This window comes from Vicugna pacos, chromosome 7 (genome assembly GCF_048564905.1).
Source record: "Vicugna pacos chromosome 7, VicPac4, whole genome shotgun sequence".
In the NCBI taxonomy this organism is placed as follows: Eukaryota; Metazoa; Chordata; class Mammalia; order Artiodactyla; family Camelidae; genus Vicugna; species Vicugna pacos.
Window position 1 is genome coordinate 9,948,579 of NC_132993.1, and position 56,422 is coordinate 10,005,000.

At 38.6% G+C, this 56,422-nt stretch overlaps 3 protein-coding genes across 3 annotated transcripts; all 3 read right to left on the bottom strand.

Moving 5' to 3' along the window:
• Positions 1–6,282: 6,282 nt before the first annotated feature.
• On the bottom strand, positions 6,283–7,212 carry OR2A25 (olfactory receptor family 2 subfamily A member 25). The gene has a single exon (XM_006210068.2). The coding sequence runs from the start codon at positions 7,210–7,212 to the stop codon at positions 6,283–6,285; it is 930 nt and encodes a 309-aa protein (XP_006210130.2).
• Positions 7,213–20,175: 12,963 nt separating this feature from the next.
• Positions 20,176–21,164, bottom strand: LOC102530122 (olfactory receptor 2A5). Its single transcript, XM_006210099.2, has one exon. It carries the CDS (start codon positions 21,135–21,137, stop codon positions 20,205–20,207), a length of 933 nt encoding a protein of 310 aa, XP_006210161.2. The 5' UTR covers positions 21,138–21,164; the 3' UTR covers positions 20,176–20,204.
• A 28,885-nt stretch (positions 21,165–50,049) lies between these two features.
• Positions 50,050–51,080, bottom strand: OR6B1 (olfactory receptor family 6 subfamily B member 1). The gene has a single exon (XM_006210067.2). The coding sequence runs from the start codon at positions 51,019–51,021 to the stop codon at positions 50,086–50,088; it is 936 nt and encodes a 311-aa protein (XP_006210129.2). The 5' UTR covers positions 51,022–51,080; the 3' UTR covers positions 50,050–50,085.
• Positions 51,081–56,422: the final 5,342 nt, after the last annotated feature.

A 56,422-nucleotide genomic window follows, 5' to 3' on the forward strand; every position in this document is an offset into this window, starting at 1 on the left:
CCAACAGTAGGCAGAAGGTGAAAAAGGAGAAATAAAGAAGCAAATAAATTTTTTGATAAACAGGATATACAAATCAAGCTGTATTAATAAGTCTATATATGTCAACTCTCACATTATATGTAAATGTAAGACACTAAAAGAGTTAAACACATTAGAAGGAAAAAAAATCAAGTTACAAAACACTTACAAGAGCCACACCTAAACTACCTAAACATAAGTACAAACATGCAAACTCTCTCTCTCTCTCTCTCTCTCTCACACACACACACACAAACACACACACACACACACAAAGGTCAAATATGAAACGATGTAAAAACATCTTTGAGCCACATAGAAACTGGTGGCAGCAATACTGGTATGGCGCCAAAGCACTTATAGGCACATGGGAACTACTATAGAACAACAAGGAAAGGAAAAATCCACCAAAAAGGTAAAACTCAGGATCTGTTCCCTATAAAAAGACGTAATACACCTCAAATAGAAAGGAACTTCATTAATCTGAAAAAGAGTATCTCCCAAACATACAGAAACATTATATTTAATGGTGAAATAATAAAAAGTTTTTCCTCTGAGTTAGGAAATAAACCTAATGAGCTACACCAACACCGCTTTTATTTAATGTGGACTCAGTAAGTAGCCAGCAGTAAGGCAGAGAGAAGTAAAGGGTAGGAGAATTAAAACAGAGAATATAAAATATTAATTGTGTACATTGAAGAAAACTCTGTAGGTAAGCCACTGAAATAAATAAGCAAATTAAAAAAATTAATTAATAAGCAAATTTACTCATTTATACTCTGGATCCAAGGCCAATGTACAAAATGAAAAAATGTATATGTTTAAAGATTGGAAATTTCTAAAGATTCCAAATTTCTCCCAATTCATCTATAATTTTAATGAAGTTCAAATTTGCATCCTAGCAAGTTTCCTTTATCTGTGGAAATAATAATCTTATTCTAGATGTTGAATGTGAACATTCAAATAATCAGTGATAGCCAAGGATATCTTCAGAGTAAAGAATGAAGTAAAAAGACTTTATTGACTGTGAACATATAAAGCCATCACAGTTAAGTCAGTGTGTTATTGGGGCAAAGATAAATAAGCCAATGAAACAGCTTGGTTAACTCAGAAATTCAGGAATACACACACACACACACACACACACACACACACACACACACACTTGCTCTAAGACAAAGGAGCCACTGGTATTTTCAATAAATAGTACTGTGTTGGCTGTCTATCTACGAGGAAAAATCTAAGGCATGGTCCCTACCACACGTGATACACAAAATAAACTTCAGGTAGGTTTTAGATGTAAACAGGAAGGATATGACCATCCTTCCAGAATACAAATTGGAGGGTCTTAGAGTAGCAATGTTTCTTAAACAGAATCCAAACAAAGAAAAGATTGTCTCATTACCATGTTACACACACTGGCTGGATTTTCTTTGCTTTTTATATTTTTAAAATTTAAGAATAACACGTTTTCACTTCATTATTTAGAAAAACCATTTCTCAAACATGACTTAGAAAAAAGTATATATTTGAATTTTTGAAGTTTTCATAAAGCAAATGTTGTCACTGAGCATGATGCCAGATACAGAACAGAGGTGCAATGGAGAAATTGTTTTCATAGTAGAACTTTCAATCTTATTTCTACCATTGAATACTTTCCTCTAAACTGTGATAAGGCACAGTGGAAGCCATGTAAGCCCACTCTAGGACGTGAGAAACAGTTTCCCTGGGATTAGAACAACCATCCCAACAGAATAAGCCCGGGAACACCAAATCAGGAACAGCTAATCTGGCACCTCTACCAGCTTCGCTGATACAGGAAAAAGTAATAATGGGATTTTTATCAAATAGCTATAAGATTTCTCCCTGCCACTTAACCACTTATTAACACCTCCCCACTGAGCAGCAAAGAAAAGGAGGTCAATGTCCCTCACTTCCCTGGCAGTAGGACATTTCCAGGATGCAGTAGGAGCAGATGGTCTGCAACAGAGGAAGAAGTGAAAGGTAGTGAAGGACAAATCACACATCATCTCCAGCTTCATCATTTGTAAAAGGAGGCAACAGGGTTAAATGGCTCTTATGCCCTTTCAGTTTCACACCATGACTCAGGGAGAGCGAGTTTCAGCAGCCCCTTCCCATAAGCGTGACCAGGGAGGGGCTCTGACCAGGAGGAGTAAGAAACCTATGTTTAGACAACAGGGGCATCAGATGTTACTCTGAGACCCCAGCACAGCACAAGAAAGGGGTCTGCATAAAAGTGGCTTTTTCTTCTTCCTAAAGCTGATGATTTCTGCCAGCCTTCTGTCCTGCTCTTCTGTAAACCATTAACCAGGGTATAAATAAGATTTATACAATAAGGAAGGGTAATACTATTTCTGACACTTTTTTCTCAATTTGAGCTTGAACATACAGGGAAACTCACAGAGATGGGGAGTCGCTGGAGCTGAGGCACCTGCTCCCTAAAGCCGGTGCGGTGGGTTATGAGCCTTAGATACACTTTCTGCTCTGACCAAGAGGACAGGACGGAAGGATGCTCAGGAGCTTCCAGGTGCGAGGGCTTTATCCTCTGATGACCTAAAACCAACCCATTCCCCAGAGACATACCTGTGGCGTCCAGGGGACAAAGTGCAAGGCGTCTTCTCACCATTCTGTCTTTCCTACAGAGTAGTGTAAAGCCTACCCCTCTCTTTTTGACTCTCCTACTTTGTTATCAGTGAGTGTGAGTGTGTGTGTGTTCCTTCTTGTGCAGAGAAGTAAGAACCCAGGAAGAATGGTGGGGTGAGCCTACTCAGGGATCTCGGCATGAAAATTCCACAGGGCTAAGTCGTATTTTGAATTATGTCACATAGTACAATCCCCAACTATTTGGCCTCGTCATGTACTTGATCTTCAAGTCATGCCTTCCTCGACAGCCCCTTTCAAAATGATTTAAATCTCATGACGTGGTAAGCGTGAACCCCAAGGAGCTTGTTAAGACAGCTCCTCGGAGGACCGAATCCTCTCTAGAGAACGAACAATCTTTGCCAGAAAGTGTTATTGTGAAATGAATTATCAGAATTTTCCATTGCAAGTGTTTATTTTTACTCAGGGACTCACAGAGAATGAACCCTGCTCTCTCATAACTGGAGCCTGTGAAGTGGCTCTAGGAACGCTGGCTTTACTCTCCTGAGAAAGAAAGTCAGCAGGCACTGCTCCTTCCCACTGATGTGCAGCAGGCAGATGTTCTTTCTGGACCACTGCATTTGGGGAAGAGGCCTTTCATGAGCTATTAACTTCTGTGCTAACAGCATACATACTGTACTGAAATCCCTGAGACTGATGAGGTCTTGTAAAAAGTGGATAGAAAATACAAATGTTGATACATAAACTTTTACACCAGGCTTTATTTTAGGGGAACCCAGGATAATGGAACCACTAAAGTTACTGAAAGCAAGCGGTAGAGAGATCTCAGTCTAAGATGTAAGGGCATTCTCTGCCTCTGGAAAGGCAGGGTCTCTGTACTTCTGTTCCCAGTGGGATATAAAGGAAAAGGAAGACAGGTAAGAAAAAGTAGGTACCAGACGCATGTACATCCAGGCTTTCTCACTCTGGTTTGAAATCACAGATCGGGGGTTGTTAGATATGATAAGAATAAACCTCAAAGCATAGGACTACTTCTGTACACTCCCCATTAGTATCTCTGGCTGGAGACCAATGCATAAAACATCACAGAAGGGTGAGCAAGGAGAGATGAGTGCTCAGGAACTGACTTGGCTGGATCCCTGAGCCTGAGACAGCTCTGCTGGACCCTTGTGGCCTCCATGTTTTCTGGAAGGGATTTGAATAATGCTACATGCTCCTAGATGGCAGATGCAAATGGTAGGAAAGAGTGGCCAGAGGTTTCACTGGGAATCAGCATGATACAGGCGAAATTGCCTTGCACATGAGTGTTTCAGGGTGGTCCAAGCAGAGATCAAAATGGAATACACAGTCATATCTCACAGAGGTTCATAGCACCAGCAAGGGGACAGAATGAGGATGAAACAGCAAGAATGTATAATGGATACCAAATAAATATAATAAGAGAACATAATTTCCACAGCCCCATACTCCAGGATCAAAGACTAGACAGGTCCTGAAATAGCTCCAGAGAGGCCAAATCTCAGCAGAAACCAGCCGGCACTCACCAAGGACCAAACAAGTCTCACAGGAGAGACTCATACATGGACTAGGATGCGAGAACATGAGGAAGAGGCTCTTTAAATCAGGCAAGACAAACAAATCTTCCATCCCTTCAATAGAAGTTTAATATCCATGGTGTCCCAACACACATATATGGCCTCATCTTCCCCACTCCTCAAACCTCTCATTGCCGATCATTAAGAATATTAAGCTAATCACAAAAGAAGAAATAAGTTCTGTATTCTTGGTTCAACTGTTTAAAAGAAAAGAAAAGAAAAGAAAAGAAAAGGCTTGTGATCCTGTAATGCATGTATGTATGTATACCATGATCAGAATAATGCTGGTCTCCCTTATTAGACTGTGAACCGATATAGGTAAAAACTGCACATACAGATGAATTTTTGTAATTTTGACTTATTTTTAATCCATGTACTTTTAAACCTTTTTTCCCCCCATATTTCTCGAGAGAATTGAGATTGCAATGGAAATACACTATGAATTATTTACCTTGTAAATTATTTGACATCCTGGCATTTTGCATCAAGTAAAAGGCTAAATTTTGTAACATTGCTGCTTCTTTCCAGTACAGTGGGGAATCTAATTTTCTTTTGTCTCATTTATAGATCGTAGTCCTTGTTCTTTAAAGATATGAGAATGTAAAGTAGTAGATAATGTTAATAACTATCATTTATTAAGCTCTTATTATGAGCCATGGATTCTGCTAAGCATTTTGCATACAGTACTCCTTCTTATCTTCACAACAAAACTGTGAGCTTGGTTTTAGCAAGCTCGTTTTACACATAATAAATCTAAATTCCAAATAATTTAAGTCAATTGCACATCTAGCAATCGGCAGAACTTTGTAAAAACCAAGCTCCAGCTGAGCTCAAAATAGACATACTTTTAAAGCTTTCTTGGTTATGGTATAAAATGTCTGCATAACAGATGTCCTTACAAAAGGGATGTCCTGTAAGAGAGAAGTCTATATATTTTCTTCTTCAAAAGCAGTTATCCACAGACAAAACATTTTATTTTAAAAGTTGACTATTTCCCTTATGTATGGTTTAAGTATTTAAGGGGTTTAATTTAGTATATAACTTGAGGAAAGAATGGAAAAAACAAAAAAAAGTCTCTCTATATCCTTTTCCACTACTTCTTAATTATTTTCTATCACTTCATAATTAAGTGCTGTCTTTTTAAGTTTGATTATTTACTTACCTCAAATCTCTTAATTTAAAATCAAATGCTTCCGATAATGTATAGTTCTAGTAACAAAACAACAAAACTTCACAACAATTACAGCCTTTTCTTTTTGCCACGATATTTTCTCCAAGTTTTGGTCATTTCCATAGGAGAAAATTGACCAAGCCAATGAGAGAATACATAGAGTTCTTTCAAGGACTTTCAATTACTTCCATTCTGCTCTCCCCTTCTCAGCTCCACCGTCCATGAATCTCTACCTACACTCCGCAGTAGAGGAAAAGGTGACTGAGAAAGCTCCAATATGTCTGTATATTTATTAGCATGACAACGTTTGGGGCCTTCCTGTCGCTGTTAGATGCATCACAATTACATTCTTAATTCTCTTTCCCTTGAAGTCACGGCTCATGCTCTTTATAGCTCAAGCTGGTTATGCCTTAGAAAACATCACTATCATGGGAATATAAACAAATATTTTAAATGTAGATTTATTTTTGAAAGAGATGACAAGTTGTTGAATTTAAAATATTTAAATAACTACTATGGTATAAATCTCTCTTAACTCCTGTCTCTTAAATATGCTTCTAATACCTTGCTTTATTCTATAAAATTTTGTCTATAAGGCTTGCTTACAGAAAAAGTACACACATTTATTTCCTCTTATTCAGAACACTTTACACAACCATATTAAAAGTGTGTATACTATTTGGAAGCTCCTGTGCAGCACTGGCCTTCAATGCCAGAGCCAGGAAAGTAGGCTGGGCTTTCTCGGGGGATAGTCACAGGAAATTTCAAGAAGTTGAAAAATGCCCTAGAGAACGTTTATGTATCTATGTAGTCTTTGGATGTGATGACTTCTCAGGTCCCTTTAAACTCAGTCATTATTATTCTCTAAGGCTTTCATCAAGCTCTCTCTTTTTCAAGCATTCTCTTCAGAGCAGCTTTGACTTCTTTGTTCCTCAGACTATAGATCAGGGGGTTGAGCATGGGATTAAAAAGGCTATGAAACAGTAGCAGATATTTCTTCCACTCTTTGGGATCCCCATATCGGGATCCAACATACATGATAATGGCTGTGCCATAAAAGAGTCCAACCACACAGAGGTGGGATGAGCAGGTGGAGAAGGCTTTCTGGCACCCCTCCCCTGACTGGATCTTTAAGATGGCACATAGAATGTGAATATAGAATATTACAATCGAGGAGAATGGTCCCACCAGCACAGACGCTGCCCCAGCCAAAACCATGGTCTCATTAATGTGGGTATCTGCACAGGCAAGCTTGAGAACAGCTACAATTTCACAGAAAAAGTGATTAACTTTATGGGGTCCACAGAAGGGCAACGGTAGGAGTAATGCTAGGTGTACTAGGGCCAGGAGGACTCCTAAAACCCAAGAAGTCACTGCCAGCATGATGCAGACCCTCCAGCTCATGATGGCAGAATATCGGAGGGGGTGGCAGATGGCCACATACCTGTCATAGGACATCGCCGCCAGGAGAAGACATTCTGTGACAGCAAATGTCAAAAAGAGAAAGGTCTGTGTCATGCAGCCGGCAAAAGAGATGGGCTTGGCTGGACTCAGAAGGTTTAGCAGCATCCGGGGCACCGTGTTGCAGGCATAGGCTACGTCCACGATGGCCAGGTGTGAGAGGAAGAAGTACATGGCAGTGTGCAGCCTGGAGTCCAGGGAGATGAGCCCCAGGATGACCCCATTGCCCAGCAGGGTGAAGGCAAAGAACAGGGAGAAGAGCCCAAGGAGAAGCATCTGAACCCCTGGGCTGAGGGGAAATCCCAGCAGGATGAACTCTGTGACAGAGGTCTGATTTTCCTCCATTTCCCTGTGAAACAGACAATGAATCTCACCAAGTCCGAATGTCTGAGGGAAGTATTGAAACACGGTGGATCTGTGTGGGTCATTGTTTATTTCCCAGGAAAACAACTTTGATGATATTTTGTTCTGCTCGTCACTTACTAAGTGAAAACCCTGGATTCCAAATGAAACAGAAGGGAACCTTTTCACTGTGGTAGGCTACATGCTAGCGTTCTATGACATTACTCAATAAATCTCAGCTTTATTTCCAAACCAACTTTTGTCATGGCTCGTAATATGTGAATACTTAGACTGTCTTCACAGTAGGGGACTTTTCCACAGGCTGTGATTGCTCTATGAGGTTTGCCTGTGCACCGCACTGTCCATATACACAAACATGTGTTGTGTGCTGCGTGCGGTCTTGACATCAATACGTGAGGATGGGAAGGAGGGTGAGGGGCATGTGGCTCTTCCACCAGATTTCCCCACACACGTGTGCCTTCTGTAAGTGAATTATTTGTCAGCCTTCTGATCTTTACTGACAGCAAAACCTCAGATTCAGTTGAGAGTGTGGCAGGTAGTTTGCTACAACATTGGCTGGATTTAAAACAGAGAATTTGGTTTTGATTTTTGTACTCACAGGTGGCTTATTCTGATCATGCTGTCTTATAATCAGAACATTACCCTGTCATCCCTCGTATACTACTATATGAATATTTATATTCTATATCTTTATGTGTATGTATTTATATATACACAGATAGACATAAACACATAGATTTCTGTATTTATCTACACTCAAGTTTTCCCAATGTTTTTGTCACATCCTACCATAAAATATCTACCAGGTACATATAAGCATGAATACACAACACATACACACACACACACACACACACACACACACACACAGAGAGAGAAACCTGAATCCTTACTATGTGCAACGTACTTGGTATTTTCTTTATTATTTAAACAACTCTATTTCATTAGTAAAAATGCTGGCTGAATGATTTCATGATGAGTCATGACCTGGGATTTTTAAAATACTGATCAATATCCAAGACTACAGCTTAATGTCTAACTATAGATTTGTATTCATAGAATCTTTTATTTCGTACCTTATCAACTCTGATGTAAAAAATATTATTTATCATGAATCTTTGGAGGGTTTTGTGGTGTGCCAAATTTTAAAAAATCCTTTCACAACAGAGTAGGTATTCTGAGGTTTGAATCACTGTAACTTTTAAAACATTGCTTTTGTTTTCTTGCCTGTCTGATCTCTGTAGCCTTCATCAGTTCAGAATCCACCTAAATTTCACTAAAATAAGACTCTAAGAAAAATCCATAGTTTAGCTCCTGTCTGTCAGCTCCTTCTTCAAAGACTAATCAAAATTCATAGTGAAATTACTAGGAGATGATTTTATCTTAGTCCAAGAAGTAGCTTTATACAAACTAGGATCACCTTCTTGAAAACCGGTTGTTTTACTAGGACTGAACTTTATGTCAATGAGTGTTTTAAATCAAAGATTGATTAACCATCTATTCAACATGGGACTCACGCTATGTGAGAAGCTGAACGAGAAGAACGCTGAGGTCTCTTCCAACTATAGGACTCACTGGCCCTCAATGTATAGCAAAATGTTCACCATTTTCATTTCAGCTTTCTTGCAGTATTTGGGGCCAATGAAGTTAGCAATGCTATTTCTAAAATGTCATATGATGAAAGCACACAAGAAACTAAAGTAGAAGAACCACTGAGTATCACCCCATCCTCCTCCTATCTGCAAGCAGCCAAAACACACAACACAAAACATCAAATCTGCAGATATTTACAAAACATGTCTTGCTACGGGTCTCAGCTGAGGGTGCATGAGACAGTTCCTGTCTGCTGGAGTATATAACCTGCTTGGAATGAATAGACTGTTAAAAGAACTCACAAAGATGATAATTCTCATGTTTAAATGACTCACCGAAAGCAAGTTCACGTTCAAAAGTAAAAACCTCAGGATGCTTTTCTGTAACAAACGCATTTTCTAGTCAGTTAGTTAGGCCTATTATTTCAGGAAAACACAGCTTAAATTCATGAAGAAATAGAAAGGTTTGCAAGCAGATCTCTCAAACAGCTATTTATCTTATAATTTAAACAAGGAATTCAACACTAAATGCATCAAAGGAAATGATCCACATTAGGTTTATCTAAAGGAGATGATACTTTAAAACTTATCCTACCAGCTGTCCATAAATAGCAGAAATTTGCCACTCACAGGTAACAATTACATTTTGCGCTGTGATTTTTCATAACAGCGCAAAATGTACCTGAAACTGTATGGTGAACAAAGACCAGATAACATAACAAAGTTACTTCAGATTTACAGCTAAAAATGAGAAGACCAATTGGATATGAATTGAGAGAAGTGAAAGTACATCAACAAAGTCAACAGCATCCGTAAGTCAGTGTTGAAGTTCTTTCCTCTCAAGGATCCTCTTAGAAGCGGAAGTGCCCCAACAGAGGCCACAGGTGTCGCTCTGAGAGATGACTTTACTGTCTCCAGCTCAGCTACCTCTCAGCATGCTTCTGAGAGTTTGATGCGGGGGAGGGATAAAGGTTCATCACACACCACCATCTGCTTCTACCGGGGGAAGGGGGCTCTCACTGGCTATCTTATCTCTGGTTTTCTCTAGAGGGACATTCATGACAAGACGATACCACTGATTTCTTCACTCACTGTGGGGTCCACGACCAAAAACGTAAGAAGCATTAGAACGATTTCTAAGACTCCTTCATACCTTACTTACCCTTAACCACAGCTTGGATTTATTATGGTTTCAAGAACTCCAACATTTCCCCATCCATTAACCCTCCAAATAGATTAAGTAGTATTTAGGGCAGATGAGACCCATATATATTTTTTCTCTTCCTCTCTAGTATTGTCTGAGTTTTATATGACACCTGAATTTTCAAGTCACCACAAGGAATACAATTCATAAAATGAGACCTGTAGCAGGACCTACAGAAGCTGCGGGGAACAAGTTAAGGAGTCAGGGAAGGAGATACGGTGTCCCAGCGGGACTTGTTAAATCCTGTTTTGTAGATTTAAACTGGAGCACAAAAAAGGGGAGGAACTCTCTCACGAGAAAACAATTTCTATTTTGTTTCCAGAGATTCTGAGCCCAAAGGAGTGGGCGGTGGTTGGGGAGAAAGAGCAAGGTTCCCCCAGGTCTGCAACTGCTACCATTTTCTCTTATTCCTGAGATGGAAATTAACTGACACCATCATACAGTTCTGAGGAAGGCACCTGAGACAATCTGATGGTATCTTTGTTAGTTAAATTTCTCTTACTCTTTTACCTAAATCTATTCTTATATTCAAATATAAAAGAGGTAGAATATAACTTTCTAAATTAGAGTTATTTTAGAATACACAGCAATCAACTTAGAAATTAATAGACCGATTGTCTTTCACCCTGAGACCGCTGACCTGCAGTAGATCTGAAATAGGCTTCTCTCCATCAAAACTGTTCAGTAAAAGGCTTATTGGTGACAAGAATCCAGCTTATACCATTACATGTCAGAAAGATGCTATTTCCTCATATTGATATTTTCACTTAAAAATCTGTATTTTGGGTCTGTAACTTTTAATACCCAACATTGTTTATAGAGACCTTTCCCCTTTTTTTGTCATCAGTCTTATCTATTTTAGTGGCATTTGTGAAAAGAACTAGGTTTTTATTTTAATGATCTTCATAATTATTTATTTTTATCAATAAAGTTTGCTCTTACATAAATTATATCCTTTCTTCATTTCAACTATTGGTCACCATATATTCTTGAGTTTAATATTTAATTTATTGTGTCTATTTAAACAATAAATGTAACTTGAACTTTTTTGTACCATTTTAATTTTACATCTTAAGTTTGATATTAAGCACTTACATCACTAACATTGTCAGTAAAACACAAATTATGCAGAAGTGCATCTTTAGGTTTCCAAATATTTGTATTATTTCTTTGTTAATTTTAAATTTATCACCATTGGGATAAAACAGTGAATACTTGTGATGTTGATTCTCTGAAAATCTGAGAGGTTTTTATATATATTTAATTTTTGCAATTTTTATATTGATTTGAATGTAATATGTATTCTCATTAGAGTAGTGATTCTCAAACCCTGCTGTGGCTGGGGAGCCTTAAAATATACTGACACTTGGGACCTCTCGGCAGATTTAGTCAGTCTGTGAGTCCCAAGCATCAGGATTCTTTAGAGCTCCCCGGTGATTCCAAACACCAGCCAAGGGCAAGAGCATGTTTTCCTTTCACTTTTTTCCTTCCTTGTCTTTGTCTTTTCTTTCATTCCTTCAACACGCTCATTTCAATGTCTGGTTTCCGTTGACTTTATCATCTGTTCTTCATAAGCTACACTGATCGATTGTGTTGCTTGTCTGACAGATTGATAGAGAACAGTATATGTTCTTTCAGGATCATTAATTTCCTTTCATTTGGGCTCACTCTTCTTGAAGTTTCTTGATGACATTAACTGGGTGCTTATCCATTCAAGGTAAAGGCTGAATGACTGGATAAAGAAGAGGTGGTATATTTATACAATGGAATACTACTCAGCCATAAAAACCAACAACATAACGCCATTTGCAGCAACATGGATGCTCCTAGAGAATGTCATTCTAAGTGAAGTAAGCCAGAAAGAGAAAGAAAAATACCATATGAGATCGCTCATATGTGGAATCTAAAAAACAAACAAACAAACAAAAACAAAGTGTAAATACAGGACAGAATTAGACTCATAGACAGAGAATACAGACTTGTGGTTGCCAGGGGGGTGGAGGGTGGGAAGGGATAGATTGGGATTTCAAAATTGTAGAATAGATAAACAAGATTGTACTGTATAGCACAGGGAAATATACACAAAACGTTATGGTGGCTCACAGAGAAAAAAATGTGACAATGAGTGTGTAAATGTCCATGTATGACTGAAAAATTGTGCTGAACACTGGAATTTGACACAACATTGAAAAATGATTATAAATCAATAAAAAATGTTAAAGAAAAAAAAAGGCTGAATGTTGTGGTTACCATTGTTCTCACAGTTAACAAAACCAGTCCTTTGATGGAAGACAAAATCCTCCATCACAAATTGAATGCCTTCAAAAGAAAAATGGAATTCCTCAGAAATAGACTTATTCTGCCTCCTCAGATAAGGATCACCCCAAGGCGCCTCCTTTGCTGTCATACTCTGTGATAAAGTTAACTTGTATATCAAGACCCACAAAGCGCAGGCCAGCCCCGTGGCCTGGTACACATCATGAATCTACACCTGAGCCAGCCTACACTTACTGGAAACACCTGGCAAGGAGACCTAACATGCACCAGTCACAATCCTCCAACCCAGCTGTAGCAAGCTCCCCCTACCCGAGGAAAGAGGACCTGCCAGCTTTATAGGGAGACCCACCACCATCTAGCCAATCCTGCCCTGTTTCTGAGCTGCCTCTTCTAACTCTCTGTAAAATTTGCGCTTGTCCAAAATCCCTCGGGAACCGTATTCCACTGCTTGTGAGGCACTGCATTTCCCCAAACCATGTTTTCCCTTAAATAAAGGACATCAAACTCATTATTAAATTATTTTATTTTCATCATTTAACATCTGGTTCTCCTTCACCATTTCCAGTCCTCTTCTTACCAGACCCTACCTCCTCCTCACCTCACCTCTTCCTCCTCCTGCTGGACCTCTTCTGTCTCTTCAGATTTGTCAGTCTCATGAGCTGGCCTGGCTCCATGTCTTAACCAAAACTTCACTCTCCTTCCTCCCATGTCTTGCTCTCCCATCTTCAGACACGCCATCAGCAGGCCTCCCCAGCTCCTGCAGCCGGGATTGCTGGGGCTGGGGCAGCAGGTCAGCACGCTGCTGAGCTGGCCAGGGCTGGCAGCGGAACTCATGTGGTTGCCGGCACTAGGACAATGGCCCTTGTCTGTGGCTGGAAGGCTAACGGCATCACTGAGGAGTGGAGAGACTTTGCAGCTGCCACAACCACTGCCTAGGGACCCATAGGCAGCAAAGGTGATCCACCTTTAAACTCTAACATACACTTTAGTTATAAGTCTTTCTAAGGCAGCCTAGAATTATTTGAGATTTTCATCTTCTTTACAGTCATGACAAGGGCCTTGCCTTGATTTAATTACTCACTGGTGTTACTTTCATCAACCTGTTATGGCTGATCAGAGTGTCCTTTTCTTTTTTAATATAACAAAAGATTTTGTTTGCTTTCAACAGTTACATTTACTAACATGTCTTTTTTAATCCAAGTAGATCCATTTGTAGTTCATCTATTGAAAGCCTGTGGGGGGTGCGTTTTTATAAACACTTTTTTGTTGCAGTAGACTTAATTTACAATGGTACATTTCATTAGACTTTGTCTCACAGCATTTCCTCTCCTTCAGCTCTCTTATTCCAGAGTGATAGTTAAGCTAAGAATGAAACTGGAAAGTAACACTCTGCTCATCATTTTGAATGTTTTCTTCTTCCATCTGTTTTGATGAGGACAAGTCTGCTATTACTTTGTTATTCTTTTGTAGCTATTTGTTCCTATGGAACTTTTGTAATTTTTCTCCTCCCTAACATTCTGGGGTTTCATTACAATATGTCTAGATATGGATTTATTTTTATTCCCCCATGTTTTGATATTCAGAGTTCTCTCTGGATTTGAGAATTCATTTACTCATCAATCAGAAAAAAAAATCTCAACAGTGATATCTTCAACTACTCTTCTACCCCATTTCCTCCTTTCTTCTGGAATTCCTATAAGATAAATAAATATTGCATTTCAGTCTAGCTTCTATGTGCTTTTTATTCCACTTTCTTAAAAAATAGTCTCTCTGTTGTATTTTTGGGTAAACAGTTCACTACTATCTTCTGTTTCACAAATTCTTTATTCTAAGTGGTCGGTCTAGAATTTATCCTATTTGTTGATTTTCTTTTTTGTTCTATTTCAGGGATGATAGTTTTATTTCTAAGATTTGCAATTGGTTCTTTTTGGAATCTACCTGTTGTTGTCTAATCTTTTTATTCTTAATTCCTTAGCCACTTAAAATAATTGCCATGCCCAAGGCAATCTACAGATTTAATGCAATCCCTATCCAATTACCCAGGACATATTTCACAGAACTAGAACAAATCATAATAAAATTTATATGGAATCACAAAAGACCTAGAATTGCCAAAGCATTACTGAAGAGAAAGAAAGAGGCTGGAGGAATAACTCTCCCAGACTTCAGACAATACTACAGAGCTACAGTAATCAAAACAGCATGGTACTGGTACAAAAACAGACATATGGACCAATGGAACAGAATAGAGAGCCCAGAAATGAACCCATAAACTTTTGGTCAACTCATCTTCAACAAAGAAGGCAAGAATATACAATGGAATAAAGACAGTCTCTTCAGCAAATGGTGTTGGGAAAACTGGACAGCAACATGTAAATCAGTAAAGCTAGATCACTCCCTTATACCATACACAAAAATCAACTCAAGATGGATCAAAGACTTAAACATAAGACAAGATACGATAAACCTCCTAGAAGAAAATATAGGCAAAAGATTATCTCATGTATATCTCAAAAATGTTCTCCTATACATTATACAATGGAATACTATTCAGCCATAAAAATCAACAACATAACGCCATTTGCAGCAACATGGATGTCCCTGGAGAATGTCATTCTAAGTGAAGTAAGCCAGAAAGAGAAAGAAAAATATCATATGAGATTGCTCATATGTGGAATACAAAAAAAAAACAAAAACAGAACATAAATACAAAACAGAAACAGACTCATACACATAGAATACAAACTTGTGGTTGCCAAGGGGGCGGGGGGTGGGAAGGGACAGATTGGGACTTCAAAATGTAGAATAGATGAACAAGATTATACTGTATAGCACAGGGAAATATATACAAGATCTTATGGTAGCTCACAGCGAAAAAAATGTGACAATGAATATATGTATTTTCACGTATAACCGAAAAATTGTGCTGTACACTGAAATTTGACACAACATTGTAAAACGAATATAACTCAATAAAAAATGTTAAAAAAAGATACAGTATTGTAACCTACTGAAAGAGCTCAATAGGTTATTGCAAGAATCAACTGATACAAAGCACAGAAAAGAAATCTATTTTGTAATTCTAGTCATTGTAATTTGGTAGTAACTACATTAATTTATTTGATTATATTTTTCCCAAAACACTATAAATATTTTCCTCCAATGGAAAAAGTCATATCAAAATTTGTCTGGCTTTGTATTTTACAACCAACATTAATTTCATCCAAGTGCAGTAATGAAAAGGGCAAAGTTCAGGAAATTTGAGGAGATTTGGTTGTATAATGCTCACTACTCCTCATTACGATAGAAAGTTAAAAATCATCAGCAAAAAATGGTTTGTTAAAATCAGTGCTCCCTTATTTTCTTAGACACTGTGAAATTATCATAACATAGTTTACCCTCCTGTTTTTCTTATTTTTCTTGTCAGCACAACAAGCATTAGACTTTTAGATTTTAATAAACTACATCTGATCATAAAAATTAATTAATTAAAATAGTTGCCATACCTTTAAAAACTCTGTTTATGCATATGAAACACACAAATATAAAATGTTTGTCAGATTATTCATTCCTTGGGGCACAAAATAAATGCCATCAGAAGTGAATCTGTATTCCAGTTGATGATTTTGGCTGCTTTTCTTGGCACTGATATCCTCGAGTCATGGAAAAAGATTCAAAGGCTACTCTACGGAGCCAGTCCTCCCCCCGCCACCCCGCCTCTCATCTAGAGGATTAGGGATTGTCTCAGCTTAACTCTTAGGCATTGTTTCCAGACCTGGATCCTATATTTATGACTTAGAATTATTTCCCTACAGTGATACTCAGTATATTGAAGGTCTCAGCACAGAGAGGGTGGGTGGCTGGACTCCACGGCTGGTTGCAGTGTGGTGCCTGGGGGTTCTCACATTCTTAGCCTGCAATTCTCCTGAGGCTGTTTACTGAGGCAGTATATGGCAGCAAAGATTTTTGGCTTCTGTGAATAAGCAAAGGGTGCCTGTCCTGCCCTTCTTCATATCTGACTTTCGAGGAAGAAGCCTGACACCAGTTCCTCACTATCACATAGAGTATTTCAGTATCTTTTGTTTCCAAGATAAAAGTTGTTGCCACATCTGCCGGCTTCCAGACCCTGTGGGCTAACCCATGGCTTCAGCATCACTCACACGCCCTTTATGCCTTCCTTCTGGTCCACACAGATGTTTACGCTGCCTTGGAGGCTGGTTTTGTCTCTTTCATTTCCTCTTTTCATACTTTATCTGTTGTTGCTCCGTGTTTGAAGCAAAAGTCATTGAGCTACTGTGGCTGGAGTTCAAGCTAGCATTTTAAAATGTGAAATCACACGTATCTAGAAGTTATGACAGCTGTGTGAAAATTAAAATGAGAGAACCACAAAATATGAAGCTTGTACAGCCATTCTTTCCTACCTCAATATTTTCTTTTGATGATTATGCTCACTAATTGAAAGAAAGAGATCGTTTGGACTTTGACATGGAAAAAAATCAAATACCTTTCAATTGTTACAGGTTTGTTTAAAATCAATTTAAGCTCTCCCACAGTAAAAAAAAAAAAGAATTATATTAAAAAGCTTATCATGAAATCATAAAATTTCTAATATTGAAGAGACATTGGAGAGAATCTATTCCAAATGCCCATTCAATCCATGATATTTACCCCAACTCTGCTTGCATATTTACAGTAAGATTGCACCTCAGTTAGTAAGACCTCATTGTTGAATAACATGTCATGCTAGAAAATGTTTTCTCATATTGATTTTAATTCTACCCCGTTATACATTTACTTATTGATTCTAGTTTTTTTCCTTTAAGGAAGGCAATAAACAACCACTTTTACCTCTTACAGGATATTCTGTGGGACATTTGAAGACAACTCTTTCTTTTTTCCAGCCTAAACATTGACAGTTATTTCAAAAAACCATTTCTGTCTGTGTATTTGTTTATTTTCTCATCTATATATTCCTGTTCTAATCTCACTACCATACTTGGCAGGCAATTGTAAGGACAGGTAAAGCTATATATAAGGGGTAAACTACTTCAAGTGCTGAAATTTCCACCAGTGAACATGTTAGCACAACAGTGAATTTATATTTCCCCATATAGAACTTGAAACTTCCTAGCGGAGCTATTCTGGACACACAGCTGACGAGAACTCTCAGTTGTCTGGGTGGGGCATGAATGTAACAAAGCCATAGACTACAAAGGTATGATTTTTGTATTTATTTTCCCTCCCAGATATTATCTCAAGAGTCCTTCTGCAATTATTATATATAGACTGTAAAATTTTATGCAGAATTCTTTCTGCAATTTTATCATTGAGTAGTAACAACGAAAATCATTTTGGACCCAAGCACCTATGCACTGTCCTTCAGCCTCTTTTAAATGAGACTTTCTCCAAAATAATTAATCAAAACAATAGTTTTTTTAATCATGAGTTTTACCCGCATTCAGTCTTACTGTGTGATCACTTTCATTTCCATTATACCCTTTTTATCAAATATGTATATATTTTTTCCTGCCACTCTGCCCTGTCACGAGGATGCCAAGTCTCAGCCAGGTTGAGCTAAAATCTGTGATGTTTCAGGAAGAAAGCTGACAGGCAGTGTGGGTTTGGAATCAATACAATCATGTTAAACTCCCAACTCTGTTCTATTCCTGGATCCGCTGGGTAGAGAAAATTACTAAAATCCTTTAAAACTTTGTTTCCTTATTCACTAAAGGAGGAAACTAATACCTGCTTCATGGTGTTAAGGGAGAAAGGGAAACAGAACAACGCAGGGAAGCACCAGCAGAATCCCCAACATCAAGAGTAAGTGCATCCTCTTCCCTCTTATCTCAGCCTCTTCAGAACCATGACTAATGTTAAAAGAATACACAGAAAAAGAGATCACAACAAAATACAGTTTGTTTATTAAATCCCATAACACAAATATTGAAACAAGTAAGAGTTGTCTCAAGCTCAGGCATTTTCTGCGATTTATTAACAAAATATAGTTTTGTCATTTTTTTTCCAGTCAGAGCCACTCCTCAGACCTGCTAGAGGTCATCTTTTTATAATTCTTCCGTACCAGTTACCTTTGCACAAGCTTGGTCTTTTTGGTCTATTTTTTCCCAAGTATTTTTGAGCTGATGTAAGAGTGAATGCCATCTGCTGATCTTTCTAATGCGTCCTTGTAGAAAAATTCTGAGTTCCAGCCTATGATTTATGTTTTGTGTGAGACAAACTGTCCTGTACTTTCCTTTTCCTCTTCCCTTTTAGGATATTAACCTTAACATAAGGTAAACATATTTTAGAGAACATCGCAATTTTTCAGTTACAGTTAAAAAGTAATTTTTGTTGAAAATATTACCTGTTTTCTCCCACCCTTAAAATAGGATAGAAAATAATTCCACAGTGCTTTATATTTATTTCTTTATTCACCTTATTCTTTGGGGAGGAGGAGATTGGAACAAGTTTTGTGGATTTCTGTGGGCTAGAAATGTCCTGACTGTGGAGCTAAGAAGACGAAGATAATGGGCAGAGACAAAACTATTTGCCCAAATGAACTAATGAATAGAATAGTCAATGGGTAGAAGAGTCAGAAACTAGACTTTGTGAGAACTGAGGGGAAAGAGTGCATTAGGAGAGAGGGAGGAAGGGAAAAATTTCTCTTTGCTCTTAAGTTTCATGGGAAAAAGAAGATACAGAGTGAAATTAAAACATGAGAGAATTAGGGTAAAAAATAGATAAACAGAAAGATAATAATGTACGATCATCATGTATCACACACCTGAATGGCATGTGATACTACAAGAATAGAGAGGAAGTGAGAGAATTCCAAAGATACCACACCCTCTGTGTTAGAGAAATCACCATTACCATACCGTGTTGGCCACTTAAGTCCTGAACTTGTGCTAAAAGAAACAAATTACTCTTCCATGTGATTCTGACGCTAGGGTCCAGAATGAGTGATTTCCATCACACGGAGCAGGTGCTCTTTGGAGTTTGGTTGAGGTTCCTACAAGTCTTTATCGGTCTCAGTTTTGTTATTGGTTCTAAATGTGAATCTACAATGTACGTCAAGTTACTAGGCTCCCTTGATGCACTCTTTCTTCTACAGTATTTTCTAACACCTGTAATCATCATAACAGTCAAATGTCACCTACACCCAGCTTTGTAATCAGAACTCTGGAAAGTAACTCCTAATAATGGCCCTTTAGGGTTATTCTAATCACAAAGTTTCTCTAACTAAATAGTGTAGAATTAAATGAAATGAAGCAAAGATCCTGTTACTTTTCTGTCTCCCATATTTTAAAAAATCCATACAAGTGAACTTTGCTTTTCACAGAAATAAATTCATTAGGCTCAAATTCAGGTGATTTTTCAGAACTAACAGCATCACCCTTAGACTTTAACCTTCAGACCAGGGAGTTGCTCTTCCCACAGTCCTGACTGCATTTCCCAGGAGGGCACTGCTTAACCAGAGTCAACTTTTATTCTCTGTCTTGTTAGAGGTGCACTCTTGTAGCAGCATTTATTATGGCATTGTTAGCACATTCTTACAGCAATAAGGGAGATGGAAATAATACAAGAATGTAAGAGGCAATTTAAGAGGACAAAACTTCAAAAGAAAGAACTTGGGCCTTAGTGCTGGGAACTGGCGGGTAGATTCCATGGCTCCCTGCCACGTACTGCGCCACTACCTGATTCTTGTCTCCTGGCCTGAGCTCTTCACGACTTTCTGCTTGTGCTTTGCAGTCTAGTCAGAGCCCCATGTTTAGAAAGAGCACCTGATCAATACATATTCTAAATAGCAGAAATCTAAGACATGAGATTTTAAGACATTTGCATTAACATTCCCCCAAATGTCACAGAGAACAAATCTTCCACTTTCCAGACTCTAGCATTGCTCACATTGGCCTGTCCTTCCACAGCACCCTACTCAGGGCACCCTTGACCTCTGCATTCCTCAGGCTGTAGATCAGTGGGTTCAGCATAGGGTTGAAAAGACTGTAAAACAGGGAAAGGACCTTTTGCTGATCCTCAGGGTGTTGAGATTTGGGGGCCATGTACATGACGATGGCACTGCCAAAGAAGAGCCCCACCACGCAGAGGTGGGAGGAGCAGGTGGAGAAGGCCTTTCTGTGGCCCTCAGCTGCCTGGATCCTCAGGATGGAGAACAGGATGCGTGTGTAGGAGACCAGCACCAAGCAGAGGGGCCCGACTAAGATAAACACAGAAGCAGCAAAAATGACAACTTGGTTAAGGCTGGTGTCAGCACAGGCCAGCTTGAGGACAGACAGGAGTTCACAGAAGAAGTGGTTGATTTCACAAGGCCCACAGAAGGGCAGTCTCAGGATGAGAACCACATGGACCAGGGCCAGGAGGGAACCACAGACCCAGGAAGTGATGGCCTGAATAGTGCACACTCTCCAGCTCATGATGACAGAGTAATGCAGGGGGTGGCAGATCGCCACGTACCGATCATACGACATCATTACCAAGATGAGACACTCAGTGTGAGCAAAAGCCATGTATAAGAAGGTCTGCATTATGCATGGGGCAAAAGAGATAGTTCTTTTCTTGTTCAGAAGGTTTGCCAGCATCTTTGGGACATTGTTGGAAGCATATGAAATGTCCACGATGGCCAGGTGTGAAAGGAAGAAGTACATGGGGGTGTGCAGTCTAGAGTCCAGCCAGATGAGCCCCAGGATGACCCCGTTGCCCAGCAGGGTGAAGGCAAAGAACAGGGAGAAGAGCCCGAAGAGGAGCACCCGCATCTTTGGGCTGAGTGGGAATCCTAGGAGGATGAATTCCGTGACCCATGTCTGATTTCCTGTCATGCCCTGGTGACGTGTCTGTGTTGGTCACTGCTGCCTCAATGCTCTGTGTGCTGAGGAGCAAATGTATATCTGGATTCGCTATTAAACAGAGAGAGGAGGGTTTATGGCATAGACTGTGCATTATCTCAGTGAACAATCCTTTTCAGAGTCATCATGTCAAGTCCTTTAATCCACAGTAAAGCAGAAAGGGCTAGGTAGCTAGTATAAGGGAATACAGGGTATCATGTACTATTTTCATTTCTACAGAATTTTATTTAACTTTGACTGCAAAAATTTATGCTCTATCACAATGGCAGCCACAGAATAAACTGTTTTCCATAATGACTATTTCATTTTTGAGAAAGGCCCATAGCCAGATTCTCTTGTATGCTTCTCCTTTCCAATTTATTTAGTTTTCAAATTTTGTTCCTACTTCCTCTTTATCATCTGATTTGTTCTTATTTTAAAACTTGTGGGGAGGACATTGCACACAGCAGGTGCTCAATAAATGATCGCAGAGTAAATATACCGATGAATAAAATGAGAATGAAATGTACAAATGCAGCTTCAAGGAAGTATGTTTCCCTCTGCATTCTACTAGATTTAATGCTTTAGTACATGAAGTTGGCACTACGTTTTTCTTCCTGATACTATGCAGGAAAATCTGGCTGTTTTCCTTCTGTGCATGGGCAGAGTGACATCACTAGTTTGGTCACCAGTCACAGAAGTAATTTATGGTCCACGGTCAGGGCAAGGACCTCTGTAATACATTTATACTCCTGCCCCACCCCACCTTCCTGCAGGGTTGCTTCCCTGGTTCTGATAAGTAGATGCTGTTTTGGCTCATTGTATTTGGACAGTACATTTGTTGGATGGATGGATGGATGGATAAATAGATGGATGAAAGACATTACTTTAGGAAAAACATCCAGAGTATGTCTTGGAATTTAATCAAGTCTTGTGACTCTTCTTTCATTTTCTTTGGCTGTCATCCCACCAACCACATGGCCACTGGGGTGAGAGAAAGGGAAAACCTGAAATGTTCCATAGACGTATACACCTATTACAAGACTGTTCATGATATACACGACCTTTCTCAATGGGCAGTTTATGGCTCCAGGTTTGCAAATTCCAGCCCTGTCTTAAACCCAGAAATCTGCCTGCCTGTAAGCTGACCCTGTACTTCCCATTCAATGTATTGATTTCTGGAGCCCTTCCTTCCTCCAGACCCCAGCTTCTCTAAACTACCACACTTGGCAAAAAAAGCCTTTACTCACTGTGGCACTGGTCTTAGAAACAGGATTAGATTTAGAGGAAGCTGCACAGAAGTCAGGAGAGATTTTGAAGATCACAGCTGAGAATCTTGTTCCCTCTAAGAGTCTGAAAGAGGGACTTTGCAGGTGCAGGAGTTGCTCCTGTTCTCTTGACACAGGCTGATGCAGGGACTGACCTGCTCATGGTAATAAGCACCAGCAGGAGAGGTTTTATGGTGAGCTCATCTCCACCCAAGCCCTCCCAGATCATCCTTGAGTGTCCGGAGGGAGAGGGGACAGGGATATACGAGACACAGACATCATCTCTGCCAGAAGAACAAAAACTGTTTGTCTCTGTCTCCATTTCTCTGGACTCTGGGGACAGATGTTCAGAAGAAAAGGGGCTGGCAGGTGATGACTTAATATCTAGCTGGATCTATACACATGAAGGTCATAAAATAATAAGAACAAAGATACTCCTGGGACCACATTATAAATTACACTCCCCAGGGATATGGATGGTGATGAGTTCCTGGATCTCAGTCTTGCCCCAGATAGATCTGGTGGAGCTTGGAGGAGGTAGATCAACATCCTTATGAGTTAATGACTTGAAAACTGGCATTAATTTCTTTCTCCTTTCCTCCTCAGATAATTTAAGTTAGGTGTTGGTAGATTAGAAAAACACTTTCATTCCTGCCATTCTCTTCATAGCAACAGTTATCCTTTGAAAATGCAAAGCATATTATGTATCTCTTCTACTTAAAAATCTATAACACCCTCTCTTTAACAATATAAGACCAAATTCCTTTCGAAAGCTTTGAAAGAGCTAAATATCTGGCCCTTCCTCCTTCTAAGACTACATCTCTTGTTATCTTCCTCTTTGACCAGTGTGTTAAACCTGTACCAGACCTAGAACAAGTTCTAGATCATATTAAACTCTTTTCAGCCTCAGGGATTTTGTACTCATTGATCCCTATGCTAGAAGTACATTCTTGGTTTAATTATCACTCATCCCCTCTTCCCCAACCATACAATGATTATCTAGCACAACAGCATATATCACAAACTAAAATTCTTATGCCTTTATATCATTTGCATATATCTAAGTATTAGTAACAATGCTACACTCTTCTCAATACATCAGAGGACACCTGACATTGACTCATCTCACCACTGGCAGTGTTTTAACCTTGATCATCTGATTATGTTGATATCTGCCAGATTTCTCCATCATAAAGTCCTAGTTTTCCCTTTGTAGTTCATTAGCATTTTGTAAGAGATATTCTGATGTTATACCAACATTTTTATCCTTATCAGAACTTTATCCACTCAATTGATGACCACTGCCTAAATCAATTACCACTATAATGGTCAACAAATGACGAGTTTCTATTTCTACCATTTCTTCTTCATTTATGAGTTGTAATTCTGCTAAATAAGAGCTTACATGATGCTCATTTATTTTACTGGTCATTTAATTGTGCATATCAGTATGGACTCATGATTCTATATTTTATTCAGCGGACTGTAATCTGTTACTTTTATTTTTTGTTTTTATTTGGCTAACAGGAGTTCCTTCAAGGTGACCGCGGTCCCCTCTAGCTACATCCCCACTTTTTTTTTTTTTAGTATTTTCTTATTTTCTGGTGTAACAGATGTTACAGGCTGATGAATGGATAAAGAAGATGTAATACACACACACACACACACACACACACACACACACACACACTGGACTATTACTCAGCCATAAAAAAGAATGAAATCTTGCCATTTGCAGGAACATGGATGGACCTAGAGGGTATTATGCTAAGCGAAGTAAATCAGACAGCAAAAGGCAAAACCATATGATTTCACTTATATGTGGAATATAAAAAGAAAAACAAGTTAACAAAACAAAAAGTTAAAGATACCTAAAGCAATTAGGTGGTTTCCAGAGGGGAGGAGGGTAGTTATAGTGAAACAGGCAAGGGAAAGTAAGAAGTATAAACTTCCAAATGGGTCACAACACTGAAATGTACATCATAAGGAAGATAGTCAATAATAATGTATCTTTGTAGGGTGATAAAGGTGGTCAAAGGTACAAACTTCCAGTTATAAGACAAATAAGTACTAGGGATATACTGTATTTATTACAACATGATAAATGCAATTAATCCTGCTGTATGCTATATATGAAAGTTGTTAAGAGAGTAAATCCTAAGAGTTCTCATCACAGGGAAAATATATTTTTTTTTCTATTTATTTAATGTTTTACCTGTATGAAATGATGAGTATTCACTAACCTTACTGTGGTAATCATTTCATGATGTATATAAGTCAAATCATCACGCTGTCCATCTTAAACTTATTCAGTAGTGTATGTCAATTACATCTCAATAAAACTGGAAGGGAAAAAATTGTTTTCATAGGCTCTTCTTGTACATTTTAAAAAATCTTACCCTAGAATTAGCCATTTCTTCAGGAAGCCCTGTTCCTTTTAGTGGAGAAGAGCACTTAAAAACCAGGATCTGAACTCTCAGTGTGTTCACTGCCAGGGGTGTGTCAGTTCTTCTAAGCCCTCCAGGCCAGCAAATAGGAGCAGAAATGTATTTACATACTTACGTACTTACACACACCTACATGGACACATAAAACTATTTCTATATTTATGAATATATTTTAAAATGTGGTTTCACTAAAAGGTGATAAATTGTACTTCACCAAAGTTAAAAACTTCTCTTCTTTGAAAAGCGTCACTATGAAAATGAAAAGGCAAACCATAGAATTGAGTAAAATGTTCAGAATACATATCTGACAAAGGACTTCTACCTAGAATACATAAAGACCTCTTAAATTTAGTAAGAATATGAATGACCCAAATAACAAGTGGACGAAAGGTTTGAACAGATAGTTCACAAAAGATGATACAGTGTCAATAAGTACATAAAAGATGTTCAACATCATCATTCATCAGAGAAATACATATTAAAACAACGAGATACCACAGTACATCCACTGCAATGGCTAAAAATTAAAGCCCAACTGTGGTGAGGATGTTCATCAACTGGAAATTTCATATATTGCTGGTGAGAACATAAAATGGAACAACTATCCTTCAGTGTCAAATAAACCAAAATACACATTTTCACAGTGTGAAGTGTGAAATGTAAATACCTTCTAGATATTTTCCAAAGAGAATAAAATCACACAAAGACACGGACACAAGTGTTCAGAGCTGCTTTTTAAAAAACTAGGAAAAAATTAAAAAGAATCCAAATGTTAACCAACAGTTGCGTGGGTTTTTAAAAAATGATCTATCCATACAATAGAATACCATTCAATAAAAGTAAATGAACTGCTGATACATGCATTAACATGGACGAATCAAAAGCATGATGAGTGGAATTTCTTTCACCACTGGAAAAATTGAGAAGATAGTAAAAGAATTAGGAATTTAAAATTACAGGGAAAAATAAGTATGTGAAAAGCAATAAATACTTTGTTCACTTTGCTTTCAAGATGTTCACTATCGGATATTTATCATACAGCAGCAATTTATATTTTTAATCATTGCCCATTAATAGACGCAGTAAAATAGTTTTGAATCAGACATTTGGGGTTTGTATGGGCATTAAAATTGTCTTTTGTACTGTAAGTCAGAACTGTCTCCCTGTACCTGTGCCTAAGTGAAAGAAGACAAAGAGTATTTTCTATGATTGCATTTCTGTGAAATTGTGTAACAGGCAAAACGAACCTATGGTGACAGAAATCTGTAGTGGCATATCCGAGGGCAGGGCAGAGGATAAGGGCATAAAGCCACTAAGAAGGGGTACTAGGAGAGTTCTCCGAGTGAGGTAAGTGATCTAAATCTTGATCGTGCTGATTTGTCGTTAACTCATTAGACTATAAACTCGTAAAAGAGATACACTAAATTGTGTGTAAACTATTCCTCAATGAAGCTGACTAAACAACAAAATGACTTCATATTGATTGCTTCCATTTCATTCCTACCCTCTCTGAGTGCTTCCTAGCCTATTACCATTCTACAGCTGTGAGTAGCTTTTCCAGTTGTAAGTCCTCGAAGCATTTGCTTACTTGCTCAATTACTTATTTGCTCAGTGTGTCCAAGCTCTCAAACATGCTACCTCCACGCTCCAGTTCACATACACAGATTCCCGCATTACTGTCCCACCCACACCCATGCAACTAGCCAATTGTCGATTTCTTCTTACAGGAAAAGAAGGTGGGAAAGATAGAAATATTTAATTATTGCATTTTACAATTTTTATATTCATTTCTTCATGATCTCTGTTTCCAATGATTTCTTCGTTTCTTTTTGCATTTGTCTCTCACTGGAAACTCCATACATGGAGTTTTACAAAGGGTGACAGGATAGTCCAGCTAGCCATTTTGTTGAGACTGTCTCAAATATAAATGCCTCTGGGACCTTTTGGTTCATTCAGTGAATTCTCTGACCTCTTGTCTAATCACGAGCAGGAGGTGTAGACGGTACCTGAGTGTGAGAGACTGAGGTGCAGGGGGAGTAGCTGGGCTCACATTCTCAGCCTTCAGTGCTCAGCTCTGCACTTAATTCCTCTGTTTTCAGACCCAGCTCTCACTGGCTCCTGCTTTTGTCTGGGATGCCAGAATTTAGGGCTTTTATCTTCAGTTTTTCCATAGGATGAGACTGTGGGCTCTTGCCCAGGGCGAGCTGTGACCTAGCTGTGTAGGGATGGTGCAGAAGTCAGGAGACCCAATCACTGTAATAATAGACTTTTATTTTACCCCATTTTACCCTTTGGGTACCCCCTCCCTCCACTGTTGCTACTGCCCTCAAGTCTGCAGGCTCCAAGGGGCTCTTAGAGGTAATGTGTCTTCCTTCTTGTTTCCGCTTCTGTGTGCATGTTAGTTAGTAGCTTCCTGTCTGATAAGTTAGTTAGCACTCCTCCACATACTTTTCATGTATTTTTAATGCTGCAATTTTTCTTGTTTGCTGTCTCCTCTGCCATCCTGTTTGTTCCTGTGGGCTATACCTTTTATTGTATTGTTGTTTCAATGGTATCTGAGAAGGGAGACTATATAAACATGTACAACAAATCATTGTTGCTCTGAGAAATTACTTACTTAAAATTGATATTTCTATCAACTAATTATTCATCCTAAGAATTCTTTCTCTAAAACAAATTTAATTTAATTTATCTAAATTTTTACATAAGGAAATTGCCCTGGTATATTCAGGAAAATCTTCTGAGTACTGATAGCTTGCTGGCTTTATTTTTTTTTGGAGGGGTGAGAGATAGTTGAGAAATGGGGAAATGATTTACCTTTACATGATGGTCTAAATCCTCTATTAAATTCCATCAATGTCTCTCCTGCCTGGGCTGTCTATAATAAATTGAATTCACTCTGGGTTCCTCTTTCATTCACCTTACCACCAACCCTGTTCCACTGGTATGTTTGACAGATGGTTAAGCATGAAAACCAATGTAAACGCAAGGTGACAGAGCTGAGAAAAATTGGTCACATCAGCAACACCTATCAGTCCTTTCCATCACTTGCTTCATGGGCTCAAACTTACTTCTACAATAGAGTTTGAATTAAATGGTTTTCATCGTGAATGGACTGATTGGTTCAATTAAATGGCCAATCCGTTTTGTGCCTGTATAAGCAAATATTCGCATTCTTTGTGTGCTGATTTCCTGGAGATGGGGGGGATCACCTGACATCCATCAGGTTAATGGAAGCCCTGAGGTGGCCTGAGTCTGGGGATGGGGCTGGTGACATGTGCTTATGCTCCTCACTGTGGATCTGGTCAGTGCCACACCTCCTTCAGGTGCCACCCAACAGGCCAAAGTCTGTACTCAAATATGAAACCAACTGCAAGAGCCTTACCCATCAGCGGCCTATTAAAGACTCTGAAGTGCTCTCCCCTTGCTTCCAACCTCCCTCGGTGACTGTAAATGAATCTAGAGAGTCTAAGTTGAAAGGCGTGTATACCTCTGAGCAGTCTGCCCAGAGGAATCACCTTTAAAGTTTCTCAGAAGTTTTCACGCCCTTAGTCCCCAAGAGCTCCCTCAACTTCAGTTAGTTTGCTACAGAACCCCAGGACTCAGGAGCCTTTTAGAGAACTCATTAAAAAGACACAGCTGGAAAGTTGCCTCAAGCATCTTGGCAAAGATGAAAAAAAAGTTTTTAATTGATCTCGAAGGAATAGAAGCTATTTCGGGATCTAAAAAGTAAGTGTCAGAAAAAAATCTCCCCGTGGAGTTCATTAAAACTTTGCCACTATTAATTACAGCAGCAGTGCTCTCAGAAGGCGAGTGCTCAAGAGACCGTGGGGCGCTTGGCCTTTGGGGAAAAGCCCTGCTGGCTCAGCTGTGGGCCCCGGAGCGAACGTTCACGTGGAGTGTGGGGACACCCTGTTTGGACACTGGCGCTCCAAGCATTTTATCAAGTAATTGAGCTCTCTTCCCACGCACACATTTAGCTAAGAGAAAAATAAACCAGGCGCATTGGTTAAGACCTTTGTATGAATTACTGTAAATCATCAAAATAATATTTAAAAGTAGGCATTTATTACCTTCCTGCTTATAAAAGAAGCAAGTTCCATCACGTTCCATAACTCATCCAAGGTCATATAAGTGACAGCCCCCAAATTTAAAACCGACTCTGAAGCCTTTTCCACTTTTCTGCTGATAGAATCCAGCATAAACTCAAGCATGCTCTCTCTAGACCATCTCATAGTTTCTAGTTCAGTTACTCAAACAGCTGCCCTGTATATTTTTTCTTAGCAACAGCAAGGAAGAGAAAACAGAGCAACATTAACTTAAGACATGATGGTAAAGGATAAAAGCTAGAATTTCTTCCAACTAAAATTATTCCAGTTTTAACATTTCCTGCTGCTAGCATGTGTCTGTCCCCAGTGCCATTAACCCCAGGTCTAACTTCACCATCGCCCTGTCATACATTCCACTTAGACACCTTCACCAATATGCTATAATAGAATCATTTTCAATAGTTAGATATCAAATTGATGCCAAGTTATTCAACCCTTTCAGGTCTTCTGTAAGCCTTAACTAAGGCCCAAGGCCTGGGGGAATGCCTGAGGTTAATAAGCTACAGGGTTTTTCTAGGTCCTGCAAGAGGAAGGTGCCAGGACAATATTAAATGTGCAAGGGATTTATTGGGAAAACACTATGAGGGAAAATGAGGAGGGATCCAGTGAAAGCTTAGAGAGCCATCTGATGCTGGTCTGATTCCTGTGAAGGAGAGAAAGAAGGAAGAGATCAAGGCATATGTATCACCTAGGGTCACAGCCAGAAACAGATGGCAAGCTCAAATATGGTAATTTGAGGAAAGTTTAATAAAGGGACTATTTACAAAGGTTATGTGCAGGGAATGGAAACCCACAAGGGAAAGTCCAAGATCCTGCACCATTAATAAAACTTTTTGCAACCTCTAGGCCTAAAGGAAAAGAGATTGTTGTCACTGGAACATGGAGACAAAGAGGGCTGTGCAGAAAGGGCAGCCTGATATAAAGTGGAATCTTAAGGCAATTGGGCCAGTCCACACTAACACTGCAGGAAGTAAACCAATACCGAGCCTCACTCTCCTCCCTGTCTTTGGTCTTTTGTCCTTGCTTCCAATGAGCCAAATCCAACCAGAAGCCAGACGACAGTGAGGCCCCACGAAGCAGTACACGCAGATCAGTTTCACCAGGCAGGGAGCAGGGCGGGGAGAGGCGAAGCATGAATATGGAGAGGCAGAGGGAACACACCCACACAGCATTCGATTTGTATGCTCATTAGAACCAGCCACGGTTTTAGACTCCATCAGATCAGAAATCTCAAGGAAATTCCACACATTTTATTTGTAAGTATTACCTATAGGAATACACAACGTTTTAAATAGTAACAAAAAGTACACACGTTAATAGTGATAAGAAGAAGGAGAGAATGTTCTTCTTTAGAGAAGAATATTAACTCATAATTGTAAAAGGACAGAATTAGAAAAATCAGTATTTTGTGGCCACTTAACAATTGATTCAGGCAGTCACTGGATGCTGAAATAATTGGCTGGAAATAGTGTTAGGAGACAGGATTCTCACATAATCTCCAAGATTCATGCTGCAGAATACTAATTAATTTCAAAGGAGGAAAATATTCCTTTACAACGGAGGAATCTAGTAGAAGTCACTTACCCAAACCTAACATTATCAGCCCTGGGACAGACTGACATCATGTGCCTCCTGCTAGGAGGCACTTGGAATAACACAACATCACCTACGTAGAATAAAACTTCCAAAAAAGTTTTATCTGGATCTAAATATGACGAATCCAAATTTCAGGATTTTCTGCCAAACAACTATTCTGGACTCTTCAAAAATGTCAACAATGGACATGAAAGACAAGTCTGAGGTTAAATGGGACTAAAGAGATAAGAAGCTAAATGCAATGCATGATCTTTGATCAGATTCTGAATTGGGTAAAAAGAACCCAAAGAGCCATTGGTAGATAACAATATTGTATAAATGTTAAATTTTGTGAGTGTGATAATGGTCTTGCATTTAATATTTGTTATTAATCTGCGCTTCATTGGTGAATAAGTGTGTGTGTACATATATTCTATTAGAGTTTACTCATAATGTTTAACATACTTTTTAATGATTCAGCAAGTATATATATATATGAATGTGTAAATCACATATATTTATTTTAAATACATATTATATACTGTAACACACAATATATATTATATTAACATATATATTATATATATCTTATTCCCCTCCTTAACTTCAGCATTATTGACATTTTAGACTAGACAATTCTTTGTTGTAGAGGGTTGTTCAATACATCAAAGGAAGGTTAACAGCATCCCTGGTCTCCACCCAGTAGATGCCTGCAGCATCCCCTTCCAATTAGAATAATAAAAAATATCTCCAAACATTGTAATATTTCCCTTGGGGAAGGGGCGCAAAATTGCCACAGATATACGTATATGTGCATCTATATATAGTTAGCCAGCTGTCAAAAGAAAGCAAGACAGAGAGAGAAAATATATCAAAACATGGACAATTTAGTCATTGGTAAATGTAGGTGGAGATATGGGTGTTCACTACATTACTCTTTCTAAAATTTTATGAATTTTAAAATAAAATTTTGGTTAAAAAGAAAAATGGAATCAAATCAAGCATCCACTAGATTGGCCAAAAGATGTGCTACGAAGAGAAGACAAAGTAAGAGCAGAAGATACAGAAGAGTCTGTATCTGTCAGTCTGACTCTGACCCCTCTTCCTTCTCTCATTATTTACCTCGATTTACTTGGATAACCAAAAGGTCACAAAAAATCTGTTCATATGTATTTTCTATTTCTTACACTTTTAAATTATCTAACACAGAGGAGTTACCTGGCACTAATATACAAATGAAATAACCATACCCTGACTGATCAGGTCAATTGATCAGCACACCTTTCTCAGCCTGCTTGCTGCCCTCACTCCAACCTTCTCTCCTTTTCTTCCCCCATTTTCCAGTCTCTCTTCTCAGACTGAACTCCCGAGTTTAAAAAAAAAAGTGTTATTCAAGCTTTCTTTCCACATGTAAGTTTCTGGTAAGGTTATTTAGTTTTAGCTCATCTTAATTAAGTCATTTAAGGTAAAGCCTAATCACTTTGCCGATGTGTATTTTAAAGAATCAGACTATAATGTGATTAAAAGGAGAAGCAGCAGTGCAATACATATCACTTAATCACCTTCATTTCCCCTCCTCTGCTCACCCTCTGCCATCGTCACTGAGCCCTGCGGCCACCATAACCTCTGAAATGCGAAATCACTCATCAGCTTTCCCAGTTCTTTAAATTCACTTATCCTGATTCCCTGACTTCCTGAGAACCTCTAATCTTTCCATTGTTCCACACTTTCTTCTACAAGTCTGGTCTAGTTTTCACTTCTTTTCTTACCCTGCTTACACTTCATGTTCCATCTCTCTAACTAGTGCTTTTAATAGATAATCTCAATCCCCTTGTCTTTCTCTGAAATTTCCTGGAAAAGACACCTTTTCTTTGATCAGTCCCACAGTTTCACTGTCTTTCCCCTCCAACTCAGGCTGAGCACTGCTGAAAAATATGACTAATGGAGAAGTAGTTTCTAATATAAATTCATAATATCCAGCCTTATCTGGGCCATCAATCCTGCCCAGCAATTTTTGTCCACACCAATATTTTAACCTTTTTTCACTTTATATAAACCTCAGACAACCCCATATCTCACCCCTATTCCAGGTCACATGTGACAGATTATTTATCTCCTTTGCACAGAGCAAAAACAGAAGCCCTCACATGGAAATCCTTCATCCTCCCAATACAAAACATTCCAAGGTCCCCACATCCACATCGATGCTTTCCTCCTCCTTTTCCAGCCAACTGAGAAAGTGTTCCCTTTATACCAAAGCCCATTGTCTACACAAGGGCTCTTGGTCCCATCCCTTCCTTTTTCTCAAGAAACAGATGCTTTCAGTTTTCCCTTTTCCTCTCTGTTGGCCCTTCATTCCCTCATTCCCACAGGGCGGGAGCAAGCAAACCTCTCTCACCAGCTACTGGTCTGCTCTGTCCTTCACTGTCAGAATTGCAGAAAGGCTTTTCCAGACTTGCTCTCTTGCTTTAATTTGACCCCAAACCCAACCTTTTCACTAAAATTCCACTAAAATGATTTTAATAAGTTCCTAGCAAATGTTACATCATTTAAAACTCAGTGTCATTTTAGAGCTTAGATGTTTTTGTCTAAAAATCTCAGAAGTAAACAGAGGGGCTTCTAGTTCTCTTAACGGGGTATGCATTTGTCTCCGTCTGTTTGCACTGCTGTAACCAAACGCCACAGGCTGGGTGGCTTATCGACAACAAGTGTTTATTTCTCATGGTTCTGGAGACCAGGAAGTTCAAGATGATGGTGCTGGCAGTTTTGGTGTCTCATGGGGCCCTGATTTCTCTTTCATAGACAGGTGCCTTCTCCCTGTGTCCCCACATGGTGGGAGGGACTAGGGAATTCTGTGGGGTCTTTTATGGCCACTAATCCCAGTAGGAGGTCTCAGACCTCATTACCTAATCACCTCCCAAAGACCCCATCTCCTCATACTATCCCCTTGAGGACAGGGATTTCAACAGACGAATTTTAAGGGGACACAAAAATCAAACCATAGCAACATTTTATATTTCCATCTTCTTTTCCTGGAAGTCATAAAAAACAAAAATCATAAACTCTATTTTGGAAAAACTAAGGTCTTTTTTTTGTTATTTTATAGCTTAATAAAGTATTGTTGAAGAACAATAAAATGCACATATTTAAAGTGATATTTAATGAGTTTTGACATATGTTTATACTCATAAACACCACCACAATCAAGATAATGAACATACACACCACACTCAAAAGTTTCCTTTGAAATCCATCCTTCATCCCACCTCACTCTCAGTTAATCTCATCTTTGCCTTCTGTTACTGTAGGTTAATTTACATTCTCACACTTTCTAGAGCTATATATGAATAGAAGCATACAGTATATACTCCTCTTGATAAAACGTCTTTCATTCAGCATAATTATTTTGATGTTTGTGTATGTGGTTGCTTGTATCAATAGTTTGTTTCTTTGTATTGCTACATAGTATTCTGTTGTATGAATGTATCATAATTTGTTTGTCCTTTCACTTATTGATGGATGCTTGTGTTATTTCAAATTTTGGCTACAAATAAAGACGCTGTGAACATCGGTGTGCAAGTATTCCTAAGGATCAATGTTTTCACCCCTCTTGGGCAATGACTGAGTTGTATGTTAGGTGTGTGTTTAAATCCTTAAGAAACTATCAGTTTTCCAAAGTGGTTGTGCTGTTTTAGCTTTTTACCAGCAAGTGATGAGCAGTCCAGCCGGCTGCTCTACAGGCTCCTCAACGCTTTGCATGGTCAATTTTTAAATTTTGGCCATTCTAATAGTTGTATATTAATATCTCATTGTGGTTTTAATTAGCATTTTCCTGATAATTAAAATATTGAGGGCCTTCCCTTGTGCTTACTTTCTGTGTGTGTATATATTTTTTGTGAAGTGTATATTCAAATATTTTGCCTATTTTCTTGGGCTGTCTGTCTTAATACTGAATTGTGGAAATTCTTGACCTATCACAAATACAAGTCTTTTTTTGGATACATGTTTTTTGCAAATATTGTCTCCCAATTTGTAAGTTGCTTTTTTATTTTCTCTATACTGTATTTTGAAGACTAAAATGTTTCGATTTTGATAAAGTCTAATTGTCAATATTTCATTTTATAGTTTTTTTATATTATTTTAGAAATCTTTGCTAATCCAATATTACTAAATTTTCTCATGTTTCCTTCTAAAGTTTTAATGATTCTACCTGTTATATTTAGAGCCATAATATATTTTATATCAATATCTGTACATGATGAGAGTTAATAGTGGCTGGGTTTTGTTATTTTTTGTTTCCATACGGCTATTCAATTTTCTAGTACAATTTATTGAAAAAATTATTGTTTCCCCATTGACTTCTTTTAGCACTTTTGTCAAAAATTAATTGGTTAGATAAACACCAAGTTTATACTGTATAGCATAGGGAATTATATTCAATACCTTGTAGTAACTTGTGGTGAAAAACAATATGAAAATAAACATATATATATGTTCATGTATGACTGAAACATCATGCTGTACATCAGAAATTGACACAACATTGTAAACTGACTAGACGTCAATAAAAATATATATAAACGAAAAATTAATTGGCATCTCAACAATATTGAGCCCTCTTTTACATAAGCATGATATAGCTCCATTTTTTTAAGGTTTTCTTTAAATTGTCACAAAATGTTTTGTAGTTTTCAGAGTACAGGTCTTGCACATCTTTTTCCCAGTGGTCCATAATTGTGCTGCTATTATAAATGGGCTTTTTGGTTTGTTTTTCAAGGTCAATTTTTATTTGTTTTTAGTATTTACAGATATAATTGATTTTGAATATCGGTCTGATGTCCTGCAATCCTGCTGAAATAATGTGCTAGTTCTAGTAGCTTATTTTGCAGTCTTTCTCTCTCTGTGTACGTACACACACAGGCAGGTACACACACACAAGCATGTTATCTGAGGAGAAAGATACTTTTTTTCTTCATTTCCAATCTGTATACTTTTTATTTCTTTTAACTGCCACACTGCACTTCCTGGAACCTTCAGTCCAATACAGAATAAAAGTGGTAAGCATTAAGCCACACACTGGAAGAGAGTATGTGCAAATCCACATCTGATAAAGAACTGTTATTCAAAATAAAGAGAGAGCTTTTAAAACTCAATAATCAGAAAACAACTCAATTTAAAAAAGGACCAAAGACTTCAATGAACACTTCACCAAAGAAGACATACAGATGGCAAATACACACATGAAAAGACACTCTACAGCTTATGTCATCAGGAAAACGCAGATTAAAACAACAGTAAGACACCACTGCACACCTATTAGAATGGCCAAAATCCAGAACAGTGACAACACCACCTGCTGGTGAGGATGGGGAGCAACAGGAACTCTCATTCATTTCTGATAGGAATAAAAATGGTACGTCCTCCTTGACAGTTCGGCGGTTTCTTACAAAACAGGCGTACTCTTACCATGTGATCAAGCAACTGTACTCCCTGGTACTTACCGAAAGTAGCTGCAAATGCATGTTACACAAAAACTTGCACATGGATGTTTAGACAACTTTTACTAAATGAGAAGACTATTTAAAATGTGCTTTCAAACAAAATGGAATTAGAAAAAAAAAGACATATGTATTTGAAATAACAGCACTGTGCTGAAAATCAAATCTCTTGCAGTAATACAATACGCCAATTCTTAAAATGTAAGTTAACAGAATTCTCAATTAAACATTTTCAAAGACAATACTAAGGTCAAAAATTTCACGTCTATGGTAGCACGTATAGAAGAGCTTTATAAATATGACGTCCATCCCTATGAAGCCTACAGATTTGACAACGCTCAGTAAAAGCTTTTAGAATCACATCCAAAAGTGTCACATCGAAGAATCACAAATCTGTATCCTGAAAGTTCCTACGCTGTTGGTATGAATGTAGTTTGGTGCAGCCACTAAGGAAGACAATAAGGAGGCTCCTTAAAAAACTAAAAGTAGACTTACCCTATGATCCAGCAATCTCATTCCTGGACATATATCTGGAGAAAACTATAATACAAAAAGACACATGCACCCCACTGTACATAGCAGCACTATTTACAATAATGAAGACATGGAAACAACCTAAATGTCCATCAACAGATGACTGGATAAAGAAGATGTGTTGTATATATACACTGGAATATTACTCAGCCAAACAAAAGAATGAAATAATGCTGTTTGCAGCAACATGAGTGGACCTAGAGATTATCATATTGAGTGAAATAAGTCAAAGACAAATATCATAAGATATCATTTATATGTGGAATCTAAAACAAAAAATACAAGTTCTATTTACAATCCAAAAAGAGACTCACAGATAAAGAAAACAAACTATGGTTACCAAAGGGGAAAGGGCAGGTAGGGATAAATTAAGGGTTGGGGAGTAACAGACACACACTACTATATATACAATAGATAAACAACAAGGACCTATTGTATAGCACAGGGAACTATATCCAATTTCTTATAATTACATATAATGGAAAAGAATCTGAAAAGAAAAAATATATGTATGCATATGTATAACTGAATTGCTTTGCTGTACACCTGAAATTAACACTGTAAATCAACTACACTTAAATAAAAAATAAAAGTAAATAAATAAAATACATCTTTTGAACTGATGTATTATCCTTCAGTGAATCTCATTCTAAGCTACAAGTGCTCTTTCATATAACATCAGGATATGTGTCTTTTAAATTTAGTCTTCATATGTATTTATAATTTTTTAATCTAACCACTGTTATTTAAAAGAATTTATATTACAAACTCCAAGATTTTGCCTTTGAGTATATTCACAATACTGACTCAATTTAGTGATTCAAGTTTATGATTTATTGTTTACTTTCTCACGCCAAATTGATTTAAAACCCTCCTGTACAATTTTATTTGTACCAGTCTCCATTTCAGTTCAATGGACTCTATATTATCTCATTTTATTCTTCTGTTCATTGTTCTTGAAATATGTCTCAGTTCAATTCTTTCCATTGAATTAAATGCACCTTCCTTGCTTATTTAGCTGTCCAAATTCTACACAGCTTTCCATCTTACCAAAACACAACACAAATTTAACCTCTTCTAAAAACCTTACTTTCTATTCACTCCACTCTTAGCATGTTTTTTCTCATTCTTCAGAATTTCTATAGAAACTTTTGTCTAGATATTTTATTAAGCATTTTTTCTTATATAAAATAATTTAAATATCTCATTGCCACCTTTTACATATTAATGTATATGTCCTGTGCTGGTAGTAAATTATGTGAGGTTGTGAATCATGCTTTATAATTCTTAATATTATATCCAGCAATTTATGTCACATAATAGGTTCTCAGCCTTATGCAGACCATGAAAAACTTTTTAAACTTTCAAAATCTCAGTTTAGTAATTTGTATAATAAATTATACAATTATTTAGACCAGATGATCTCCAAGACCTCAGTACTAACACTCCAATGTGAATCTAATGTTAAGCATTACTCTTATTTCCCACTAGATGGCACCAACACCAAATAAACACTGAATTGGCTTTTTTTTTTTTTTTTTTTTTTTTTGCGTGTAAAAATGAACGCTCAGAATAGGTAGAATATTATGGACAACAGGTATAATTTGTGAAATAAATTATAGGGAATCATAGGATTTTTTTCTACTTTTTTAACTAGAGAGTTATTTGCTAATAAATAATGAGTTTCCTGAAAAACATTATTTGGAATAATGTTTGTGAAATCAACACAAAATACCTTATTAAAGAAATGCTCACTGAATTTCTACCCTGACCACAATAACTTGATGGTTGTTTGAAGATGCACAGAGATAAATCATGCATGGATGCTCTTATAAAGAAAACAGAACATACACAATTTTAAAAAACATAATACAAGTGAAAATGAGATTATTCCAAGGATATAGATACTACTTTCAACTGCAGAAATCAGCATCGGTCTTCATGGGAATTGGGGTATTTTATATTTGTGTTGTGGGTTCAACTTGTTGTGTCACTTCTTAAAGAAAAAAGTATTTTGAAGCAGATAGTGCAAGATATTGAATGTCAAACTAAAGCCTTTGGACTTCATGCAGAGCTAATCAGATGAAATTGAAGACTTCCATACAGAGTTTCATGACCAGAGGTATGTTTTAAAAAGTTGTCTCCCTGACTGAGAGTGAGGGGATAAAAAAGGCATTTTATGCAAGAAAGGGGAGGGGGTAGCAACACTCATATCAACAAACTAGAATGTAAAACAAAGTTTATATAACAAAAGACAAAGAAAGGCATTATATAATAATAAAGGGATCAATATAACACAAGGATATTATACTTGTTAACATCTGTGTACCCAATACAGGAGCACCTAAATATACAAAGCAAATATTAACAGACATAAAGTGAGAAATTGACAATAATAATAGGAGATTTTAACATCAACACCGGTAAACATCAATAGATAGATCATCCAGACAGAAAATCAGAAAAGAAACAGTGGTCTCAACTGACACAACGGACCAGTGGGACTTAGTAGATTTCTACAGGACATTCCATGCAAAAACAGCAGAACACACATTCTTTTCAAGTGCATACAGAGATTTTCTCCAGGGTAGATCACGTGCTAGGACACAAAAAAGTTTCAACAAATTTAAGAGAACAAAAATTGTATCAAACACTCTTCTGCCCACAAGAGTGCAGAAATAGAAACCAGTCACAGAAAGAAAAACAGGGAAAGTACAAACACAAGGACATTACACAACATGCTACTAAGAAAACAAGAGGTCAATGAAGAAATCAAAGAGGAAATCAGAAAATACCTTAAGACAAATGAAGATAACACAATTGTCCAAAATTTATGGTACACAGCAGAGGCAGTTCTATGGAAGAAGTTTATAGCAATATAGAGCTACCACAGGAATCACAGGATATCTCAAGTAAGCAACCTAACCACCATCTAAATAAATTAGAAAAAGAATAAGAAATGAAGCCCAAAGTCAGCAGAAGGAAGGAAATAATAAAGATCAGAGAGGAAATGCACAAAAAGTGACCAAACAAACAATAGAAAAGATCAATGAAACCAAGAGCTGCTTTTCTGAAAAGATAAACAAAACTGACAAACATTTAGCCAGGCTCGTCAAGGAGAAAAGAGAAAGCACCCAAATAAGCAAAATAAGAAATGAAACAGAAGAAGTAACAACTGACATCACACAGATAGAGACAGCATTATAAGAGAACACCACACCAACAAATCGGACAACCTAGAAGAAATGAACAAATTTCTAGAAACATACAACCTGCCAAGACTTAATCAAGAAGAAATATAAAGTTGGACAGGGCAATCACCAGCAGTGAAACTGAATTTGTAATAAATAAACTCCCAGAAAACAAAGCTCCAGGATCAGATGGGTTCACAGGGGAATTCTTCCAAACATGTAAAGACGAACTAAAAATTTACCCTTCTGAAACTATTCCCAAATACCGAAGAGGAAAGAACACTTCCAAATTCATTCCACAAGGCCACCATTACCCTGATACCAAAACCAGACAAAGGCACTACAAAAAAAGAAATGACTATAGATTCAAAAAATCCTCAACAAAATATTAGCAAAATGAATTCAACAATATATAAAAAGAATTATACACCATGATCAAATGGGATTTATTCTAGGAATGCAAGGATGTTTCAATATTTGCCAATCAATCAATGCGATACACCACATTAACAAAAGGAAGAATAAAAATCACATGATCATCTCAACAGATGCAGAAAAGGCATTTGAGAAAATTCAACATCCATTCATAATAAAAACTCTCACCAAAGTTGGTATAGAGGGAATAAATATCAACACAGTAAAGGCCATTTATGACAAACCTACAGCTAACATCATACTCAACAGTGAAGAGCTGGAAGTTTTTTCTCTAAAATCAGGGACAAGACAAAGATGCTTACTCTCACCATCCCTATTTAACATAGTGTTGGAAATTCTAGTCACAGGAATCAGACAGAAAAAAAAAAAAAAGAAAAAAGATATACAAATTGGAAGGGAAGAGGTAAACCTGTCACTATCTGCAGACGACATGATGCCCTATACAGAAAACCCCAAAGTCTCCACCAAAAATTATTAGAACTAATAAATAAATTCAACAGGGTTGAAGGATACAAAAATAATATACAGAAATTTGTTTCTTTTCTATATAGTAATAACGCACAATTAGAAAGTGAAGTCAAGAAAACAATATTGTTTAAAATCACATCACAAAGGATAAAATACCTAGGAATAAACTTAACCAAGGAGGTACAAGATCTATACTCTGAAAACTACAAAACATTAATTAAAGAATTAGGAAATGATACAAAGAAATGGAAAGTTATCTTGTATTCTTGGAATACAAAAATTAATATTGTTAAAATGGCCATGCTACTCAAAGCCATCTACAGATTTAATGCAATCCCTATCAAAATACCCATGACATTTTTCACCAAAATATAACAAATAATTTAAAATTTCGTATGGAACCACAAAAAACCCTGAACTGCCAAAGCAGTCTTGAGAAAAAACAAACAAACAAACAAACAAACCTGGATGTATCACACACCCTGGCTTCAGACTATAGTACAAAGCCACAGTAACCCAAACAGCATGGTACTGGCACATAAGTCAATGGAACAGAACAGAAACCCAGAAATAAACCCACACAATTATGGTTAACTAATCTGTGACAATGGAGGCAAGAATATACAATGAAGAAACAACAATCTCTTTAGTAAGTGGTGCTGGGAAAACTAAAATAATGAGATTTTAATATTTCCTCACATCACACACAAAAATAAACTCAAAATATATTAAAAGTCCTACATGTAAGTCCTGAAACCATAAACTCCTATAAAAGAACACAGGCAGTAAACTCTTTGACATAAATTGTAGCAGTATTTTTGTAGATATGTCTCCTAACGCAAAAGATATAAAAACAAATTTTCTTAAATGAGACCTACTTAACCTTGAAAGCTGTTGCACAACAATGGAAACCATTGAGAAAATGAAAAGACAATCTACTGAATGGGAAAAAAATATTTGCAAGTGATATGACCAATAAGAGGTTATTCAAAATACACAAATATCCTAAATGTACAAATAATTCATATAAAAAACTCAATATAGAAAAACCAAACGAGATTGAAAAATGGGAAGAAGGGCTGAATAGACATTTTTCCATAGAAGATATAAAGGTGGCCAACAGGTACATGAAAAGATGCTCAACATCACTAATTATTAGAGAAATGCAAATCAAAACCTCAATGAGGTGCTACTTCACTCCTATCAGAATGGCCATCATTAAAAAGTGTACAAATAACAAATGTTGAAGAGGACATGGAGAAAAGGAAACCTTAGTATACTGTTCATGAGAATGTAAATTGGTGTAGCTACTTATGGAAATCAGTATGGAGGTTCCTCAAAAAACTAATAGAACCACCATATGACCCAGCAATCCTGCTACTGGGTATATATCTGAAGAACACAAAAATACTAATTTGAAAAGATACATGCACCCAATGTTCACAGCAGCATTATTTACAATTGCCAAGATATGGAAGCAACATAAGTTTCTAACAACAGGTGAATAGGTAAAGAATATATGATCCATATATCCAATGAAATACTACTCAGCCATAAAAAGAATGAAAATTTGCCATTTGCAATGACATAGTAAGACCTAGAAAGTATTCTGCTTAGTGAAATAAGTCAGACAGAGAAAGACAAATATAGTTTGTTATCACTTTTATATGGAATCTAAAAAAATAGATAAATGTGTATACCAAAATGGAGACAGACTCGTAGGAATAGAGAATAAACTAGTGGTTACCAGCAGGGACAGGGAAGGGGCTTTGGGCAAGATAGAGGAATGGGACTAAGAGATACGAACTATATAAAATAAACAAGCAACAAGGACATACTGTATAGCACAGGGAAATACAGCCACTAGTTTCTAATAACTTTAAATGGAATATAATCTATAAAAATATCACTATATCTATAAAAATAACCACTATGTTATACACCTGAAACTAATAGAATATTGTAAATGAACTATACTTTAATTTTAAAAAACCTGCTCACAAAAAGACTGTATGATCTCACTTTCATATGGAATCTAAAATAGTCAAACTCATAGAAGCAGAGGGTAGAACTGTGATTGACAGGGACTGAGGGAAGGGAGAAATGGGGAGGCAATGGTCAAAGGGTACAAAACTTGAATTATGCAAAAAAAAAGTTTTGGTGACCTAGTACACAGCAAGTGCCTACAGGTAACACCACATTGTATACTTAAAATTATCTAAGAGGATAGCTCTGTGTTAACTGCTCTTAATACAAAATAACACTAATTAATAACAATAATAAAGGGGGTAGGAGGAAACTTTGGGAGGTGAGGGTCATTACGTCATGGTCTTGATGGTAGTGATACACTTACAGATGAATACTTATTCCTAAACTCATCAAGTTGAATATATTAAATATGTACAGCTTTCTACATGCCACTTATTCCTCAATAAAGTGATCTTTCAAAAAAGATACATCTGCTGGTGGTGTGGCTATTTGATGAGAATGGGAGAAAGGGGTACGGCTACTGACCGAAGGGCTGTAACAGTACATCCCTGTGAGAGATTCTGATGACTTACAGATGAATGGTGACAACAGTGGCAAAGGATATAAGCCATCAAGGGACACAGAAAAGGATGGATCAAAGTAGAGAGCAAGGAAAATGAGAACAAAGATAATAACTGGATAATAATTGGAGGAAAGGAGTCAGTTTGGGTTTTGAGAGTTATGAAGAAATTACGAATGATTAATTTCATCATCTTGCGTTTTAGAAACTGATGCTACAGCTTGTCTTCATAAATCCAGTTATTTCTCCTGCTCAGCAGCAGCAGCAGCAGCAGCAGTTCCCCATTTCTGTTTTTGTAGCATGCTACATGTTTGCTGATGGTTTTAAAAGCTACTAGATCTGTTGAGTAAGTATTATGATTGTAGCACTATCTAAAGCAAGTAACGCATAGCTGGGTCTTTCTTGAGTCTGTCAGTAATAACTACTAGAATTAGTAATAGCTAATAGAATTATGTACATCTTTTGTATTCTGCTCTTAAGGAACCTCTCAAGACATTTAGAATAGTGTTGGAGAAATACTCTGCATGCTCCCAGGAAACTTCTTAGTTTCTTTCCTTTTTCTCAGAAGTACAAGCTCTCCCTTAATTCAGTTCAGCTCAGAATAACATTGTTACTCAAGCACCAGCTATATGCCAGGAACTGTGACAGACTCTAGGAACATGAAGATGAATAAGACAAGGTTCCTGCTACTTTGAGATCAGAAAAGAGAACACAGAATAGCTGACTGTGCCACAGACAGGAAGGGGAGGAACTAGCTGGTAAGGTTCCTGAAGGACGTGATGCCTAAATTGATTTAGAAGAATGGAAAAAAAAAAACTAATTACATAACTGGAGGTGGAAGGATGCTTTAAGCCCTGGAAACAACTTGAACAAGACAGGGATGACTGAAACAGCATGTCACGTTTTCTAAACTACAAGAAGTCTGAGAACATAAAGTTCTATGCGGGAGTGTCAGGCCCTGATGCTGGAGAAGCAGGTGCTGAGGCGGGAGGCATGGGCAGGAACACACACAGGGCTTTATGACCAAGCTAAGGACCTGCTCTTCGCAGATGGTGAAGAGAAATGCTGAAGTGTTTTAAAGAAGAATGTGGAGCACAGTGGCATTTTCATTTAGGGAATTATTTTATCTTGGAAAGAAGCAGGGTAGCACTTACTAAGTAGGAAAAAAGAAAATATGAGGTAAGTAAAAAAAGGAGAAGGACCAAATGGAGGAGGAAGAGGCACAAAAAGCTTGCAATGCAGTCACTCCTAGACAAATGCTTAAATTTCATTATCTATACCCCCAGACTTTTTTTATTAGGTTATTATTGGCCACTTGGTCTCAGCCCACCGTGGGGACATTTCAGTGTCTCAGTCTAATCAAAAGAGAAGCACTCCAAATGTCAGATATGTTTTATGCAGAGTTGTAATAGCTGCTTTAGTCTGCTCTCAGCCCTGAGCCCCACTGTTACCATGACAACCTCCACAGCAAAAGGCAAGGTTGATGAAGTTGTTCTGATCCAGAGGCTTTGCCTCGCTGTTTGGTGCTTCTGAATTTTCAATATCAAATAAACCACTGCCAGTCTCCTTGCACACTCTGTTATACATCTGAAATCTTAACTTGCCTAAACATCATATTTTAACATAGCATGTTCACCCTATGTATACACTTCTGGGGTCGTAAACAGCCCAGTCCACAAATGCTTCTGGACCTCAGAAGAATCAGGCAGTGGACAAAAGGAAAATCATATGTTTTGCCATTCAGTGTTATTCTGCCTTGATATAAGACCACAAGCACAGCATGTGAGAAGCAGGTTAAAGAAATAGCTGCCTCAGTTCTCGCAGACTCTGTGGGGCTAGTAAACCTTCATTTGACCAATATTTGACCCATCTATTCTCACCTCTGCATCCTGAAAATTGTTGCTGCCTCCTCCTTTTATCTCTTTTCACAAAAGTATGCATATGCCATATATTCATGTATTTTATGAGATCATACTATACATCACATTTGTAATTACTTATTTGTAAACTATTTTTTACTCAATAATGTACTATAAGCCACTTTCTATGCCATTTTTCCTTAAGCTACAACATTTTCCATCATAAAGACATGCTACATTTTACTCTATCCAGTTCTATTTTTTAACATGCTGGGGTTTTCTTTTTTTCAATTTTTCTATTTTTAAACAACATGGCAATGAGCATCCCATTAATTGTTTCCACACGTATGCATTTCCTTAGTATAAATGTCTAAATTGGAATTATTGGACTACAGTCAGCATGATTAGCCTTCTTCATTTAACATGCAACTCGAGTTCTCACTACAAGCTCCCATACTCAGTATGGGTTTTGCCTGTAAAACCTTGCCTCAAATAAAAATAAAATAGTCCTTTACTGAACACGTACTCTGTGCTGTGCACTGAACTCAGTACTTCACCTGTATTTAGTTATCTTCCAAACGATGCAATAAGGTAGGTACAGTTATGAGCCTCATTTTATCAACGAGGAAACTGAGGCACTGAAAGGTGAAACTTGCCCAAGTTTACAGCAGGAACTAGCTTCAAAGTCGGCCCAGAACCTGTCTTTCTCAGTCGCTGCACTGCGTTCATCATGACTGGTCTCTCCTCACCACTCAGCCTGTGTGAAAAGTGTTACCTCCTCCGAGGGCTTCTAGACCACTGTTACTAAAGGATCACCCAGTCCCACGCTATTACCATGCTGTTTACTCACCCCTCGCCCTGCCCCGCCCCGCCCCACTGCCCCACATCTAGTCTTGGACAGATAAACAGTGAACAAACCAACATGAATTTAACCTGTTAGTGAGAAGCAGGAAGACAGAAGAGGTTGTTCCACTGAGAAACAGAAGTGTTTGCAGCCAGCCAGGAAAAGAATACCAAAATAAGATTCCTGAGTTAGATACAAACCTGGTGAACTTTTCACAGTCCAGTAAACCACATCAACCCTGGTTCAGCTTCTCTAATGAGACGGCAGAATCATAACATCTTGTCAACGTCTGCAGGTTAACTGATAAGCACATAGGGCTCTGAACTCTGCACCTTTGTCTTTTGTAAATTCTTGGTTAGACACACGGCAGCACTCCCCAAGAATGTCACATTAGGATCAAGCAGGCTTATTAGAAGAGGCTCTGGCATAATATCAAAAAATCAAGAAATTGTCATTTTGTCTTTTTCTAAGTTTGAAATATTAAAAAAAAAATAGAAAAGAAAAAAAACTACACCTTCCCATACAGAGAGGATTGCTTCTTACCTGGCCGTGCTGGACTGGGAGCTCGATGCAGCGCCCCTGAGAATGGGGTGGTCTTCATTCAGAGGGCAGTGATGGGGGAGGATTTTTTTTTGGTAGGCCTGAGCATTTTAGAAAGTTTATTTTAGGAAATAAGGTACATGGGGGTTTTAGGCAACCAAAATGGAGTAGTGTAGTAGATATTTACTGTTTTGTGCAACCAAGCTCAGATTGCTCCCTTTTCTTGCTTTCAGAAATCCCAGTTTCTTCTGTCTGGAATGATCTTTGCCCAGGAAGCCGCATGTCTTGCTCCCCCAGCCTCTTTACATATTTGCTCCAACATCACTTTGTCAGTGAGGGTTTCTGTGACCTCCTATCTGAAGTGTCAGATCCCCACCATCACTCCCTGTTGCTCTTCCATGCTCCCCCGTAGCACTATTACCACCTGAAAGGTGTTTGTTTCCTAGGGTTACTGTAACGAGTTACAACAGAGTTGATACCTTGAAACCATAGATTCATTTTCTTATAATTCTGGGTGTCGAAAGTCTAAAATCAAAGTGTCGAGCGGGACGGTGCCTCTTTGAAGGCTCTGGGGCAGAATCTTTCCTTGCCTCTTCCAGTTTCTGGTGGCTCCAAGCATTCTTCGGCTTGTGGCCACATCCCTGCAGTCTCCACCTCCATCTCTCTCCACACTGCCTTCTCCTCTGCCTTCTCCCCTTCTCTCTCTTAAAAGAATACACCACTGGATTTAGGGCTCACTCAGATAACCCAGGATGATCTTATTTCTAGATCCTTAACTTAATGACATTTCAAAGACCCTTTTTTCCAGATAAGTTCACAATCACAAGTTCCAAATTGAGGAGGTGGATACATCTTTTGGGGACCCATCATTCAACCCACTACATCGTGTATGTATGTATGTGTGTACATTTGTATGTATCATGTATGAACAAATGCATTGTCTGCTACCTGTTTTGATCTATGAGGGTGACAAGGTTTTGTGTTTTGTTATTATTGTATCCCTACCACTTAAAATAGTGCCTAATACATTGTAAGTACACAGTAAATATTAGCTAAATTAATCAATTAATATGGCCACTTAAAAATATACTTCATGTGTAATTAATATTTTTATTTTATTTGATAAACTTCCTTATGAGTTTGGTTAGTGATAACTAAATCCTAAGGGGTTGGTCCCAGGGTAAACTATTAAACGTGACCACCAGAGTTTACATTACGGTTACCTAAACCCAAGCAGTCTGGCACAGAATTTGTGACTTGCTTTACACATCTCACCTTACAAATAGCTCTCTTCCATGTGCCTTTATCCATTACACTGCTGTAAATCATCTTCTCTCTGCTGAGGCTGATGCCTACCTCGGTCTGATCCATTCCCCCTGGTGTGCTGAGACCACGCATTTATGTACTCTTCTCACAAAGGAGTCAAGGCATCATTACTGATTCCCATCTGCTCTTTGAAACACAATAGAATTTACAAAGACATTCTTCTTCCACCTTCTCCCTCACCCAGACACTTAAGAGGAATAACAAAGAAGCAAACATCCCCTCACATTTGCAATCTCCTAGCTTATGCACATGAAGCCCAGCCAGTGGGGGGATGATTTCAGACAGGTCTGGAGAGCAGTCCTCCCGACTAGCTCCCCCACGTAAGCCCGAACCAGCTTCAGCTTGCTTAGATCTCGCTCTGGTCCAGAGCTTCATCAATCAGGTCCGGTGATGCTCACGACCATCGTGTAAGGAAGGCAGAGCACGCATGGTTATTCCTATTTTACACATGAGGAATCAGGTTTCAGAGAGTTTACATGGTTTGTCCGAGCTCACCTGGTAAAACTGTATCTGGGACTAAAACTCAGATCGTCAGCAACCAGCCGGTTTTCACCCCTCATTTACTGATTCCTGCTGAGACTGTTTTTGCCTGTTTTCCGCTGCACACATTTCATAGCCCTATGTGACTGCAGCATTATGTTTTGATTCATCTGAATTATCTGAGAAAATCATCACTTTTCTTTATATATTTGGATTTTAAATAGAAATACCTTTATAATCACCTCATTATTACATCAAGGGACCAAAATATATTCCAGGAGCAAACATTCATTTCCACGATGAGAAGCGTTTCCTTCTGTGTACTTCTTCTTCTCTTAAGTGAGGTAGGCTTCTGTTTTACTTTTGTTTCTTTTCTTTCCTGAGGACTATACTTCACATTTGTCCTTTTTTATTTTATTAACAGTTCTCCAGATACAGTGATTGGTGATTCCAACCACATCCCTGCACAATTAGCGTCCATACTCAGCTTGCTGAAGAGGCATGTTTTCCCTCTGGGGAGATCCCATGAGCAAAGAAAGGACCCAGGGCTCAGGGTGAGCAGACCTGGGCTTTTGACCTCTGCTCCCCACTGTCAATGATTATACATTATTTACTTCCCTCTGTTCTGCAAGATTGTAAAACGTAGCAAAGACTCCTACCCAATGCCTCTTACTTCAAAGAAAGAGACAATGTTTTTGAAGGTATTGTTTGAGAAAAAGGATGCAAATGCTAAAAGCCACTCTATTTTTAAACTGTTCTAATGGAAGACTCCTACTGACATTAGCATGTTATAGGGAATATGGCTTAAAGTATACCCCCCTTTGCCACTGTCAAAACTATGAACCAAGAGTGGGCGTATCTATGGACCCTTCTGCAGGTGTGTGGGCACATTTCTCAAAAAGGTAAGGTGCACATGGGAAAGGTGTCAGATAAATAATAAGGAGAGTTGAGAGTCGCTGTGGTATAGGATGGAAACCTGCCAATCCCTAAAACTGAGACAGTTATATAGTATATGAGATGAGGGAGTAAAGGTCAGGGGATGTTAAAACAAAAAACAAAAAAACTTCAGAGGAATGAGAGGACACTGAGATCAGAAGAAAAGAGGACTGATGTGGGTAAGTCTCCTTCAGCAAGTAATATATTTGATGGTATTTATATATTATCATCTATTTTGTGCTCATCCACGAGAGGATACAAACAAACATCGTGACATCTGGAAGGGAAATATGAAATTCAATACAAACCAACTGTATAAGTTATACAAGAAGACAAAATGTAATTGTAAAAGGTGCAGTTCACTTACAGATAACAGAAAGCGCTCCAGCTACTGGAAGCCAAAAAGTACTTAATACAGAGAATTGGGTACTTCAGAAAGTATTGAAAGGCCTAGACAAACAGTCTGGTCTCCGCTGCCAAGATCGACTCCCAGCATAACATCCAGAGCAGGACTGTTCAAGAAGCTGCTCCCTCTGCCTTGGTCAGGAAGCCAAGAAGCCGGGAAGCCATCAACAAATCTGCTTCCCCAGAGGCTTCAGTGCTTTGCTAGATCCTGACACAGCTAACGTGCACGCTGCCATCTCTCTCTCCCACTTAACTCAGAAATTCACCCCATCTTGGATCACAGCCGAAGAGAATTCTCTATTCAAGGGGCGTGTGCCCTTAGAGCATTTGACCAAGTCAACCAAGAGACTGGCTGGTGTGGATGTGGTGATGTCGCATTAACACGAGTGAAATCCAGCTGAGGCATTAAAGGAGAAAGAATGGAGGATGAAAGAGTGGGCACCAAGTCAAATCACTTTTTTCTAATCAGTGGTAACACACTAGTCAGGTCGGATGGCCTGGCAATAGGCCAGTTTCTTCAGAGCCTCTTGGACCTCTCGGTTCCTCAGGCAATAAATGAAAGGGTTGAGAGCAGGGGTGACAATGGCATAGAAGACAGAAATCACTTTGTTCATGTTGAAGGCATGGATGGCTCGAGGCCGGGCATACATGAAAATAGTAGCTGAATAGAAGATGGTGACCACCACGAGGTGGGAGGCACAAGTAGAGAAGGCCTTCTGCTTTCCCGTGGGCATGCGTAGAACGGTGGCCAGAATGCACCCGTAGGACAGGACAGTGATAGAGAGGGGGAAGAGGAAGATGACCAGTGCCAGGACAAAGTCCACCAACTCAGCCATGGACATGTCTGTGCAGGAGAGGTTAAGTACTGGAGAGATGTCGCAGAAGAAGTGATTGATGACATTGGGGCCACAAAAGCTGAGCCGAGAGATGAAGTAGATCTTAGCCAAGGAGATGCCAAAGCCCGTGGCCCAGGAACCAAGAGCCAGGCGGAAGCAGAGCCCATGGCTCATAACAGTGGGGTAGTGGAGTGGGCGGCAGATGGCCACATATCGGTCGTAGGCCATGGCAGCCAGGAGCACACATTCTGTGCACATGAGTGCAATGAAGAAGTAAAGTTGAATCATACAGTGAGTGAAGGAGATGCTGTTGCTCACAGACCAAAAACTGAACAGCAACTTGGGTACAGTCACAGAGATGTACCAGGTCTCCAAGAAAGACAGGTTGGCCAGGAAGAAGTACATAGGCTTGTGCAGTGGCCGGTTCTGCTGCACCAACAGGATGATGATCACGTTTTCAGCCACTGTCAGAATATAGGCCACAAGGAACATGAGGAACACTGCTGCACGCACACCCCAGCTCCCAGGGAACCCCACCAGAATGAACTCGGTGACCCGTGTCTGGTTCTCCACCTCCATATTAGAGACACAGGGCTTAGCTCTCCTGGAGGGAAAAAATCACTTGGTCAGACTCGATGGTCCAGTCAGAATCTTCCATCTTTTGCCTTCTCTGACTAGTAATAACAGTGGTGGATACCATTTTTAAATAATATATCATAGGTTAGATCATACACTGGGTACATTACGCACAGAATGTGATTTGATTCCCACATAGCCTCTTTATACATGTTATTATACCCATCTTAGTGATGAAGAAACTGAGTTTTAGAGCAGTATTATGGAACTTACCACATTCCCACTGGTAGCTGGGCCGGAATCACATTCAAGTCTAAGTCTAAACATCTACCTGCCCTCCATAACCACATCCAAGTTAAACATGATCAAAGTTCCACGTTCCATGTTACCACTGCCAATTCAAAAGGGTGCACTGGCTTTCCTGGCCTCCACCCAGAGCTCTGGAAGCTTTGCCTTACAGTTCATTTATCCTTCACATACCGTTCCATTTTCCCTCTACTGCATGTTGAGTGCAGACAGAGCGCAACTGCATTGTCTGGGAGGCGCATGGGGAGGTGGGAGGGGGAGAGAGTTAGGCTTTTCAGTATGAAAAGCCTGGGCTTCAGTCAAGTACCAGGTTTGCCCATAAATTGCTCTATGACCTTGAAGTCTTTTTTTTTTTTAACATTTTTTTATTGAGTTATAGTCATTTGACAATGTCGTGTCAAATTCCATAGGATCTTGTATATATGACCTTGAAATCTTATGCTCTCTGAAACCCAATTTCCTCTTCTGCAAATGTGAATATTAATATTTATTTAGCTTATATCAATGTGGATCAAAACCCAGATGAAATAATGTAAGTAAAATTTTACATAAACTCTGCACAACAGGCAGGGTTGGGCTAATAGGAGCAAGGAAAGCCACGGCTGTGGGGCGAGCAGACAGACATGAGCTTCCTCTCAGGGAGATTCAAGTCCTTGGCGGGGGTGGGGGGGTAAGAGTCTCTGAGAAGAGATTTTTTTAAATAAGCAAACAAAAAGAAATACATAATAAAATTTGAGATGTTTTCTATGAAGGTTAAAAAACAGAACGTGATACTAGTGTGATCGGAGAAGGTCCCTCTGACCTCTGGAGGAGGTTGACATTTAGGCAGAGAAGGATGCCAGGGCCCAGCCCTTTGAAGAGCTGAGGAGGGAGAGAGCTGCACTGAGATGAGCCAACACTGCTGTGCTGTGATGCTTGAGGAACAGGTGGGAAAGGTGGGCAGGGCCAGAATGTGCAAGACCCCATCGGTCATCATAGGGGATCTGAAGAGTGGTCTAAATATAATGAGAAGCAAGTGAAAGGTTTAAAGCGGAATAGGGGCACGGTATGAGTTATGCTGTGGAAAGAAAACACTGCCGTTCAAAAGACTCTATGAAAGCAAGAGGGAGGTTGTGAGGTTGACGGGGGCTACGCAGAAAAGGTGGTGGTAACCTTGAAGAGCGTGGTTTCAGAGGAGTGGGTGCATTTCAGAAACATTTCAGAAGAATCTTTTTTTTTTCAACAGGTGAACTTAATTTTAATAACATAGTCTACTTAACCCAGTATATCCAAAATATTGTATTTCAACATGCAATCAATATAAAAAAAATCAATGAGGTATTTCACATTCTCTCCTCACATTAAGTCTTTGAAATCCAGAATGCATTTCACACTTAAGCAGCACACCTCAGTTGGGACTAGCCACATTTCAGGTTCCTAATAGCCACCTGTGACTACGTGCAGGGCAGTTTTAGAAGCCTGTAAGACTCATTTTTCCTTCCTAAGCATTTGCCTACTTGTCGGTAGAACTCTGCAGGTGTTCACCACAGCTTCTGCACCACTGTAGAAGTTCCAAACATAGAAGACTCTTTAAAGGTAACTGATGGAAGAATCTTTAAAGGTAAACTGAGGTGAGGAAGAGAGAAATCAAGGAGGGACCTCAGATGTATGGCTTATTATACGGAAGTGGTGCCTTCTGCTATGATGGAGAAAACTTGGGATGTTTACAGACATTTTCCTCAGAGTTGATGAGACGGCAATGGGCAAGAATTTGGTAGGGCTTTGTTTTAATTAGTTTTAACATAAAGCCCAAGCAAGTGGTCCACAACATTCTCTAATAATAATATATTAAGCACTTACTAGGTCCTGGGAGTTCTTTGCTAAGTAATTTGCAAAACGATATTCCATTTAATCCACAAAACAATACAAATGAGGTATTGTTATTCTAATAAATGTCACATTAAGTAACATTTCCAAGTTAGAAATGAGAAATCAGAATTACAGGAAAGCTGAAGTCTGTCTGGCTGCAAAGGCATGGCCTTAACCACTAGGCTGTCTCGCACCCAGTTGAGGAATACCAGATTTTGCACTCACACCGCTTCTTTTATATTTAAGATGCCTGATGATATTAGGAAATGCTCTTTAATCCTACTGAAATTTCAGTATCAGCTCAGGCTATTAGAGATGAGTCCAAATTTAAAGAAATAACAATATGACACAGAAACATATTCAATTACACAGGTAAAATGAACATATAGAAATGCTTGGTAAATGCGTCAGAGAAGAGATAATCATTGGACTGAGTCTTAAAATAGAAGTAAGTGAGAGGACAAAACATTTTAGGCAGACGAATTAGAGTAAACAAATACATGGAAGTGTGAAACAGCCTGACATTTTCAAGGAAGCAACTCGTTAAGACCTATTGACTGTGTGAATGGACAGATTACTAGTGAATGAATGAGTAGGAAAGGTGTGAGACAGAGAGAGCAGGGGGCAGGGATGCAGAGAGAGACAGAGACAGAGAAATAAAATAATGTCAAGAATCAGATCATGGAGACCTTTATGGGGAATATTAAGTCATTTAAGAATGAGTCTTTATTACAGACAATAAATAATCACTATAATCATGGAATATTTTTCGGCAGCTGAAAACATCCTCATATTTTACCCTGGCTTTGGATGTGGGAGTATGGACTTGGATGGGTCAGGGCTGCCAAATCAGAGATTGGGAGATGAGTTAAAGACAACACACTTACTGCAGGCACTTACAGACACAGACAAAGAAGAGAAAAATTACCCCAGTTACAATGTGTGTTAAAGAAACAAAGATGAACACGTTCGGACATACCTGTTCACAAGCTGCACAGGTAACTGCACTTCCAGAAGAAGCTCAATAACAACAAAAAATTCCCCTGTTTTCCATCAGCAAAATGAAGAGCGCATAGGCACTTACTATTACATACGAATAGGAGGAACTGACCACATGTATTGTCAATGCATTATTTTACCAGAAAATTTGTAGACCTTTTCACTCATAATAATTTCTGCTTCACCACAGTGTACTCAAATTTGTTACCCCTAATAGCAGAGTTTTGCCATTGATCTAGAATCAGGTATCTTAGCTTCTCTCCATTCTTGAGCCTGCTTTGTATGCACTTTCCTTCAATTCTGTCTGCATTCTACACAAGCGTAGGTTCCCAGTAATTAATACTTGATAAAACAGCATACCCTCCTTCCCCGTCAAGACAACAGCAGTTTCCGTAACCACTATCACAAATGAACTGCAGGGAAGATGCCGCAGCCTGCAGCACGAGGATGTCAGAAGGCATGGTAGGGACTGGCAGCTTGGGATCAGAATCTGGGGTGCTTATTTCTGAGCCAACACCAAGAGATGCTCCTCAAAAGTAGTAGAGGGGATGTGTTGTCTCTGATCACGGCATATCTGGCTGTACTTAGATTTTAGAAGATGAGACCATCACTCTGATTAATCGCTGGGAATTCAGAATGGGTAAAAGTGGGAAGCATGACAACAGAATTAAATGTTTAGGATGTAAACTTTGCTGTGTCATATGAACCTGAAACAGAACTGCCTGCATAGTTAGAAGGGGATGCTCTGAGCAGGGATACTTACCTTGACTCAGAAGCCTCCGATGGAGCCGAATGTGAAAAGAAATTCTTCACTGATTCTAAAATAGGAAGAAGTAGAAAAGAAAGATTCAGGTATTGAATAGATGCGAGGAACTCACTCTCTAAATGCACAAAGTGTGAATGGGCACAGATTACCCAACTGCTTCCAAACTGACAGACAGGAATAGATGAGAGGGGAGCCCTAGGCACTAGGACCACATCTGTGCCTGATGTGGCACCAGGATGGCTCTCCCAGCATCCCGGGGCCAGAGCACCCATTGCCTTCCTGGCAGAAGCTGCAGTGGTCTTAGGCACTCCAAGCTGTGAAGACCTTTGGATTCGGAGCGTTTTATACGGTTTCAAGACCTGCCCTACAGCTCTGCAGACACCCACGAGAAAAGCCCTTTGACGATGGCACTTTTGGTCTCTTGCGGGAGCCATGAGCCATTTCTATTTGCCTATTTGTGGCAGTCTTACTTATTTTATACAATATTAGTTCCATAGGGGGGAACGCCCACTTATGGCTGCACCTTTGAAAATAATCACATTGGAATTTATTCTTTGTTGAAACATGAAGAGAAAAAATTACTACTTTTAAATTTATTTGTAGATTTTCAATTATTCAATCTTCAGTTACTTGAAACAGGACAATCATATCAGTGCTCCAAGGGAGGTACTAATATAGAAAGTAAGCTTATTGCTACACTTAATGAATTTTTAAATAAAAGTTTGTGTTTTAAATGCTATTGCCATAATTATGTGCTAACTTTGCCATGATGTGATCACCATTACTTTGCAGCTACCTGTGGGAACCACTTGACCAATATTTTACGTTCTGGGACAAAACTTCAGTTTACTAAACATCACTTCTCTGTAACCTGCTGAACTGTTAAGCAGCCCTCACAGAAAGAAAAGTCGTCAAATTCACTGGGATTTCATGCAACGGTAAATAGAGTTATGGGCAGCCATTAGCAATTCAGTTCATCACATGCATTTATGGTAATTAAGCAGCCTTTAATATAGGGTCTCTTCTAGGGCTGAAGTAGGAAAACCAAATTGCAACAAATAAAAAATAAGGCACTTCTTCTAAATCCCTGCCCCCTATTTGTCTCAAAATTCTGGAAAAACTCTGACATCCTGTAAAATGTAGCATTTGATGTCATCCACAATTTCTCAAAATGGGTTTAAAACTATCATGATGTGGTGGTCACTAATGAAAACAGAAAATGACAGAGCATCCACCAAACAGCATTTGTGCTAACCAGGCTCTGGTCACCTGTTGTGGTGGCAGCATGCAAGGGAGACTGAAAAGGGGGAGCGTACTTGTCCAAAGACAGGGAATGCTCATCTATTGTGGGAGGGTTCTATGCATTACTGTGCCTGTGGTTCCTTATGCAGGAGGCTTAGGGTCTGAATTTCATACAGATCATTTCAAAGAGGTTGGAGATGTTCAGCAGATACAAACTGGCTATATTCTACAACATTCTCGCAC

Coding starts and splice junctions, on each gene's coding strand:
- OR2A25 (XM_006210068.2), bottom strand. CDS start 7,212: ATGGAGGAAAATCAGACCTCTGTCACAGAGTTCATCCTGCTGGGATTT.
- LOC102530122 (XM_006210099.2), bottom strand. CDS start 21,137: ATGACAGGAAATCAGACATGGGTCACGGAATTCATCCTCCTAGGATTC.
- OR6B1 (XM_006210067.2), bottom strand. CDS start 51,021: ATGGAGGTGGAGAACCAGACACGGGTCACCGAGTTCATTCTGGTGGGG.